At 38.5% G+C, this 71,383-nt stretch overlaps 6 protein-coding genes across 9 annotated transcripts; 3 read left to right on the plus strand and 3 right to left on the minus strand.

Moving 5' to 3' along the window:
• Positions 1–221: 221 nt before the first annotated feature.
• On the minus strand, positions 222–12,081 carry LOC117304451 (KH domain-containing, RNA-binding, signal transduction-associated protein 2-like). Of its 4 annotated transcripts, XM_033788914.1 has the most exons (9): positions 11,881–12,081; positions 10,782–10,897; positions 10,159–10,275; positions 9,728–9,874; positions 8,742–9,122; positions 7,698–7,747; positions 6,766–6,821; positions 5,904–6,009; positions 2,272–2,358 (listed from the first exon to the last, which is right to left on the minus strand). In XM_033788914.1, the coding sequence occupies exons 1-9, from the start codon at positions 11,981–11,983 to the stop codon at positions 2,355–2,357; spliced, it is 1,080 nt and encodes a 359-aa protein (XP_033644805.1). In that variant the 5' UTR covers positions 11,984–12,081; the 3' UTR covers positions 2,272–2,354. The 4 variants fall into 4 exon arrangements, with proteins under 4 accessions (XP_033644803.1, XP_033644802.1, XP_033644805.1 ...); XM_033788912.1 differs by lacking the exon at positions 5,904–6,009 and having other exon boundaries at positions 222–2,358; positions 6,805–6,821; XM_033788911.1 differs by lacking the exon at positions 5,904–6,009 and having other exon boundaries at positions 222–2,358.
• Positions 12,082–12,946: 865 nt separating this feature from the next.
• Positions 12,947–15,360, minus strand: LOC117304802. Its single transcript, XM_033789416.1, has 4 exons — positions 15,345–15,360; positions 14,495–14,626; positions 13,682–13,838; positions 12,947–13,238 (listed from the first exon to the last, which is right to left on the minus strand). Exons 1-4 carry the CDS (start codon positions 15,358–15,360, stop codon positions 13,154–13,156), a joined length of 390 nt encoding a protein of 129 aa, XP_033645307.1. The 3' UTR covers positions 12,947–13,153.
• A 22-nt stretch (positions 15,361–15,382) lies between these two features.
• LOC117304511 (ADP-ribosylation factor-related protein 1-like) lies at positions 15,383–21,419 on the plus strand. Its single transcript, XM_033789018.1, has 8 exons — positions 15,383–15,481; positions 16,231–16,339; positions 16,760–16,847; positions 17,438–17,520; positions 18,199–18,280; positions 19,730–19,800; positions 20,155–20,255; positions 20,768–21,419. The coding sequence occupies exons 2-8, from the start codon at positions 16,247–16,249 to the stop codon at positions 20,856–20,858; spliced, it is 609 nt and encodes a 202-aa protein (XP_033644909.1). The 5' UTR covers positions 15,383–15,481; positions 16,231–16,246; the 3' UTR covers positions 20,859–21,419.
• A 451-nt stretch (positions 21,420–21,870) lies between these two features.
• LOC117304501 lies at positions 21,871–26,019 on the minus strand. The gene is made up of 4 exons (XM_033789005.1): positions 25,830–26,019; positions 24,856–24,987; positions 22,425–22,581; positions 21,871–22,054 (listed from the first exon to the last, which is right to left on the minus strand). Exons 1-4 carry the CDS (start codon positions 26,014–26,016, stop codon positions 21,967–21,969), a joined length of 564 nt encoding a protein of 187 aa, XP_033644896.1. The 5' UTR covers positions 26,017–26,019; the 3' UTR covers positions 21,871–21,966.
• Positions 26,020–27,334: 1,315 nt separating this feature from the next.
• Positions 27,335–30,480, plus strand: LOC117304500 (gastrula zinc finger protein XlCGF57.1-like). The gene is made up of 2 exons (XM_033789004.1): positions 27,335–27,463; positions 28,322–30,480. Exon 2 carries the CDS (start codon positions 28,412–28,414, stop codon positions 30,077–30,079), a length of 1,668 nt encoding a protein of 555 aa, XP_033644895.1. The 5' UTR covers positions 27,335–27,463; positions 28,322–28,411; the 3' UTR covers positions 30,080–30,480.
• Positions 30,481–57,848: 27,368 nt separating this feature from the next.
• On the plus strand, positions 57,849–66,822 carry LOC117304481 (DNA-binding protein inhibitor ID-2-like). Its single transcript, XM_033788970.1, has 3 exons — positions 57,849–58,523; positions 63,494–63,640; positions 64,596–66,822. The coding sequence occupies exons 1-2, from the start codon at positions 58,086–58,088 to the stop codon at positions 63,593–63,595; spliced, it is 540 nt and encodes a 179-aa protein (XP_033644861.1). The 5' UTR covers positions 57,849–58,085; the 3' UTR covers positions 63,596–63,640; positions 64,596–66,822.
• Positions 66,823–71,383: the final 4,561 nt, after the last annotated feature.

Here is a 71,383-nt window from a genome sequence, read left to right on the forward strand (position 1 = left end):
TTGGGCTCAATCGGTCATCGAAATTGTGAGAAAATCATGAAAGAAAAAACACCCTTGTTGATGAATTTGTGTGCATTCAGATAGGAATAAAAGCCTTATAGTTATTGAAGTCTTATTATTTTAAATTACTTCTTTCTCAAAAAGTCTGTGCATCAGAGGGAGTCGTTTCCCACAATGTTTTATACTATCAACAGCTCTCCAATGCTCATTACCAAGTCAGTTTTTAAGTTAATATTTGAGTAAATCCCAAACGTGTTCATTTAAAGGAGATGTGGCTTTTTATTTTAATTATATTTAATTGGAATTCTTTTAAAGTACCATGGGTTGATGAATAATCTGAAGTGAATTAGTCCTCCCTAAACGTCCTTTAGCTAGAAATGGTTAGTTAATTTAATTTATTTGATCAAATATGATTTTATACGAAAATTAATAATAAGGTATATCATTAGTTTAGGAAAACTATCCATGCAAGAGAGGGGCAATTTAGTGGTTTTAAGCTTGGTTTGAATATGCTGAATGCTTAGGAGTACATGTACATATTTGTTCTTGAGGATTGCCACAACCAAACTTCAAACACACAATTTTTTCCCTTTCTAACACTGTGTTATTTGATTTTTACCCACACATTGTCGAGTACCCGGCACTTTCCCCGAGTCCCGTGAAAGAAAGCAATCCACCAGCATATTACTCGGGCGGGATTCGGACCCAATACCTTTGGCATTCTAGGCCAGATGTCTTACCACTAGACCATCAACATTGCCCTGTAGCTAGAGGCAGTTTGAATCTTATATTTTAGCACTATAGGTAACGCTCCAAACTATGATGCTAAATTTGAATAATAATGAATGAGTGATATTGATTGGTTTTGCCCATACACCAATCATGTATTGTGTATTAGTGCCATCAAACAACATTGGAATAATGAATGAAATGAGCAAATTGATTGGTCTAAAAGTTCTGCTTAGACAACCAATGAGATACCTTACCTTTAAATAGAAAAATTATATGAACAATCCTTTATTTTTGTCAAACTGAGTATTATTCGAGTAACGGCTTCATACTTAATCTGAGTATTAACTATTATAATAATTTCACTATGAGTTAACTTGATTATGCCATAAACTGACGTTTAATTAGATTGCTAATGAGTTGTTAATTTTTTGATATTGTGTGAGTAATACATGCAACAATTAATCAGAAATTTATGATTATTTTGGATTACATCATTCCCATAATTGATTTAGGCAAAGTCTTTAATATAAAGGCAAAAGCTAAAATAGTTTTAAAAACAAACTATCATGAGAAAAGCAAGAGGTTGATTAGTTTAATAAAGTCTATAATTATTTAGTTATAATTTACTTCTATCGATTATAGTTTATCAATCAAGGATTAGAGCAATGTATTGTTTACAATGTTAAATTGAGATGCGACTGTTTCACTGGTTCACACTCCTGTGTTCCGACACCCCTAGCAAGCATGTATGCTTCGTTATTGCATAGAGCAAGGAACAGAAGAAGTTCCAACTCCAGTCTTAATCCCAGAAGCTAAAGTTAATCTGATTAGTTTTGTATCCCCAGCAACACAAATTTTGAAATGAAAAACACATTTTGAAAAAAGCACCTCTTCAAGTATAACCGAGCCTTTATAAAACCAACGACTGTAACTGTTAAGAGTTTCAAAAAATAAAATCAGCTGCCATTTTATAACTTGTTATTTAATCCAAACACAGATGTGAAATTTTCCCAGTTTTGTGGTAAAAAATCAACAGGCAATACATCACTCTGGTGGGATTCGAGCCCAAGACCTTGCATTGTCAAAGCAGATGTCTTACCAATTAAAGCATCGAGCTATACCGGTGGTTATAGAAGCAGTTCCAATCCCCTTTATTAGCAGACATACATTGAGGATAAAGAATATAGCTTGTTTTTACCCTTGCACAAATGTGTACTTCCCCCCGAGTTCTGTGTACAAATCACTCGCTGCCACTTTGTTTGGATGATCTAGTCACCAGGGATTGATAAATACAAAATGATTCGGACCAGACCAAATACTGGCAGTGGCTGCAAGGTGGGTTAAAAAAAAGTGAATTATTTCATAAAATCCATGTTAAAAAAAATGAAAAAATGAGGCTTTGCATGGTTTCACCTGTGTCATGTCTTATAAGTCGTTACATCTCCTTCTCATGAGGTCCTTAAGGAAGCCGACTCCTGAAGAATTTCTCCCAAACGTCACGTTCCTTGGTGGGTAGATCTTTCGGCGTAATATAAGACAGCAACCCTTGCTTGGTAGATGCATAAAGCAGAATCCAACACGTCTCAAGTGTACTGTCACTTGGGTCAGAGGTATTCGCGGTTTCATCTGTTGAAGTATTGGTAATTAAAAAGATATTGAGTAAATAAAATAAGCCGTTGCAAACTGCTAACCAACCAGCAGGACCTATAGTATAAAAGCAAAAATATAGTTAATGGGCTGATGTTTCGACCCTAGCAGAGACCTTTCTTGAAGACTACAAAAGAAGAGTCTTTCTTGAAGACTACAAAAGAAGAGTCTTTCTTGAAGACTACAAAAGAAGAGTCTTTCTTGAAGACTACAAAAGAAGAGTCTTTCTTGAAGACTTCAAAAGAAGAGTCTTTCTTGAAGACTACAAAAGAATGAGTTTAAATTTTTTTTTTATTGTCACGATTTAATATGTTAAAAAAATTAGACAAAGTTGTTTGGGGGGCTGACTCCGCCTACCCCTTTTGTGACGTCAATCGAGGCAGACTTTGCCTGCAATGCGTACAGTAACCAAACGTGCAAAGTACATGTACGGCCATAGTCGTGAGTTTTGAAACAATTTGTTATTGCATTTTCCGGCAATGCCAAAAATAATAAAATAATAAGTTCATCCATTTCCTCAGGCTATAAGGATTTGTTTTTTTCTTATAGCCCTTTTTTGTTTAATCTTGTTTTTTGTTTTTGCATAACATAATCAAATGGATCAAACCAAACAACTATTCACTCAAGAATTTCTCAAGGTTGTGTCTTGCAAAGTTAGTACAAAGGCTGTTTGAGGTGACCCACTACCCTGGGGAGTTTACAATGATTTCAAGGCACCGGAAACTATTGGTAATTTACTCCAAACAAATTTTAGCACAAAACTCACTTGGAAACGAGCAATGGAGAGCTGTTGATATACAAAACATTGTGAGAAACGGCTCCCTCTGAAGTGACGTAGTTTGTGAGAACGAAGTAATCTCTCACTCAAAACACTTCAGACTTAAAGCCTTTTATTATGCATGAGGGTGATTTTTTTCGTGCACTATTCTCTTGCAACTTCAATGACTAATTGAGTCCAAATGTTTATAGATTTGTTATTGTGTGGATATGTTGGGACACACCAAGTGAGACTACCATTACTTTGACGACTACCGGTAAACATTTTAACAAGAATGCTTTATAAACTTGTTTATGTGCGTTTGTTTATCGTTTCAATGTAATTACGATATTTGTTCACTTCTGAATTTTTTCATAATTATCGAAAAACTAGAAACATTTATGCTTTCAAGAAGACAATACTTGATGCCATGAGGGTGACGTTGCTTTGTTATACCTCCATATGCTATGACACAGCGGCTGAACAAAACGGAGCTCAAACATAAACACATGTGATGACATGACAAGGCTTTTTGAGAATCTTTCTGAAAAGCACCGGAGAATGGTATTTAAAATGACTGGTTTTTTTTACTCAAACCAACTTCCTTATTGATTTAAACAGATTTCAGCTAAGATCACTAGTCAGTTTCATTAAATTTTAAAAGCAAGTTGCCCAATTTAGAACCCTGCCCACTTTTCATCGAGATTGTATTTTTACTTTTATTTTTAAGTGTAACTGGTGGTAATATTTATCCAAAGTTAACAATAAAGTAAAATGATTACAAAAAAAGACCCAGAATAAACATGAATGATTAACATTTATTTATTAGTTTGTGATTACATTTTTTATTTAACTTTTTAGATTATTAGGCAATTTGACGCTTACATGAATATATCTCTTGCAGGTTTAAACAAACAGTTTTTTAGCGGATTGACTTTATGAGTTTAAAACATTACATGTTATATGATTTAATGAGATAACTTTAATGCTACTTTTCCATTAACATGTGTGTTAAGCTCAAGTTAGACTAAATCTTATCACAATAGCCAGTAAAAGGCATATCAAGAGCACTGAAAATGGACTTGATTAAGAGAAATGCAAACGGAAACTTTAGTTTTATATGGCCAGAAGTACCCCCCCCCCCCCTTAAAAAATGGTGGACCCTTATGCCCCCTAAGATTTTAGGCTACAGTTTCGGAGATGCTCTCAGCTCTGTTTACACATCTTTATTTTACAGTTCAACAAAATACTGGTCACTTGATTAAGACATTTATTTGACAAATTAAGTAAAATTAAAATGACTGATAATAGTCATTGTTTATATGATAAACATTTAGTTGTTTTCCAACATTTAAGATACATTTCAAGTTTTGTTTTATGTTGTAAAAGTTTATGCTAATGGTTTACACAATATTACTTTATTTTGAATATTGATACTACATTTATGGGTTTTAAAGACCAATAAATGACTGCCATTTTAGTGTACATAAACATTATTTATTTCTCTTAAATGAGGGTAACAAAATAACATGATCATTATTTTGTTAAACTGAACTGAAACCTGTAATACCAAGTACTGGTTCTGACCTAGGTGTATTTAACACAAAAACAAAACTACAAAAACTACAACTACCAATAAGCTTAAAATGTCACATAAAATGCTGATTATTTTTCGCTTCACTGTTAAGTTAAAATCTATAATGGTTTAGCTTTAGATGGTTTACATGTTATCATAACCTTGCTAAGAAACGTTAGTTTAGCCTTTGACCATTAAACAAAAACAAAAAACATTGAAAGAGAAAATTTATTGTGTTAGACTCTGAAACACAAACATAAAGTCTTTACTTAATTCTGATTGTTAACACTAAGATAAAACAATTAACTCCTATCAGAGTAAGCTTAAAATGAAGATGGTTTAACAGAAAGAATAGTGGGTATATTAGTTCTTGCTAGCCCGATTAATCAACAAATAAGTGTAAGTTTTTAAATAGTTTGGTTTAAACAAAGAAAACTTGACTAGAGCAGGACATGAACCGATGACCTCCGGATTAACGTAACATCGCTCTACTATTTGAGCTATCTAGCCACTCTCTTTATTAGCCACTACCTTTGTTCAGGGTTGGCTAAATTATTTTCCTACTTGATTAAAACTAATTTGTGTTTAAAGTGGAGAAGAGGTATTGTAAAGTTTATACGCATTTATACTACACCACACCAGAGAAAGTTGATATCCGCGTTTTTCATGGTATATTTCTCCAAGTTAAACAACAGACTTCACCAAGTTCTTTGATCATGTCATGCCCCTTTAATGCTTGGAATGAAGAGCATGTTGCATATGAGTGTTAAGATGTTTATTGTATTAAACCTGGGGTCGATTTCACAAAGAGTTAGGAATCGTCTTATCTCGAGTTAGGACGAGTTAATCGTCCTAACTTAGGACCAGCCATACGTTTTTAATATCTCCTAGGACTAGTCCCAAGTTAGGACTAGTCCTAACTCTTCGTGAAATCGACCCCTGGTGTGTGATATATCAACTGGCAGTATCTTTAAACAAAATAATTGTCAAGTACACTCTGAATGAAAGATTTTGGATTTATATGAAATTTTGAAAATTATGAGTGGTCAAGGCTTGATGTTTCAGTTGAGAATGGAAAAAAATAAAAATGGAAACAAATAAAACTGGTGAAATTTCAGGTTTAAAGGATGATATTATCCCCCATTTTAAGGCCGTCTACTCAATCCGTTTGTAATAATATCAAATCAATACCGGTAGGGATGGGTGCGCTGCATGCCTTTCTGAGGGGGAAATGAGGTTGGGGCCTTCAGACGTGCCCCTGCGTCACCCCAACTCTGCCCGTTGTTAACACCCCCACCTGGTAGTAATCAAAAGAAAAGAAAGAAGAAACATGCTAAGAACTATTAGCAGCATTGGTTAATAATAGCGCTGGTTACTTTTGTGAGTGCTATCTGAGTAATAATAATACTCTGGCCATCGCATGCATCTGACATTTTCATTTCAAAATGTCGTCGCGTTTTCAAGATTGTCTCAGATTCAGTTTTTTGGGCATAAAACCCGTTATCTTTTTAAAACATTACATCAAAGTGAAATGTTTCTCAAAATGCTTTATACTTTCAAACGCTGCTGCAGGCTTCTAACCAAAAGGTTTTAAATTGCCGTTAATTTTAAGCGTGATTACCAAAGGTATACCTACCATTTAAAGGCAGTGGACACTATTGGTAATTGGTCAAAATAATTATTAGCATAAAACCTTACTTGGTAATGAGTAATGGGGAGAGGTTGATAGTATAAAACATTGTGAGAAACGACTCCCTCTGAAGGGGAGTAGTTTACGAAAAAGAAGTAAATTTCACGAATTTGATTTTGAGACCTCAAGTTAGGAATTTGAGGTCCTGAAATCAAGCATCTTAAAGCACACAACTTCGTGTGACAAGGGTGTTTTGTTCTTTCATAGTTATCTCGCAACTCCAACGACCAATTGAGCTCAAATTTGCACAGGTTTGTTATTTTATGCATATGTTGAGATACAGCAAGTAAGAAGACTTTGACAATAACCAATAGTGTCCACTGGCTTTAAATGATATTGAAAACAATGACTAGGGAGACTCACCATAGCCCGATTGTCCAAAGTTGTTATCAGTTGTCATACCTTGGTATCCAGAAGGACTGAGAGAGAAATTAGACATTAATTGAAAGATTAAATATAAAACATGATTCAGGTAATTGCACAGCTGGGCAGAAATATCATCAATTTCTGTCTGCCATGTTATTCAAAACACAAAAGCAATGTTTGAAGGTTTCAGGTCCTAATCATATTTTGTAACTTTAAGGTAAAGTAAAGTCTGTCCTGAGCCAATATGGTTCATCAGGCTGGTGTTTATAGCCGTTTCATTGGCTTTAAACGACTGAAAATATTTGTATTCCTCCTGGACAGGATACCAGTCAATCACAGGTTACTCCCCAGCTCTCACCGGTACCCATTTGTACAACTCGGGGGAGAGACACAATTATGATTAAATGCCTTGCTCAAGGACACAAGTGTTGTGACTGACCAGGCCCAGGTCAGGATTCAAACCCACATTCGGTAAATTACAGAACTTAAGTCCACTGCCCTTGACTGCTCGGCCATGACACCCAACAAATTGAATAAAGAGGATGTCGTTTCTTAGTCCATTACTGAATTTATTGCCTATACTAAGGTGACGTCTGAAATGAGCTTGTTCTATAAGTCCTTTTTCCTCTTGCATTTAATACTGCCATTTGTTCTTAATAATATAATAATATTTAAATCATTTGTGTCATTTCATGACAGCATACAGCCCGCTGTTTTGTCTCCACAAACTGGCGGAGCATATATTCTGCTAGTTGTATTCCAGAATCAGATCTATGTTTTTTTTTATTAATCGCTACTCACTAGTTACAACACACTGTGCATGAACAACTCTTAAAAGGGATAAGGAGTAACTCCAAACCAGCAAACAGCAACATTTTGAAAGATTGAAAGGAAATGTGCCCCTTTAATGGCGATACATTTTCACTTACCCTCCTGAAGTGTTGAATCCTTCTCCCCTTGCACTGTAACCTTCATTATACTGAATGGGTAAAGAAATTAATCTAAGTTAAAGGCAGTGGACACTATTGGTAATTACTCAAAATAATTTTTTGCATAAAACCTTACTTGGTTACAAGTAATGGGGAGAGGTTGGTAATATAAAACATTGTGAGAAAGAAGTAATTTTTCACGAATTTGATTTTGAGACCTCAAGTTTAGAATTTGAGGTCTCAAAATCAAGCATCTGAAAGCACACAACTTCGTGGGATAAAGATGTTTTTTCTTTCACAGTTATCTCGCAACTCCGACGACCAATTAAGCTCAAATGTTCACAGGTTTGTTATTTTATGCATATGTTGAGACACACCAAGTGAGGAGACCTGTCTTTGACAATTACCAATAGTGTCCACTGGCTTTAACAAACAAAATGTAACTATCGTTGCATCAGTGCTGTAGAAAAATTGTATCTTTTTTTGGCAAAAATATTGTACCTCATACAAAAATAATCGCCACAAAAAATGTTAATTCTCAATCTCGACACCTACTTGTAGTGTGTGTACGTCTTTGATATTTTACGCGAGATACAACGTTTTGACAATTTTAACCTTGCCGTTAACCTAGGTGCTATTTTAGGAGATACAACATTTTTGCACTGATATGTCACTGCGATGTACAGTCACACTCATCATGCCAAGGCTAAGCTTCATTAAGCTGTCATCTTGTAATTCAAGAGCTTAATACAGGCCTCGAATTTCATCTTCAAAAGGGCAAGGCCATTTTGATTTTGCAAAGGGGCACTTCCATTAGAAATCTTTAAAGTCCATGGGATCATTTTGAAGGGGCACCAAGGCCAAGACCAGGGCAACGAAGGCCACAGACAAGTATTCTAAATGTGTTTTTTACTTTTTTAATGTATGTATATTTTAAAATCCTTAGGGGAACGCTGGAGGGTCGGAGTATTTCATGTTGTTCTAAACCAATGTGACCAATAAACAAATAAATAAAATTAATGACTGAAATGAAAGATAACTCACTTCGCCTTGCACTCCTTGCGGTGGTGGGGGCATTCTACCTGAATTAAACTGCCCCGGTGATTGTTGCTGCCTTCCAAAGCCCCCTTGATAACCCCCTCTACTTCCTGCGACTCCTCCTCCCCTGATAGAAGGGCTAGGCGCCCCACCAGGAGGACCAGGAAAAGGCCTCCCAGGGGGGCCTTGTGGACCCTGTGGGGGTGAGGGGAACCTCCCATGCATATTAGGAGGAGCTCCCCTTCCCATGGGTCCGGGGTGGGACATTGCACCTCTGGAACCAGCATTACTGACACCACGTCCGGTGCCTGCTGGAGGTTCATTGTAGGAACCACTGATGATGGCGAGCTCTCTGAGCTGACTCTGTCTGATTTCATCATTAGGGTCCTATGGTAAACAGATGGGAAACACGAAGAGATTAGAGTGACGATCAAATTGTTTCAAATCCATCAAATCAAAGCAAAGTGTGCTTTTGATGGACTCAGCACTGTCAGGGCTCACATATGATCAAAAAGCCATTTGTGTGTTAGATTTAAATATTGTCTGGTACAAAGGCGTGCTTGATCACAAGTTACCGCTTAAATTTGAATTCCTTAGACTATAGAAACAGTTGCTATGTAACATGATAAGGGGCAACATTTTGCGTAGTTACGGCACCCATACACAATTCTGAATGGATGTGTGTGGCACAATGTTACCAGGGTCTGCTCATCTGGAGGATGCTATACAAAGTCTTGACCCGAACCATTTGACATAGCAACTGTCTCTTAAGTCTACGGAATTCTGTAAGCGGTACATTGTGACTAAGCAAGTCATTGTACCAGACAGTATTCAAAGTCAACTCGGAAATGGCCTGTTGATGATGCCAGATACAGTTGCGATTGGATTCTATTGTAAAGTGCGTTAAGGCAAAACTGACAATCTCTTTATATAAACATTATACAGATGTCTCCCTCTCGTTGTTACAAATAAATAGATGAATGAAGACTCACCGGGATGAGATATTTGCGCACTTCAGCAATGCCATACGCCAGTCTGTTGTAGGCATCAGCTGCCGGTGCGTAGACCTCTATTAACACATGGAGGTCTTCGTTAAGATGGGCATGTTTCTCTGATCCCTCTTCCCTCAATTCATCTTCCTGTTCATTAACGGGAGAAGAGGATAGTAATAGTAAGTAATTCATATTAAATAAGTAGGATTTGAAACTGGGTGGAAGTTTTATTAGGCGAGGTTTTTTGCAGCTACACCATGTGAAAATCTCTTTTGAGTAGTGTTGGTTCTGAAAAGAACAATTAATTGGGGCATGGCCATTTGCTGGGGCAGACCGGAGGTAACGTGATCAGAGTGCAAAGACCGGCTGTTATTCCCCAGGGGCGACCCTAGGGACGGGAATTTGTGTAAAAAGTGTTTACAAGTACTTACCTTTTTCTTGTCTCTTAATGACCCCCTTCCAAGTATAGACATTCTCGTTCCAGTCATTTCTTGCATTCGCTTCAAGGAATTTCCTCTCGGGCCAAGAAGTTTGCCGACAAAGTTAAACTGGAATCAAAACAAACAATTTACATCTTGTCTACCCTTTCATAAGTTTTCAGTGTGAATAAATTAAAGTAAAGGCAAAGTATTCCTTCGTTTTGAACTGTTTGATTGTTATGTAGAATGTAGATGTACTAAATGCAGGAAGAATAATTAAGGAATACACAATATGAGAAGCGTAACACAGTCATGCTTCTCAGATTCAAATTATGGGCCATAAAAAAAATTCTCTTTTTTTATCTAGCCATATTCCGAGGTGAAATGTTTCTCAAAATGCTTTATTCTCTCAAACCCTAACCAAAGGTTGTTATTGCCATTAATTTAAAGAGAGTGATACGTTCCCATAATCCCTTTAAATCTGGATTGATCTGCCTTACTTTAAAGAGCCTGATGACAATTAAAGTAAAGCATCTTGCCCAAGGACACAAGTGTCATGGACGTCGGGAATCGAACCCACACCCTGATGACTTAACTGCTCAGCCATGGCTTGATTTGTAGATGATTTTACAAACCTTTGGATGTTCTTCAGTAGGGATAAGGACCCTGACTTCCAATTTGAGAGGCTTGTCTGTTATTATGTCAATATATTTGGGTTGTTGTATTATGCCAGCTTCAAGTCTTTTTATTTCTGTGGAACACAAAAGAAAGGGGGTGAAAGGTCACAAGAAAGTTTGTTAAAATATCTTGGCAAGAATTTTGTAAAAAATACATTGGATTGTATTATAATTGTCTTATTATTATTCAAATAAATATGGGTTCCTTTTTTAATCTGCCAGTTGAGCATTATTGGACATGGTCACCTGTCTGTCAAAGCCTCTTGCATCAACCGAGCTTGAATTGGAGCGAAATAATAATAACTGAAATAACATTTTAGCAACATCCACATATTATTAAATTGGGATTTTGAAAAGAATACTGAACCTCATAAGTCCCTGAATTACAAGGCACACATAGTTCTAATGATATTATATAAAAAAGGTCTTTGTTTGTTTGGTTTATTTGTGGTTTTAGAGGTAGGCCTGTTTTAAACTTGTAATATCATCGTGTTATAGGCACTCTGGACTTGTTGTCGGCTTGTTCTTAGTAGGACTGTGATCAAGTCAGTGCATGGAGGTAGTTGCGATAAAGTAATCCTCCTGCCAACGGCGCATCGATCATCGCAACTATGCCTGGAGGTAGAAATAGCCTCCATATGGTCAGTGTCTGTCATGTCAGTGATGTCGTCACTCTACCACTCTACTACTCTCTGTCTGGTGTGGTGGAGTTACTCTGATTCTAAATAAATCTAATTTTTATTGATTTGAATGATAAATGATATGAAAACTTGGGTCGGGAGGTAGAACTTCTTTATTTATAATTTACCAGATAACTTTCCGTATGGCGCCACCACTTTTTCACTCATTTTTACAAAAGGGGATATCTCATTGAGGTAAATTAGATACTATATTATTTCATATCGAATGAAAAAGTGGTGGCGCCATACGGAAACTTTTCCCTTATTTATGTGGTAGTAAAAACAAAAAGTCAAACAGGACCATCGATCGAGCGGGACAGTAGACAGAGAGAGAGGTCATCGAAGCTGTCCGTAAACTGGGCATCATTTTCACTCACCATCGTTTATGACTTTCTTTGAGAGTGTCAAAGCAGGATCGAGACCCTCCTTTTCTTGCTTTAAATTTTGGAGGCGAGCACTTCTGTCTTCAACATTCTCCATTGTCTTGGCTGGTCTGTTTTGACAGTTTCCACAATAATAAAAGTGATTTTTTTTCTTCTACCCCGTGTGTCACGCTTAGGGTGCTTTCACTGGTGTACAAAATTGTGTTCTTATAAAACGTAGTATTTGTTAAAATTGCCGAGTACCACCCTTTCAGTAATTCTAGCGCCCTCTGTAGGTAAAAACTGTTTACTTCCTGACCACTCGGAACTTTTCGTGTGCTCTCGGAATATTCCGGCACGGTTCGCGACGATCCCCCACGCAGCAGGTTTGGGGAGTTGTTACATAAGAGTGGACTAACCACTAGGACCTGGTTGTTAATGATTTCATGTCTAAAAGATGCAAGTACTGCTTCAGACCTCTTTATTCAAGTACATTTGTAGCAGCAGGTTTGGGGAGTTGTTACATAAGAGTGGACTAACCACTGGGACCTGGTTGTTTATATTTTCATGTTTAAAAGATGCAAGCACTGCTTCAGACCTCTTTATTCAAGTACATTTTGTAGCAGCAGGTTTGGGGAGTTGTTACATAAGAGTGGACTAACCACTAGGACCTGGTTGTTAATATTTTTATGTCTAAAAGATCAGTATAAATTGTGTTAAATTGTGTTTAATCGCATCAAAGTCAAACTTGATAAAATGTGAATAATTATAAACAATCGATGAACCCTGCCTGTGATTGTAATGTACCTGATACGCCTTCTCCATAGAGCTATATGGCCCTATGGCCTTCTCATAAACCATGACTCAATTCTCATTATGAACTTTTTAAAAACTATAGTTTGAGGCCTGAAAGACAGAATTGCTCCATTACAAGACTCGTTGTGGTCTATTTTCAAAAGTCGTGGGTTCGAATACAACCCATTGCAAGTTTTATTATGCCTTGTAATTTGTTTTCAGAAGTCGTGAAAGTACTGAGTATACAGTGCTAACAAACATCGGTAGGTTGCATATGGGTAAAACAAATTTATTAACAAAACTAAATTAATATTATTTTTTACGCCCGATGCATTTTTTTTAAAACATCTATTATAATATCATGGTGGGTCGCAATTCTGTACTCTATACCGATACAAATTATACAATGAATAATACGCTGAATGCTACTTGATTGTTATAATTATTCTCCATGCTTGAGTTCAGTTGATCTTGGGTCGAGTTATGCCATAGATTAAGAACTTGGTTGATCATGTGCGCTGATAGCCATGATGTAAAACTTGTATCCATCCGCAGTCTTCTTGAGGAGGAACAACCCGCTGTGAACAAACCAGAAGTGAAGAAACAAAAAAATTGTTTAGGAAGTTTGTTTATAATATTTTGTTGTCCCTGTTATTTAAAATTTCGTTTACAAGATCCAGAGATAATTAATTTAAAACCACAGCTGAAACAAAATGGACTATGAATTGCTTTTTAGGATGAGTTTGGATGCGTTGATTTGAATGAGAGAAGAACAATAAAGAGTGTGACAAGCATTAAAATGTGATACGGCCATTGTGTTAGATCTTCATTTCAAACATTAAAGACAGTGGATACTATTGGTAACTACTCAAAATAATTTTAAGCGTAAAATCTTACTTGGCAACGAGTAACGGGGAGAGAGGTTGTTAGTAAAGCTGAGGTGAAGACTAGTGTGCGTGTAACCGGTGGAAGTGCTAAGTAAACAAAAGTGCTAAAAACAATACTGTTTTGAGTGACTTACCTGCCATCCTTGTAGTTTACGCCCGACTCGTTGAAGAAATCAAAGTGAAGCGTGACGTATACATAATTTGCGTCTTCGTCCATGGGCACCACATCTTTGTATGTATTTTCGATGTGAGAGGCCGTCTCAGGTAGTGCTTCAAACATAACTTTTGCTCCTTCGTAACAAAAATAATGTAAAGTTAGGACACATTGACCGAAAGTTTATTATGTGGACGTGATCACCAAAATAGCATTTCTTTGGAAAACCACTTGTTTTGTGATGAATGCTATAATAAAAAAAATTGCCAAAATAAAACGGACAATACACACAAAGAAAACAGTTGATTTGATAGTTCCCCGCCCAATAGATGGTCGTAGAAAACTTAACAGTTTGCTTGTTTTGGGTCATTTTCATCACAGAGCAATGGGGCAGGAAATTCTGGTCCCCACGGCGAACGCACTAATTCATCTCGGATATCACCCTGTTTGAAATCGACCTCGTTCGACCCATCTATCTGGGACGGAAGCTCTGGTGCCGGAATTCCCTCAAACGAAGTCTTTTATCACATCAACCACGTGACAGTCTTCGACAAATCAAAATGCATAATATATCCAATGAATCTTTTAATTCACACTATCAGCCCTGATACTTTTCGGTGGCAATGAAGTCAATTAAGGCGATGGTGTCCTTAGTGTCCTTAGAGAAATTTACAATTTCCTCATAGGGTACCCTTTACCAAAGAGAAAATGCATTGGTACCCTTGTCCTTTCAAAAACGAAGCATAAAATGCCTGCTATTTGGCTTCTTCATATGAGTTAAAGTAAGCTTTACCTTCAAATCCACTTAAAAGTGGATATCCATCCATCACTATTGTTATCTCTGGGTCCACTAGCGTCATAAGGGCGTCCGTGTCGTCGTTTACGCAGTACTGAACTTGCTGGTCCACAACAGACAGAATGGTTTCTGAGAGGAGCCAACAATAGTTTTCATGTTTATTTGTGAATTGTTTCGGTTCCTGCTCGGTGTTCTGGTATGTTCCGACATTCTTCTTATTCTCAGTTGCTAACCACACTGGATTCACATAGGCCTATCACACCTAGCAACAGAAGCAGCCGCACGAAGTTGCCGAAAAACATCTTGTTTTTGTTACTTGACTTGAAAAACGAGTATTTTTGTATACTTATAAGTTTGTTTTACTGCAACGTACAGATCAAACATTCACCAGCACAGGTTTGGTTTTGATCTTAGTCTTAGTTGTCAGTCCCTTTTTATAGGCGTGTGTGGCAATGTCCATCAGAAACTTGAGCTATGGTGAAATAACGAATCTCTCTTTTGCTCATTAGCGTTAAGGCTAATCTGTAATTAGAAAATAATAATAGTACAATTATGAAGTCGGTTTTTAATATTTTGAGCTTGCTGTTGCGATGTGGAAAATCCCCACTAATTAAACAAATCGTACTTATAATCCACATGGATCATGTTGGACTATCAGTTTCTTTCCTAGATTTAAACGTTAAATTAATGTTTGTCGAGGTATGCCCTCACGTGACTTGTGGTATGCCCTCACGTGATTCGCAGTTTCAACCGATCGGTCTTTTCCACTAATCGATGTTTATTCAATAGCTCTTTTTTCTATGGATCAATGCAAAACACCGATCAATGTGTTGATCTGATTATTTGCCTGTTTGGCGTTCCATAGTGAGCTTTCCGACACTCGACACAAGAGGGCGCGCTAAACTTCAAGCTGTTCGTCGTTTGTTGTGTGTTGTGGCCGTGTATCTCTGCACAATTTGGAGATCATTTGCTTCAACTTTAAAGGTAATTAAAAAATCTTGAATTGAATAAATTGTATGAGTTTGACTTGTTTCTAAGTAGGTTGAGAGTTGAGCCCGAATGTGGCCTTAATTGAACGTCTACTAACCCTATTCTAACAAAACAAAATAGTGCGAATTGCGGGGAGGAAAAACCAGCATGTCATTCTACTATTTTACTATAGTATAATTTCTAGTGCAACTGAACTGGGCCGGGACAACAGGGTAGGGGGTGTGGTGAGGAGGAGAGCCACGGATGTAGTATTCTACCTCCAAAAAAGGGTGGCAGGCAGAGCCTGCTGGGATCATTTTCAGTTTTCCACACCTCGCCACCAATCGACCTCTACCTTTTCACTCATTTTTCAAAAACTTAAAAACGTATATCTCATAAGTCATATATAATGCAATGATGAGGTTTATTGCGATTAGCAAAATATCAAGAACCCACACAAAGGTATAGGCTTTGCGTGCGCGAGTCGTAGAAACTGCATTGAAACCGCCCCATATTCCTTCCCACAATGCATTGCATTTCTGAATTGCGATAAACCTTATGCCTCATTTACATTATAAATAATATTATTTATAATTAGGCCTATTATTAGTATTACTAACACTAGTATACTGGTTATTTATTAATAATAATAATAATAATACAATCGCACAAAAATAGTTAATGGCCTGACGTTTCGACCCTAGTAGAGTCTTTCTAATAGTATAATCACTAACAACCTATTTTGATGTATAATTGTATTTCAGATCGCAATTGTTCACCATGTTCAGCTTACTGTATGGATTGTGGCAGTACATGTTTAGAAGAGATGAATATTTTGTGCTGATCCTTGGACTTGACAATGCTGGAAAATCGGTAAGTTCAAGGATTTGTGCAAAGTTGTGAACGGCAAAATTGTTTAAGTAATAAGAATCCAATGAAAGTCTTGAATTCATTCAAATAGAAATTGTTTACAAGCTAGGTCATGCATTTTGTTTCATCCTGTTCAAGGTCACTGGCATAGCGCCCTCGTGTGCTTCTAATTAGTCAGTCAGTTTATATCACCATTGTCTCAGTTTGTTTACCTTATTAGTCCTATGTCAAATAAGTACGGACATCGGTAAAATTTACTTATTGGAATTTTATGCATGGTTACGGTGAGATATTAATCTAATGCCAACGTGGCTTTAGCAACTGTGTGCCAGTAAAATTACTTTCCGTACAAAATATGACTGATCATTGTTCCATTGTTTGATGTATGACTTACGAATAGTGTTTTGAAATTTCACCTTGCAGACTTTCCTTGAAACAACACAGATGCAATTCAATAAAAACTACAGAGGCTTGCCACTGGATAAAGTCACAACTACAGTTGGTCTCAATAGTAAGTAGGCCTAACAGTCGTTTATTCATTTATTTGTTCACACATTTAACAGCACAATTAGCACTAATAATGGGATGAAGGGGAAACAAGAAGGAAGAATATATAATTATTTGATATACCATTACCTCACCATGCAATGCTTCAAAACAAGAAGAAATTATCAGTTTTAGATGTGGGAGGATATCCCCAATGGGAAAACCCAAACAATCAGGTAGGAGCTGACAACTCAGTCCACATGCAAGGCTCCGGTCTGAGGTGGGATTTGAACCTGGGTCCACAGAGGTGAAAGGCAGGGAAAGAAACCGATGAGCCAATAACTATGTGTTGACCCCTTGCACTACTCGCAGCTCAATCACAGTTACTTTGCCGTTCATCATTTTGTTAATGTACCGCTAGTCTACAAACTGAGCTGTGTTGTTCAAATAAGAGGGTTGATTTTACCATTGTCAATTTGTAACACTTTGAGTTCATGACACATGCAGACAAACTGTTGGATTTTAATCGATGCCCCAATGGCATTGAAAAGCCTTTAAGAATAGGGTAGACTAAAGACACGTAGAGTAAAAGTTTAGTTTTTGTTTTCTTAATAGTTGGGAAGATCGACACTGGTCGGATACGTTTGATGTTTTGGGATCTTGGAGGACAGGAAGAGCTACAAGCATTATGGGATAAGGTAAGAAGGATTCATTCACAGGAAGCCATTCTAGTAAGCAGCTCTTTTGATGCAACACTAGATTAATGCACACTATGATTATCACTATAGATGATAACGAAACATTTGCTTGCTGGAATGGCGCTGTACATAATTTACATTCCAACATAATAGAGCGTGAGGCTTCCAGTTCTCCATCTTGCACCTTGGGCGCTATAAAATCTTGAGTCTTATATTATTCCTCTATTCCACCGAGTCTGTCTGGTGGCGAGAAGGCAGTCCAAATGCAGGTGGTGTATTGTTTAATCGATTATACAAAAAAACCAGCAAATTACTTTGTAAGGTTTTGAACCTTGCTTTTTGAAAGTATACATGTAGTCAGGTGAGGTTTGTAAATCTCTTTTGAATTGTGTTGGTTCTGAAAAGAACCAGTGGCTGACAACGTTTCGATCAGTATGCTCTGATTGTCTTCAAGAATAACAGATCAGAGCATTAAAACATTGAGTTGTCATTCACTGGTACTTTTCAGAACCAACACTACTCAAAAGAGATTTACAAATGGTGTTACCACAAACCTCACTGAATCCTTACTTTATCAACTTTTTGTATCTGTGTACTCTAGCTGTACAAGTTTATATTTTAGAATGAAAAACCATAATCTCACCCTTGATATTCCTCTTTTCCCAAAATTGTTTTCAGTATTACGCAGAATCTCATGGACTGATCTATGTTGTGGATTCATCGGATAAGGAGAGATTAACGGAGTCAAGACTAGCATTTGGTAAGTATATTAAACACTTATTGTTAACACTAAACACCACAGAGCCTGACTATGTTACTCTTGAAGGCCTTGAAGTAACCCATGATCCCCAGAGTAATTGCGTGGTGCCGTTTTCAATGTTTCAATACAAGTTAACATTTTCCTCGTAGAAGAGCTAAGTCTTTGTTTTTCTTTTATCTTTTACAGGAAATTATTCCCCTGAAGTTTAAATCTTTGCTTTTGTGATTTCCATATTGTGTGTATTTCAAATATTGTCTATGTATTTCTATGCTACAATGTGACTGATTGACATTTTACAATAACTGTGATATTTCCATTTGAATGTCTGCTATTTATGAAATATTTCGTTGCCATTTTTCTGTAGCCTTCTTTGCTTGGATCTATTGTTTTTTATTTGAAAATTGATAATTCTGCTTTGTTTTCTGTGCTTTATATTTTAATTTTTATGCAGTTGTATAACTGCAACTCTGTTGACTTGATAATGAAATCTACCCATATTGCCATATTTGATGATTGTATTGTCTTCTTATTTTGATTATAACATGACTGCCCAACTATGTTGACTTGATAATCAAATCTAGCCATATTGCCATATTTGATGATTGTATTGTCTTCTTATTTTGATTATAACATGACTGTCTTTGCTTCCTAAGCATGATGAGATTTAAACTGAATTTCTTCTGTAATTTTTGCATATATTGAATGTACAATACTAATATGACTTGAGTATGATTTCTACCAATATTGCCATTCTTAGTTGCCATGTTTGTTGATTGAATTGTCTTTTAATTTTTATTATGACATGACTGTGTTTGCTCCACAAAATTGATGATATTTAACGTGAATTTCTTTTATCATTTTTCATATTGAATATACATTACTGACATGAGATTTTTGTGATAACTTTTCTGTTTAAAAGTAATTTCTTTATTTTTCATGTATATTGATGATATTTTCTAACTTAAGTTGTAGGCTTATACCATTTTATCAGATCTTTTAATTGTTTATTCTTTATACCTTTTAAGTATAAGCTATAGGCCTAGTTGGGGATGTTGATTTCTGAAAGCAATCAAAAACAATGATTGTTTGTTTTCTAAGTACAGACTTTTTAAAATTTCAGTTTCATTGCATTTAAGGAGGTCTCGTAATTAGTCATAAGTATTTGTTGCCACAACTTTATAAATGAGAAAATAAAACTATAACCGTTGCAAAATAGAACCAAAAGGACCTATGGTAAAAATGCAAACAATCAATATTAGCCTGACGTTTCGACCTTAGCAGAGTCTTTCTCAAAGGCTAAATGGCAACACAACACAACACACATGAACAGGAGTCGTTGTATTACATTTTAGCCTTTTAAAAAGACTCTGCTTGGGTTGAAGTCTCAGGCTATTAACGATTTGTTTGCAAAATAGTTTATACTAATACTTTTGATTTGCTTTCTTCCAGACATGATGCTATCAAGTGAAGCTCTTGATGGTGTGCCTTTACTTGTTCTTGCCAATAAACAAGACTTACAGGTGAGCGTCTTATAAGACTTTTGGTTGAACAGAGAATAATTGTCAAGATCAGGACTTGAACCTGTGGCATATGGATTAAATTTATTACCAACCAAATTTCCATTTGTGCATATTGCTTGTTTCTGGTATTCAGCTGTTGTTTGCTTATCCTGAAGCTCAGGTGGAAATTTGGTTGGTAATTCGGTTTTTATCAAGGAAGAAATTTCATGCTAAGCAAATTTGTGTGCTTAGCAGCTCTATGAAAATGGGCTCTGGGCACTAATGTATTAAAGTGCATTCATATATCATTGTAAAATGCGCTATATAAAAAAACTTGTTACTACTATTATCAGATTCTTATGTTTGTTTGAACAGGATGTGTTGAACATGTCTGAAATCAAGGCAGAATTTAATCAAAGTTCAAGAAGTATTGGAAAGAGAGATTGTCATATACAGCCAGTGTCTGCGCTCACAGGGTGAGTTGGGTAGAAACGAATCAGGTTTCTTAAAAACTCAATTCCTGGTTCGTACTTCCTGCGAATGCGATGCAAGTTTGATGCCACAAATTCACAACAAACAGTTCAGAAAATTTAGATGTGTATATGATTTAAGGCATTGCAGGGTGAGGTTTGCAGTTACACCATGCGTGTATCTACTTGCCAGGTACAGTTTGTTCTTTAGAGAGCTGTCTTTCTATATTCTACTACCGCGGAGTAGAGATGTGCTGAACACCTGCGAAACATTCACAGTGAAAACTGAGCTGTGACGCCAAAATTGTCATCGCATTCGCATGAAGTATGAACCTGAATTAATGCAGACACATTTTGTGAAAGGGAATCACAAACAAACTTAACTTGGAGTCTTCTTCTGGTTTTTAAATGCTTTTAATTTACTTTCAACTATGCTTGGTTTAACATCAAGATGAATAGAAGATGGGTAAAACAGAGTCTTCTTTAAGATAATTCTTAGAATTATTTTGTATTTGCAGCCAAGGAGTAAACGAAGGTATTGATTGGCTAGTCGAATGCGTCCAACGAAACTCTTATCGGAGACCACCACATACCAAAGAAATCAGCTGAGGTCAAAGGGTCAAGATCTCAAACTTAACCCTTTAAAAGGTGAAAGCTCTCGAAGTACACATCTAAACTCAGGAAGTCATCTGGCTGGTCAACAATAAGTCTTGTACCATAGCTTCATAACATGCTACCACAATTTAAAATGTGTTTATGGGTTTAGAGAACAGAGGCGTCAGACCAGTCAATTACAAAATTATTTATGAAGATACACTTCCGGGGTTATGATGATCGAGATCGTACACCACTGGGAAGGAGGTTGCAGAGCATAAAGTCAGCTGAGGTCGTAAATTAGAAGTTTGGTATCGCGGCTTCAAAGCATGGCAATACAATTGTGTTAAAGATTTAAAGACCAGAAGCACCAGACGAGTCAAGTGCCAGTGGTCAATCTTTAGTGACTTGAGAAACACTATTGAAATTGTTCTGTAAATATGGTTATATGGTAAATCAATTTGATCGCAGTTGGCATTGGTGTTACATTTTGGGGTAAACTTCTGTAAACACAATGTCCACAGATATACATTAAACTTACACCGTTTGAAGATAATGATAGTAGAATACGTACCTCAAAATATTAGATGCTGAGGTGCTGTAGTTTTTGAGAAATTAGTAAAACAATGTCATGAAAATACGTTTTTACATGCTTAAATAATTTTCGTCTCATGATCAGTGAGACGAAAATGATTTTCATGACATTGTTTTACTTACTCAAAAAGTACAGCACCTCAGCAAGTAATATTTTCAGGGAAGCTTTCTACTATCATTATCTTCAAACTATGTAAGTTTGGTGTAGATCTGTGGACATTGTGTTTTTTGTCAGATCCTTAGTAATTTAAATTGCAAATTTTACATTAGAGAAGGAATGATATGATGGCTGTGTGCTATACCTGTATTATTTATACCAGGGTATAGCCTCAGGCCTGATACTTCCTGGAGGCAACGAAGGCGATTGCCTCCATGCCCCCAGGTCATTGCCTTGGTGCCCTAAAAATTCTCCAGTAGAATTTTACAATTTCCTCATAGGGTGCCTATTAGAGAGGAGAAAATGCCTTGGTGCCCTAGCCCTTTCAATAACGAAGCATACAGGCCTGTAACCACATGATCACAGGGTGCACTATTCAGCTGTTGACTGACCATGTTTGTTAAACATCGTCAAGTAAAACTTGTATCCATCTGTAGTGTCCCTGAAGACGAACAATCCACTGTAAACAAACCAAATAAATAAATAGCTTTTAGGCAAATGTATTAAGTTATAGTCGGCACTTTCTCTGTTTGTTTTTATCTGTCTCTTCAGGGTGCGGGCTACAATAAACTTTTTCCCCCAGGGGCAGTTGCCACCTACTTCTGGGTCGAAAAGGGGCTGATACCCCCTTTACAGTCCATACGGTGTGAGTGTCAAAATATATTAACACGATTAAAAGTGTTGCCAACATTCGGTCAACCAGCGCGGCTAATATGTATCAACAATAGGAATGTCTATTGCATAAAAAAACGAGATAATACCAATTTATACAAAGGGCGAGTACACAAGAGTTCACGCCAGAATTCGATTTAGAAAGACGGCAAGCTTACCTTCCATCCATAACATTTTCATCCAATTCGTTGTAAAAATCAAAATGGAGACTGATGAACACATACTCTGCATCTTTGTCCATGGGCTGAATCTCTTTATAAGTATTCTCGACACGAGTTACTCCCTCAAATATGAGGTGAAAAACCATGTTTTCCCCTGCCGTAGATTTACAAAGTACATACATAAAAGATAATAAATTTGCATTGATGGGGATAAAGAACATTACTTATGGTTTGACCCATACACCGATGTGTGTTAGCACTGTGTACCCAGTTGGTAAGACACTCTCTAAGACACTCTCTAAGTGCAAGGGTCGTGGGTTCGAATCTCACCCGAGAAACATGTCTGTGATATTTTTTTTTCACAGGACTCGGGGGGAAAGTGCTGAGTATACAGTGCTAACACACATCGGTGTATGGGTAAAAAACAAATATAGTTACCAACATATCTTATGTTTAAAACAAAAATATTTTTCACCGAGCTTGGGAAAAATACTGAGTAGGTGTTTTACAGTGCTAACACACATCGGTCTGTATTATGGGTCAAACGAATAGTATTGTTCTTTTCCCCCCGTAGTGACGCACCTTTTTTTGGCAATAATATTGGACAACCATTAGGCCTAGCCTACTGAGCCAATTCTGGGCCAAATATTGCAATGGTGGCATGCCACAATGGCCCAATACAGAAGTGCCAGCAACGGCATGAACGTTATTGGGCCCGTGAGGTGTGGCAACTGTACTGGGCCGCTTAAAATTAGTGTGTATTCTCAGTGACGCTGCCAACATCTGGTCAGCCAAAATAGAAGAAAGAAAAAATAACCTCTGTACGGTTCTGTTAACTAATGCGATGGGGAGTGTGGCAATCGCACTAGGATAAAATAAGAAAAAAGATTATTCAATAAAAATAAAAAAAGGATATTAAATAAATTAAACTAATTAGTTACTTTGCAATAAATAAAATATACACTAATAAAGTGTATTTGTCCATGATATATAAAAAATAAAATAAAAACTAAGAAAACATCAGTAATAAATAAATTAATTAAAAACAAAACTCTTAAAATGCATGAAATAACAATTAATTAATAGGCTAATAAGTTGTCGGTTTTCTCAAAATGCCGGTACCGTCAGTTTCAATTATTTGCATCCGGCCTAATTCATTTTCTGGGCCAATAGGCCTTCTGTTTTTTTTATTATTTTAGCGGCACACCATTTTGGCAAAATGGAATAGAAAACCTTCTCTGGGCCAATACCGGTTTTGTAGCGGCGCACCATTGGGCCGGCACTGAACCGATGGTCATAATATGCAAATTTCAAGGGAGGGTGTCAGCAGTGTCAAGTTAAGATATGGCTTAAGATTGCGACACATTTTTAGAACTGAACAAGTAGCGTAATTTGTTTGGATCTTTTTGCTATTAATTGTTACTCCCCAAAAATGTGTAGGTTTGCTTTTTGACGAGCTTTTTTGATATGTTTTGATTACAATGATGTGGCCAATTGGGCCAATAGTGAAATACTGTAATGGCCCAACACAGAAGTTATTGACCCATCATCGATGCGGCATGAATGTTATTGACCCATCATCGATGCGGCATGATTGTTATTGACCCATCATCGATGCGGCATGAATGTTATTGACCCATCATCGATGCGGCATGAATGTTATTGACCCATCATCGATGCGGCATGAATGTTATTGACCCATCATCGATGCGGCATGAATGTTATTGACCCATCATCGATGCGGCATGAATTTTATTGACCCATCATCGATGCGGCATGAATGTTATTGACCCATCATCGATGCGGCATGAATGTTATTGACCCATCATCGATGCGGCATGAATGTTATTGACCCATCATCGATGCGGCATGAATGTTATTGACCCATCATCGATGCGGCATGAATGTTATTGACCCATCATCGATGCGGCATGAATGTTATTGGGCCTGTACTGGGTGAGTTATGTCAATTGTACTTAGCCAACCCTTATATGGACCGATACACCACACATCTTTAGGTCTTTATTCGCCAGTAACGGGGCCAATACGTTTGATGGGTTGCACTATTTGCAAAGGTCATGGGTTCGAATCCCGACCGACTGTAAAATGCATTCTGAAAGAGTCTAGTAGGCCTATATTGCTAACATCAGTGTTGGGTAAAACCGCTATTGAAGTTTTGCCTGATATAGGCATAACCATATATTAAACTCGCTAACATGAATTGTAATATTACTTGTTGATATAACCTAGACATTCAGTAAATCGAAATCGTACATCCGGATCTCTGACTTGCAATTTTGTTTTTCAAAATTGGTCAATATTAGACTAGGGATAATTTCAGACGGGGTATATGTTGTAAATTTTTACAAACCATGCTACAATTTAGCAGGGGACCCTTGTGAAATTGCTCTTGTGTGAATGGGCCTACCTTGTTCTGCAGAAATAGGTGGCAAACCGTCTATTAGTAACTGACCATCCGGATGAACTACGGCCGATAAGGCATCCATGTCACCCTTGTAACTCGCCTGAAGAAATCGGTCAAAAACGGACACGATCTTTTCTGAAATGCCAACAAATTAATGATGTCTGTAACATTGTTCATCACATTATTAGGTGGAAATTTGAATAAACAAACAGGGAGACCGCCATCATAGGGCTTGTGGTTAATCCAGACTCTCGTTGGTTCAAATCTCGCTCTGGTCGATGTTTCTTTATTCAAATCTAAATAATAAAAAAAATCAATACTATACAAAACAAACAAAAATAAACGGCTGAACAAATAGTTTGACAATTAGCAAGAAGATGTCATGTAAAATACATTGTTAAAACGTAATGTCGAATTCAAACTCTGGTGTTTCTGATCAGCAGAGTGTGGGTTCGAATCCCCAGCCGTGACACTTGTGTTCTTAACTATTGCTTCGTCCTTCGGATGGGACGTAAAGCCGTTGGTCCCATGTGTTGTGTAACGCATGTTAAAGAACCCAGTGCACTTTTCGAAAAGAGAAGGGGTTCGCCCGGGTGTTCCTGGCTGTGGCTGCTGTATATGCGCCGTAGCACCTTGTAAACCATTATAAGGTCCTAAATAAATGGGTCTCAAAATTCATCACTGCAATTACATATCTTTCTGAAAGTTTGTATTATACTCAGCGCCTTGAGTACCTTGTTTGGTAGATACGTGCGCTGTATAAGACTTCGATATTCTTATTATTATTATTATTATTATTATTATTATTATTATTATTATTATTATTATTATTATTATTATTAGATCGGCATCAGTTTGCAAAAAAAATCTACACTTTCATCAATAGAGTGACGTCATAGAAATAGTTAAAAATTCTACGTGTCCTTAATGTATACAAACGATAAGACTCCTCAACTGCAGTGAGTACTCGTATTCACCTCGAAGATCACTTGCTCGTTCCCTCTGATATTCAGCTGCATCTCCACTTGATTCACATTTCACACCAAGCAACAGAAGCATGGGCACGAGGTTGACGAGAATCATGTTGTTCTTGTAGCGTGCTTTTGATCGTGTTGTAGAAAACGATTGTTTTGGATTCATCTGTGAATGTGACTGCACGTGCATCGGTTTTCTAGCGTAAGACGGACAGTGACATTGGTATCTCCTCCTAATATTTACTTGCATCACGTCATGTGATCCGTGACGTCACACGGTTACGAAAATCCATGGGAGCCTGGACTTTAAAATGAGCTTTTTAAATGAGCTTTTTATTGCCCATCATCTTGAATTTGTTCATTAGGATTTGTTATGATGGACTTGGATTTAAAGTACAAATCTCCCAATTAACTGATCATAATTGTAGCAATCTATATAATTATTTTTTAATCTTTTGAGCTGCGCACAATATTTGAAACATTTTACATCACTTCGTATCTTGGTGGAAAGACGGTGTTCTGGGAGCACGACAAAGTGCAGAGTCGGAGGCACTCGTCGGAGAGGTGGCTCGTGGGGGCCAGCGGCGCTCCGTCCCCCACGAGCGTTACGTGAAGACCCGGTCCGTTATTAAAGTACGGCCGAGGAGGGCTGCGGGGCTCTCGCCCGGCTGCAGTGGGGGCCCTCTGTGAACAACTTTTATTTGAAAAAGAAAAGAACAAGAAGAAGGAGACCCTAACCACTACACCTATACCCTAACACTATCAAGACAGATTAATGTTATTCTTAGTAACTATGTTTTTATAATACAGGTTCAATTATAATGTATACGACACTTAATCACAGTTATTTGTATAAGAAATGAATGTGTCACGTAAAGTTGAACATCGCAATCTTAGGTACATCGTGGGAACTCAACATCTTAAGTCGAAACCCTTTCAGAAAGAATCAATAAGTTCTTACACATGACCCAAGTCTTATATAAATTGGGAATTTTCTTTTTAAATGACAGCAGTCTGTATTTAAAGGCAGTGGACAGTATTGGTAACTACTCAAAATAATTATTGGCATACAATTTGATTTCGAGACCTCAAGTTTAGGTCTCGAAATCAACCATCTAAACGCACACAACTTCGTGTGACAATGGTGTTTTTTTCTTTCATTGTTATCTCGCAAGTTTGACGACCAATTGAGCTCAAATTTTCACAGGTTTGTTATTTGATGCACATGTTGAGATACACCAAGTGAGAAGACTGGTCTTTGACAATTACCAATAGTGTCCAGTGTGTCATAACCAAGGTCTGAGTAAAAGTCTGAAATGTCTAAAAGCACATGATTCTATGGGGCGTCTGCAGCGGTAAAGCAGCCCCCCCCCAAAAAAAAAATACCAAAATTTGGACCTCCCTATTCTGCATGGGTTCTTTGGTCAGGATACACTATTGGTAATTCCTAACTTCTTATTGGAAATTCGGGTCCTTGCACTTCCGCACTTCCGCCCCAGTACGTCTACACGTAGGAGGGTTGGTGTGCATGTGCACAGCTCAGTACATCCAGTGGATGCATCTCATGCTACGTGTCGAGCAGCAAACTGTACAGACCTAAGCTTTCTTCCCCCACGTGTATAGATAGGTATAGCATGGTAAGTGGTGTTTATTTTCAAGTTACATTCACTTCTTTGGTCTAAGTTATATACTGACGATTTTTAAAAACCTAACTTCTGCATGCTGGGTGGTCTGGTGTAAACTTTAGTCATGGAGCAATATTGCTCCATGACTAAAGTTAGTTTGCCCTGTGTGTACATATTGTTTATGCAACGTGTCTCGTTCATATCCTTGCTATATGTTCATATAAAAAGTCTGTAAGCATGGGTTGTTTTGTGTGAAGGTTCAAGCATGGAGGTAGACTACCTCCATGGTTCAAGGTGGGTTACAGATCCAAGGGTAGAATGGCGTGTGTATGGGGCGCCAATAGGACGTAAAACGGGCATGCACACGATCGGCCGGCCTTTCAAGAGGGTCTGTGTATGCTTAGTGATAAGGAATAAACGATTAAGTCGAAGGAGTGTGGGTTCGAATCCCGGTTGAGACAAGTGTGTCCTCGAGCAGGATGGGTACCTCCAATGGTAGATGTTGATATCGTGTTTAAAAAAGCAGTTGGAGCGCCATGGCAGCCCTGGGCTGTATACTCCCCATAGAGCTGAGAAAGATTAAATGAATTATAATTATTGGCCCTACGACCAGGGCACTAATGTAAAGCACATTGATACTGTTAATGTAAAATGCACCGTATGAGAATTAGTTATTATTATGATTATTGTGGAAAATAAATAATAAAAATACATAAATGCATAAGTAAACAGACAAATAAAAACCATTAACAAATATAAATAAATCAATAAACAAAACACACAATTACCAACGGTGGCCAGTGCCTTCGTTGATGTATTTTATTGAACCTAACAACCAACTAAAGAGAAACGTGATGTGTTATTTTTCAGACAATTATCTGAAACTCGACAAGAACCTCTCCAAGCTATATCTCATCCAAGTTCTGACGACTCGTCTCTTAGTTCCTAGAAGTGCAAACAATGGGAAAAACAAATGAGAGGTTGTTTGAATGTGATATCTGTGGGAAAGCATTCAAGAGACGAGATCACTTGAAGGTGCATACCACAGTGCACAGAAAGAATAAACCCTTCAAATGCACCTCTTGTGGCAAATCCTTTGGACAGTCGGCCCATCTAGTAGATCACAAGTCGGTTCACACTAAGGATAAACCGTTTGCATGTGACTTATGTGGGCAGACTTTCGGTCACAACAGTAGCAGAAGAAGGCACCGAAAAATACATACAAATGAAAGACCTTACACTTGTGACAAGTGTGGGGTCTCCTTCGCGCGCAAAGGCGGTCTCAAAAATCACACAAGAACTCATACTAAAGAGAGGCCTTACTCATGTGAAACGTGCGGTAAAACTTTCGCCCAAAGAAGCACCATAAGCCAGCATCGTTTGATTCACACGAAGGAGCGCCATTTTGTTTGTAGCCACTGCGGCAAAGCTTTCCCAGACAACGGGGCTTTAAAACGCCACGTCCAGATCCATACCAATGAAAAACCATTTTCCTGTAGCGTTTGTAAGAACTCATACGCACGAAAATATCAGCTGAAAAATCACATGAGAACGCACACCAATGAGAGACCATTCATGTGTGACGAATGTGGGAAGTCCTTTTCTCGCTTAAGCTCTTATAGAGTTCACCAGTTAACCCATAGTAAGGAGAACCTGTTCAAATGCGATCAATGTGAGAAGTCCTTTACACATAAAAGTTACCTCAAGAAGCACACCATGCGGATCCACTCAGGCGAGAAGCCATACCAGTGTGACGTCTGTAACAAGTTCTTCTCGGTCTTGAACGATCTAGCGAGTCATCGGAAGATTCATACTGGTATAAGACCATTTGGATGTAGTTTGTGCGAGAAATTTTTCCCGCGTAGAAGTGAGCTTCGACTTCATCAGGTTGTCCATACGAAGGAGAAACGTTTCGGTTGTGAGACCTGCGGAAAATGCTTTGCACAACTCGGACAATCCAAACGCCACCAGCGAATCCACACAAAGGAAAGGCCATTTTCATGCGACATCTGCAGCAAAACCTTTGCGCGGAAGTGCACTCTTACCGCACACAAGCGAACCCACACCACTGAGAAACCATTTACATGCGATCTTTGTCATAAATCGTTTGTCCACGGACGAAATCTTAGAGTACACGCTAAGGTTCACACGAATGAAAAACCGTTTTCATGTGAAATTTGCGGGAAATCGTTCCTGCAGTCCAGCTGCCTTAACAGACATCATCAGAGAGTACATGCAGCAGAGAAACCCTTTGCTTGTAAGACTTGCGGCAAGGCTTTCGCCCGGTCACCTGACTTGACCAATCACTTACGAATCCATTCCGAGCATAAACCATTTGCATGTGAAGTTTGCAAGAAGGCATTCGTAGATAAGAGCTCTCTGAGGAAACATCGAGGGATTCACACGGATGAGAAACCTTATTCTTGTGATATCTGCGATAGGCCATTCCTTCTTGAAGGTAATATGAGAAGCCATCGGGCAACTCACTTCGAAGAGAAACAATTCCTTTGTGAAATATGTGGGAAGTCATTTAGACGAAACGGATACCTTGGAGAACATCTTCGAATTCACGAAAGGAAGAAGCGTGAAGGCCTATCAAAAACACCCTTGTCTTCCAAGAGAAAGTAGCATGTCATGGATTCGAATCCCGGTCGATTACTTGTGTCATTGAGTAGTTGTTTTACATCAGTTCTTTTGATGACCCTACATCTCCATTACTGAAACAATTGTTATTAAAAAAGGCGTATACCTCCACATACTGTTATTAAGTTGTATAATTATTTGCCCCCTATATTGTATATGTACAAATGGTATGAAAATAAACCTAAGACCTGAATGTAAGAGTGAAGAGGCACTCTTTGAAGAGCCATATAAAGGACAACTCTTTTTCGAGTGGTCTTCCGCTCTTTTAGATTTAAGTTTGCATCTTTTTGAGTTATTTTTTACTCTGTCCTAGAGTGAAACCCCTCTAAAAGAGTGAAATAACCACCACTCTTTTTGAAGAGCCATATGAGGGACAGCTCGAAATGTAAAGAGTGGTGTTTTTCACTCTTTTACATTTAGAGACCAACAAACGTGCTGCTTAATTTGATATTATTTAAAGTTTATCTCAAAGCATTGAAGAAGTTTCTAGCCCTGATGATCTTTGGCCTGCAGAGGTACATTTATTTCCTCTGCTTCAGCCCGATAACGACCTAATGATATTTCAGGATGTTTCCAAATGTTCTATCGTTAATATTTTATTTCCTGGTAACGGACATGTGAAGCTTCTTCTCGAGTTGTAAACGTGTGTGTGCACAATGTACATGTAACTAGACTTGACTTAAAGGAACACGTTGCCTTGGATCGGTCGAGTTGGTATTTGAAAAGCGTTTGTAACCGTTATAAAATGCATATGATTTGAAAGACGTTTAAAAGTAGAATACAATGATTCACACAAACATGCCTCGAAATTGCGTGGTTTTCTTTTATCTCGTCGACTAACACGGTCGGCCATTTATGGGAGTCAAAATTTTGACTCCCATAAATGGCCGACCGTGTTAGTTCGCAAAGCAAAAGGAAAACCACGCAATGTCAAGGCATTTGTGTGGATCATTGTATTCTACTTTAAAAACATCTTTCCAACCATGTGCATTATATAAAAACGGTTACAAACGCTTTTGTTTTGACCAACTCGTCCGATCCAAGGCAACGTGTTCCTTTAAGCCTTGCACTAACACTTGTCTTGAATCGGGCAAGTTGGTTTATGTCTATATGAAAATCATTTGAAACCGTTTGTTATAAAATGCACAAGGTTAATAGAAAAATGTTTTACATGTAGAATATAGTGATCTTCACAATAATATGCTTGGAAATCGCGTGGTTTTTCTTTTACTTTGCTAACTAATAACACGATCGGCCATGGAGTCAAAAACTTGATTCCACAATTTGGAGTGCCATGTTTAGTTCACGACGTATAAGGAAAACTCTCGTGCAATTTGAGGCATATTTGTGTGGATCATTATATCTTACTTTTAATAAATCTTTATATTAACCATACGCATTAATTATCAAACGATTTTAAATGCTTTCCATAGACCAACTCGCCCGATCCAAGGCATGCTGTCCCTTTAATCGAACGTTCTTTACAAACATTTTTGGTGCTAGTATAATCATGTGTAAAATATCTCATCAAATTAAATTTAAAATGTATCCTTAGAAATGATTAATGACCCCTGCCAGAATCTTGTATTACTTTTATTGTTTTTGCTCTATTTCTGCTAAAACGTGAGGCCAATTAAATTACAACTTGTGCATTTTTGTTAATTTGTCTTGGTTTCACGAATATGTTGGGCAGGAGTTGCATTGCTCTGTTAGTGAAATAAAATCGTCCGGAAGTTAAACTTGTAACTTTAAATGCAGTACACGAAGCGTATTATGCAAACTTGTAGTAGGGACTTCATTCAGTTCGAACATCTGGATCAAGAGGTTGAGCTGAGTTGAATTGAAATTGATTAAAAAACGCCATCGCAGCTGGAGTCCTATTGAGACAACAGCTAAAAGTACATTTAAAACATAAATAATTTTGATTGTCTAAGTAAATTTAGCTGTTATTTCTCCCTATAATTCCTTTTTATCTTTTTTTGATATAAATGGATATGTTTTTGTACTTGTTTATGCCTCTGATGACGAGGGTTCGGTTTGGATCGCAAGCTTGGGCCGTCTTCCCTAACACTGTAAACAGTCTGCTATTAATTTCAGATAATGCATGTTGTTTTCACACAAAGATAAGTCCCAATGCACTGCACGCATGACGTACTTCCTGAACAAGAATCTACGCAAGGTGATTTGCCCATCCCAGCGGTCCTGGATGCTATTTTGCTTTCGTACCACTCGCTGGCCATCGCATACACGCATAATCGCATGTCCTGGATAGACCTGGCCGCTGGGGCCGAGCGAAACAGGACCATTTGGGTGTCGTAACTTTCGCTCGGCCCCAGCTGCCAGGGTTCAAGCAAGGCGCTGGGGACGAGCGAAGTCGTAACTCCACATCGAAGGAAGTAGAATGGTGGCGCTATTGATGTTGCCGTACACAGCGCTGGGCGTACGCTGGGCCTTTTCGAAACCATGGCTTCACTTGGGACTGGTTGTACATGCACACAAACGCAGACAACTTAAAGGCAGTGGACACTATTGGTAATTACTCAAAATAATTATTGGCATAAAACCTTTCTTGGTGACGAGTAATGGGGAGAGGGTTGATGGTTTACAATATTGTGAGAAACAGCTCCCTCTGAAGTGCCATAGTTTTCGAGACAGAAGTAATTTTCCACCAATTTGAATTCGAGACCTCAAATTTAGAACTTGAGGTCTCGAAGAAATCAACTATGTAAACGCACACAACTTCGTGTGACAAGGGTGTTTTTTCTTTCATTATTATCTCGCAACTTCAATGGCCGATTGAGCTCAAATTTTCACAGGTTTGTTATTTTATGCATATGTTGAGATACACCAACTGTGAAGGCTAGTCTTTGACAATTACCAATAGTGTCCACAGCCTTTAAGCTGCACTGATTAGGTTCACTGATGAGGTATCCTTGGTTTCAGTTCCAGAAATGTAAAACAATATTAATAGGTGTTTTTGAATATTTGCAGCAGGCTATGTTTGCTAACGTGAAAATGGTGTACGCATTGTTTACTTTCTATTTAGAAGTAATCATGTGCATGCTTATAATGTGGACACTTTGGTCTTTACTTAAAATAGTTTAAAGCATAAAAACTTACTTGGCAACAAGCAATGGATAGCTGTTGGAAACACTGCTGTGAGACACGGCTCCCACTCAAAGTAATGTTGTTTTGCGAAAGAGGTGAATCTCTTACTCAATTATTAAAATACGTATTTTAAAAGACGTCTTTTTAGTCATATGAAAGCACATAATGCGCATCAAGGGTGTTTTTTGTTTCATTATTCTCTTGCAACTTCGATGACCAATTGAGACAACATTTTCACAGGTTCGTTATTGTATACCTATGTTGGGATAGACTAAGTGAGAATACTGGTCTTTGGCAATTAACAACGGGTTCCCAATGCTTCATACCTTGCAGCTGAAATATGGCTACACTACCGTGCCTGCATCGTATAGGCCTACCGTGTGGGTTATATACTACACGACAGTTCACTCTGAGCACACTTTTTTTGCTCTCACCATAGAGAAACATATCAACTCTTGTTCTCGCATATGGAGTCTAGACATGGTGTCTACGATTAGTGTATACATGGTTTATACTGGTACACTAACCAAATACAAGCCCATCCATCCATCTTTCATTTTAGCACAAATTGCGGACTTGGCTAGAATTTACGATCGTACTCGGCCTTAGGCAAAAGTCTCCAAGGCGGTAATAATGCTGAGAGGCTGCTGCCTTGGATCTTGGAGTTGACCAGAGTTCGTGAGGAGTGGATGATGTGAACGCCCGGAGGCTACGTCTATTGTCAACACCTCATGAAACGTGCATGACATTATTTTGGCGATAATCCATCTTGGACGCGTCAGTTGCAGCGTGATTAGAATTGAAATAGCGCCACCAGTTGACGACTATTGCACAAAAGAAGTCTTGTGTGGGTACATCCGCATGCAATTTTTTTTCATTTGAAAATTGCTACTGTCGACACTTCGTAGTGCTTTCAATGTTGAAATTCTAAATCGGTTCTAAAAAGGGGGAAAGTCAGGCAAATATTTGAGGATGGTAACTCTAAACTACAGACAATTATTGATGTCACCTGCATTGTAAACGGATCATACGCCCAGTCTCAACATAATCATTATTTTGCATACCCTTGATCTATTTCTAAGCAGCTAGCTAAGATTCGAATGAGGGTTATATGTTTCGAAGAAATCTGTCGAAATGTGGTCCATCACTGTGCTCTGGGGTCTTACTACTACTTGTCTTTAAAAACTGCAGGGTTCATCCATTTGCTTAAGATGAAATTTGTACAGCTAACCTACCAAACAGGAGTTAGGTTTGTTTTGCCAAAAGAGGCGGAGAAACTTTCACAAGTAATTTATTTTTTATTCATTTTAGCATGTTTTATTTTATTTTTGTTAATATTAAAAATGTTGCAACACTCTAGTGTGGTGCAGCATTGTACTGCGACTTGGCTTCAACTAAATGCGATAAGATGAACAAAGTGTTACACTACAGTAGGAAGGAGGCCGAGAAGGATGCGTCAAGTTCTTATGAGCCGTGTGAGCCGTCTTAGATATCCCCTTCCTCCATCTTAAGAATTTGAGTAATACTTTGAAATTAACAGAGACATGAGAATAATTCTACATTCGTCCATGTTTCGTCTGGCCACGCCACCCCAGTGTATAGTTACTACCTACTCCAATGTCTGGTTAATGACCCGCTTAGATATCCATACGATCAACAGATGTTCTTGTCTTTCGGACACATTGCTCATTAGCGAGAAGGGGGGGGGGGAGAAAAATCATTAGAGTCAACAAAAGGTTACGTCATCATTCGTCAACACTTAGGGTTCGGTAGGCGTGGGACTGCCAGTAGGATACAAGTCGTCTCTTTGTGCACGTGGGGTTCCCACGCATATCACTTTCCAGTGTTTTAAGCTTGCTGCATGGAACTGCATGGGATTAAAACTTAATTAAAAATCTTTGCGTCACATTTAGAACAGATAACGTATAGGGTCTAACCGAGGCATAGAATCGATTTGTCGTAATATCGTACTCGGAGTAAATATCACAAGATGCAACGTGTATCTCAACATATTGCATAAAATTTGGACCCAATTGGTCGTCGAAGTTGCAAGAGAACAATAAAAGAAAAACACCTTTGGCCAGCAAGTTGATGAAACCATAATTTCAGAGCGAAATATTAGTACTCCACTATGAACTTCATTATCAGTAAGCTTTCATACTATACATACTGATTAATTGATTGCTAATTTCTTTAGTGAAGCGCCTCGGAACATTTGTGTTGGGCGCTGCATATATAAAAGTACAGTTTATTCAAATTTGTACTGTTTCTCTCCCCCCCCACCCCCTCAATCCAGTATAATACCTTACCAATACTTTACATTCATAATACTTTAATAATATGCCAGCGTACTCATGGTCATGCTATACGCTTGGGTTAAATTGTTCATCTTGCTAATTGCCAGTCAGGCTTTCTCAACATACAACACCTGCTCGTTACACTCATTGCAGACAGGTAGAGTTATTTAGTTATCACAGAAGGATGATTAGGAACAATGGTAGGTGAGACCACGGGACAAACTGCAAGGATCATCAAGGTTAAGCATTCCTTTTGGATGCGTACCTTCTCATCTTTCACGATACTAAAACCGAAGTTTATATCGACACAGATGTATGAGCAAGTTGAAAACGCATGTGCAAAGTCACGTGCCAACGCACAAGACAATGGCGCTTTCATAAAGCTGCTTGACAACAAATTCCTCCTTCATTTTCATAGCAGAAATAAGCAGGATACCAGTCAGAAATGGTACATGTGACATGTTTCTTTGGCTGGTAACCTTACAATGGTAAGCATAGTTATGTTGTGCTTAGCCTTGTCCGCAGCTCTATATGAAATTGAGGTTTTCTTTTGAGCTCCACTTTTTCTATGAGAATTTTGTACAAATTGTGTTCCTGGAAATATGTTTCTTAACGTTTTGTTTATTATTTTAATCAATAGACATTCTTTGTCATTAGCACAATGGATTCTTTGGTGGCTTTAGAACTTGACAATAATATGGCAGGTGTCAGGTCGTAGTTAGTGACCGGACGTGACTATTTAATACGAGTGTGTTGGAAACCAACTGCCCGACTGAGAAGGAGGGCCCACGGGGGACACTCTGACACTGACAGGCCGTAGAGTCTGAGATGGTTCGCGTTTATAGCAAGCAGCTGGTAGGGAACCCACGGTTTGGATCAAAGTCATCATTGAGTTTTAAAAAGAAAGTCCACGCCTGGAATTTTTTTTTTTTTTTTTACCAAGAATTCGACATTGGGGTATTTAAAAAAAAAAGGATGAGTCAAGTCTGTTTATTGAGCCCCCGAAACTCTCGGCACCTGTGGATTAAATTTTGAAGGTTGAATTGTAAAGCTAAATTGTATATGGAACCTTCAATGACGATGAAAGAAGGAGGACCGCTTCACTTGCCTGTGTTTGGCCGTGGTCAGGACATGGCCTTGCTCGGACCAGCGCCCAATTATATACAGGCTGTTAAAGGCACTGCTGGGATGGATTTCACGAAGAGTTAGGACTAGTCTTATCTCGAGTTAGGACCAGTTACTCGTCCTAACTTAGGACTATCCATGCAATTTGTATATACTCTCTGGGAGTATTTACTCTCCGCTTCCGCACGACAAGTGCACACACCGATTGGGGACCCCAAACACGTACGTGTGGCCATTTGGTTAGTCCTAAGTTAGGACATGGAGGAAGAAATTAGGACTAGTCCTAACTCTTTGTGAAACCGACCCCTGGACACCTTTTGTAAATGTCTAATACCATTCTTCTCGGTGTATCTCAACCTCTATGATCTCAACATAGGCATAAAATAAATAAGAAGTTACAAACCTGAGAAACTTTGGACTAAATTCGGTCGTCGAAGTTGCGAGAGAATAATGGAAGAAAAAACACCATTGTCACACAAGCTGCGTGCTTTCATATAATAATGGAAATTTATATAGCGCCTATCCATGTAAATATGCTCCTGGGCTCTGAACAATTTAAAAGAAAACATAATTAAAATCCATACAATTAAAACACCCAAGAGAAAATACAGTTAACATGTAATAAATGCAGAATTTGTACACAACAATCAATGATTACCAAACACTGAGAATAAACCCCAGTTAAAAAACTGGAATTGCTACAGAGAATACAAAAAATATATGTACATTGAATTCGATACCTCAGCTGATGAAATAAACAATAAGGTCCTCTGAAGAAAGAAAAAAAAAACAAGAGATAATTACCCTCGTATATTTTTTACATCAGTTCTTTTGATAACCCTACCTACCTCCATTACTGAAACAATTTGTAATTAAAAATAAAAGTGTTGTTAATTTTTCAGCAAACGTACTGTTAAGTTTGATAATTACAAGTGTACCTCCCACGTGTATCACTAACCCTCACAAAGTACAAAACGTAATAAAAGGACCAACGAATACCTATTAAAGCATTTAACATCTCATACGTATGCATAATACAATTACTAAGTAAGAAGGACCGACGAAAAAGCAGCAGAAAGACAATTGGGATAATTAATTATTAATTTTGCAGATTAACTTTACCAATTATTACTGTGCGGGCGTGTGGCTCTGTTAATAAAGTCAGACTCAATAGCAATGCTCTCGAGAGATGCAATTATACCTGTTTTTTTTTTCAAAACAACAACAGCAACAAAAGCAACAACACCATGTTGAATTTTCAGACCCACAGAAGTGAAAATAACTTCGAGTATATAAATGTGAAAAACAATAAGTTTTTGACTTGTACAAACTTTGCACGTAGGGTATATGCTTGGCATAAATAAAGCGATAACAAACCCTATGGAAGACAACTGTTTAAATATTTCTCAGCTCGTTGTGGTTTTTATAACTGAATAAATAAATAAACGTATTTTTTATTACGTGGATCCTGAGTAACATAATTCGAAGTTTGTGGTTCGAAACCCCTATTACGATTAATGTAACCGCCGCTACCATGATATAAGTAAACCTTCGCTGTGTTGTGTTATTGAACCCCAAAACAGGGTGAATTTTAACCTGAAGTTATGAAAGTGAAACATAAAACATTGCTTATTAAAAAAAATAAAATAAAAAAAACTTCAGCCTCTGTGGTCTCCTCTGCCACTGGATCGCTCTATGTCCTTCCTCCACGGTCTATATCTAACCATGGAGGAATGTGTTCTTATTCCTCCATGATCTAACCATTGAGAAAGGACCATAGACCATGGAGGTATACTCAGGACTGTATGATTTGTTTTTAGAAAGGGCAAATGCACCAAAAGTGCACCTGTTGAGGAATTTTTCATGGAGCATTTCAAGGGCACCAAGGCAATCGCCTCCCTTGCCTCCGTAACAGGCCTGTAGACTCTAGCTTCGTAGCCCAACAAGCTGTCCACTCTAGACGTGATCGCTTTTGGTGTAATCGGCCCACCTCTCAACGTTTATCTGCTTGCCAAAGGGCCCCTATTGTTGCTCAAACTACCCTTGTAATACCCATTGTTGTGGTCGCTCTAACTCCACACACGTGTGCTTGGTGAGTCCATGTACTACACTCGCCCCTATTCAGCCTACCTGGGCCCGGCGCCGGCTTGTCTGGCCCGTTGAATGGGCTGACTGGACGAGTGTGCATACCGATAGCAGTGTTTACAAACACGTGGGAAGAGATCTCTGTTTGGTGGGACCGCTTCTATTTTAGGATGGTATCAACTTTGTACGTGATTGTGTGTGTGTGTGTGGATGAGTGCACCATGTTGTATGTACTGTGTTCTGGAAGCTGTCATGGCCAGAGCTACAGAGCAAGAACCTTTGACCATGAAGGTAGAAAATAAATTATCTCCACGCTTGGATGCCAAAAACTTAATAGCACCAAAATGAAAAACAACAAACAAACATAAAACAAAATAGACTTGCCTAATCTGGAATGTCATAACGTGCAATCGGTGCCAATAATAGCGTTATCATAACTGATAATCTTTGAAGTGTATACAGAAGACGGATTTTTCAGACGCACAACACAAAATGTGCCAATACTTCGAAAAATGTGGCACTGTAGAAAATTGAATACAGTGAACATCCCAAGTAAAATGCAATAAAATGCATCTGTACAAAAATGTAGATACGCTAGTTGATAAGTAAGTATTGTGACAATTGGGTAGAAAATGGCTGCCTCTCCGTTTTTTCTAGTTCACCCACGATTTTATGTCCTCTCCCGATCGTGAGGATTCTAAACTTCGTTTTTGGATTTGGAGTCAAAAGGTTTGATTGTTTTTCTCGTTAACTGACTAAACAGATTACATCAAAGTACGCTCTGCATGTGACGCAGCACATCCAGACCCGATGCACCTGTTAACATCTTTGCAGGAGAGAAAATTGAAAAAGACAAATTTTGTCTTGACCTTCGAACATCTAATAATAGGCAAAAAAGCGGTTTTTCTGTTTTTATTTTGCATGTGAGTTTTGTCCGTGTTTTTAATGGCTCTATGTACGTTCTCTTCCTTTGGATATAGTTAATGTGTTGTCATTTAGCCATCGAGAAAGTCTCTGTTAGTGTTAATCGCCACTTGGATTACATATGCGGCCAAGAACAAAGTGGACCCTATAATTTATTTGGTCCAAGGATGAGGACCATGGTTGGATTTGCTCCATTCCTTCCTCCATGGTAGGACCACAGAGAAAGGTAGAGAAAGGTCCTTTCTGGTTGGACGCACGTTTATAGCACTGTTCACCCCACCGACATCAAAGCTCAATCGATCCCTTACGAAAGGTTTTATAAATGCCGGAGATGCACCTGCGTTGAATTCAGAAACACTCATTGAAAAAAAAAAACAGGGAAAAACGACACCTCATTGTGTCCAGAAATTAGGAAACTTTCGCAGAAATGTGTTGACTAGGGGGATCAGCGGCGATGACTAACATAATAATTTCCATTGTTCAGAAAAAAAAAAGAGGAACTTAAAAAAAGGAGAGAGAATAGCTTTTTAAAGTTTCGGCACTAGCCCAGCTGCGACCGTGACCGTGCCAATATTTCTGTATGGACATGTTTACCATAAGCCGTTTGTTGACACTTTATGATCTTGGTGTGTTGTGTGCGGTTGTTGGTGGCATTGTTGATTTTTAGAAGTGGAATACCCGTATCATTTTACGTTCGTACAAGTGTGCAGGTGTGCTGCGCTATTGTTCCCAAATTGATCAGACTGAGGGAAACCGACGACTGTTTTATGTGCCACTTCAAGATCCCTCGGGTTAAAAAAAGAGTAAAATGTTTGTTTGAACCTGAAACAGACAAACAGAACAGAGAGGCATACTTACGTCACACACCCGCATACCATGGAGGAAACCTCCATGCACACACTTAAAACATTTACCAATGAGCTTAAACATTTAATACCATACTTAAGAATACGATCAGGGCAAAATATTTGTTTACCACTAGATATTAAATATGTATCAACTCATAATTGAATCGCAACCTGAAGCATTTTGCTAAAGCAAACCAAATTATACTTATGCATGCAATAGCAATCGAGAAGTCCGAAATGCCCATGCGCAAAAGAATTAGCAAGCCCAGCGGCCAGAAACGTACAAAGACCGATCATAAATGTGAGAAACTGGTATTTCACTGTCTGCTTTGATGTTCCCGACTCAACCGGGTTATCTTCGATCAAACATGTAAAATAAATACGACTAAATATTATTTGGAATTCAGTTAGCAAAGTATGGAATGGATAGAGGCACTAGTTGAAACATATCACTTGATGATACCACTGCTGGCCTGAGCTCACGGAGGCCTCCATGTTCCCATGGCCCATCTTCATAGAGCTGCTTAAGCACAAAATGTTGCTTAAGCAAAAAAAAACTTGCTTAGTAAAATCAGATGACCGTCCAAAACTCCACTCAATTGTTATGCTAAGTAAACAACAGCTAAATACCAGTCACAAGCAATGTATATTGCATGAAATTTTGGCCCGTAACACTAAAACAAGCGAGCTATTTTCGTGCTTAAGCAAATTTTTTGCTGAAGCAGCTCTATGAAATTGGCCCCTGCCTCCCCGCCCTTGAAGTGCTCCGGTAAAAGTTTACAATTTACTCATAGGGTGCCCCTTCCAAGGAGAAAATGTCTTGGTGCCCTTGCCCTTTCCAAAAAGAAGCAAACATACCTGAACTACGCCGAGAGAGGAGTTTAACCGCCAAAAGACTGGAAACTCATCGGGAGGACATAATTTGTAAGAAACGGCTCGTAGAATATGTTGAAAATCAACCCTTTTTTTAACAGCAACTAAAGTGCTCGAAACGTCGAGTTAAACCAACGGTTCTTTTCAGAACCACCCCAACTCATAGTCATTACATGGTGTTACCGCAAACTCTTCTATAACTAAAGTGCTAAAAAAAAATTTTTTTTTAATACATTTCCCGCAGGCCTTACGACACTAGAAGTTTCCCATGAGCGATTTGCTTTAATTTATGGGTATGTCTGGACAGAAAACACAGACGTCTTTTATAAAAAAAGACAAAAATAAAGCAGAAAAATGTTAATGACTAAATTAGCCTTCGATGAAGACTCTTCTAGGGCCGGGGTCGAAACGTCAGGCCACTAACGACTTGTTTGTTTGTTTGGTAAACAGTTTGCAACAGCCAATTCTGTTTCTCAAAAAAAAAAAAAAAAAAGGATGTGCAATATTCACCTGTTTGGTAAATTTATTTTGAATATTCAAATTGATATTTGCATGTGAGGATTTTCATTTTACATGCACTAGTAAGTTCCCATGTACAGAGTTGCTGGTATGGTGGTCGCAACCCAACCAGCCTGACAATAGAGCAGTGTTGATAGCGATGTTATTACACGCTATATACAATCACTTGACAAGTTCCCAATGGCGGTCAAGGACCCTAAAATTGAATACGTTTGGTTTGAACACCTGGCTGCGAACGTGATCAACAGAGTATTTCCTCTACCTCTGTTGAGGACGTTCGCGTCAAGCATTGCGGAAATGTCATTCTTTTGTAGATGATGATGAATGCATTAGGAATGATAGGTGTATTAAAGGCCCTACACATATTTGGTATAATTGTCAAAGACCAGTAGTCTCACTTGGGGTATCTCAACCTATGCATAAAATAACAAACCTGTGAACATTTTGGACTCATTTGGTCATCGAAGTTGCAAGAGAATAACTAAATAAAAAAAAACACGCTTGCGGTACAAATTATGTGTGTGCTTCCAGATGCCTTATATTACAAAAAAGCTTCAAGCCTGAAGTCTTTTATTTTAAGTTAGGTATTGCACCTTTCTCAAAAAAAAAACCCTACGTTACTTAATGAGACTGAGCCGTTTCTCTGTTTTATACTACCAACATCTCTCCATTACTCTGCAATACTCGTAACTTATACAATCAGTTTTAGTAATTACCGGTGTCAATTGCCTTGTACGATGTACCAAATTGCTGACCAACCAAAAGGACATGCTATAAACAAAATAAGAGGGTAAATGTCCTGACGATGACCTTCGACCCGTAGTCTTTTTCGAAGAGCGATTTTATTTTCTATAAACAACCATCAGAGATAGAGATCATACTTTGAGTTGCAGGAAAGAAGTCAGACACTACGTTTATGGCAGGAGTTATGTTCCATCTCAATGGTGTATTTTTGTTCGCAGCCGACACATGGCAAAGTTCAGTCAGATATGAAGTGCATTCACCGCATTTAAACTAAAACAAAACGAGAACGAAAAGAAATACTCATCTCGTTCGTCGCTAAAACACCATGTTCTTGTTTTGTCCAATTTGTTTGCAAGAAGTCGGCAAACACTGTTATTTAGCCTTATTGCTAAGAGTTCAAGAGTGTTCGTTTTGTAGTGAAATTGAGGTTGTTTGTTTAAAAAGGGGAACACATAACACTCATTTTAGAGGGAACAACTATAAAATCATCGAGTGTCATTGTTGAAAAACAACACCTGCACTGCAAGTGATTGTTAGATATTTAGTATTTAAAGTATCTATTGTTTGATTCATCTGTTCAGGAACACTAAACAAAACTGCAAAAAACTCAATCAATCATTCACCATCTTATAATAGAGGCCAAGGTCACTGGGATTGAATGTATCGATGGACTATACATGTAGAGAGGTGGCAATGTGTGACAACAGCTTTGCACCCCAAACGGCAGCTGTCAGTTATGTATACCAAATTGTTTATTCTTATACACTTTTGATTTTTTTTTTTTTTTTTTTGGGGGGGGGGGGTGGGATGGAAGAAAAATGACGTTGCAATAAACACTCTCCCCGGATGTAGAAATCATCAAGTCTAATTGGAATATAATTGACACAGGCGTTCATATTGACGGAAACACACTACATAGACCAGTTTTACGCCACGATGAAAACTAGACATTCCTTCATAAACTTTCATCACCTGCAAATAATAATGGCATGTCGTTCTAGCGTTAACAGTTGAATACTTACGTTGTCCTTACTGCGAGATAGATTTATAACTCCACACTGACTGTTAACATAAAACTCTACTTATTTCGGTTTGGTTATTTATCTCCAACAGTCAGCATGATGCTGGGTGAAATTTTAACGATCTCAAAATGACAACCACAGTGAAACTTTGGAATAATAATTATAAAAAAAGCCTCTTAGCGTATAAAGAGAACAATTAAATATACAATGAGAGAAAGATACAAGGTACAAATAAGCATATTACAAAAAACAGCTTTATTAAATAAATAAGTTTTAAACAGAGACTTAAAACATTGTAAAGAATCAACTCAGTTTCAAAATAGCTCTTAACTATTTACGTTAATATGAGAAATTATTTCCGCAGAAACTTTACCACTGCATAATATCAAAGATATCAACCATTATTTACTCCATCCTACCTACCACAACATTGTTTTAAAGCCATTGGACCCTTTCGGTAAACAGTGTTGTCCAAGGCCCACACTTTGTGTACCACAACTTCTATATCAAATAACAAACCTGTGAAAATTAGGCTCAATCGGTCATCGGAGTCGGGAGAAAACAACGGAAAAACCCACCCTTGTTTCCGCGCGTTTCGCCGTGTCATGACATGTGTTTAAAATAAATCCGTAATTCTCGTTAACGAGAATTTATATTGTTTTGCTGTTTTCTCAAAAAGTAAAGCATTTCATGGAATAATATTTCAAGAGAAGTCTTTCACCATTGCCTTCTGTAAACCCTGTAAGTTATTTGTAAATCTGTAAACTTTTTTTTTTCTGAACCGAAAGGGTCCAATGGCTTTAAAGAACCCTTGGTCAACAAACTCTAAACTTAGAAGCAGTAGGCCTTAATACACGCAAAATCGTTCTAGCTGTACATGTTGTATTACCAGCAGATTATTTCAAGTATAATATGTTCATCTTGGTTCTAGCTTGATTTCAACATGGAGGAATTCCTCCACAATTTCACAAAGCACTAAGATGAGTATGAGTTGAGAATATTACCACTAGTGATTTGTATTGTGACGTCACATGTTGCCTATAGTAAAGATAGAGTTGCTCTTCAGACGAATCTTGGTTTTTTGTGAATTCGTGCACAGAATGTAGCTTTAGTGTTTTATTATCTGTGTAACTTACTTTGGCCTTGCTGGTCGATGTGAAAATCCCCATAAATACGGTTTTCATCGACATGAAAACACAATCTATTAATATTAGGGATAATAGGCAATGCTGACAAAAACAAGGCTGATACCGGGACCCAGATCTTGGGAGATACATGTACAAGGAAATGTGGGAATTTCACCCTTTCGATAACCCCTGGAGTTCATATAGATTCCAGTGAAGCTTCTTAGAACAGTGTCCTCGGTGCTAGAGAAGTAGATCACTACGTTTTTACGTTGGAGAAATATACAACAATTTATACTACCAGGTAGACTTTGAAAAGTCTGAATTCAGATAGAAGTCTGAAAGAATATCACCCCTGTTCATGATCGCAATAAAAACGACGACAACATCAACAGCTATTTGTGTACTACTATTAACGGTCCCATTATCATGACATACTTGAATACTTTTCAATCAACTTTGGCCTAGTAAAAAAAGAAACATGTTTAACGTCCCCGCCCGCTTCCTTTTTACAGGCCGCCTCCTTTTTTTATTACTTTTTATTTTAATGCACATTTTTTAAAGTTTTTTTTTTTTTTAAATAGGGTTAGTTTAAATGATCTCAGCAAAAACAATCTGAATGTCTTGTCTGAATGCCTCGACTAAATTGTTTCATTTATGTTTTGTGTATTTCAGCAGTAGAAAAAACAATTGATATTTGACATTTAAACAAAGAATGGCGGCCATCTTGAAATAAAGAATACAAAATAAAAAGCCCCTCTTCCTCCTTTTTTTGAAAAACCCGGACGTGAAACATGTTTTTTTTGTTTTTACTCGGCCTTATTCCATCAGAGCTTTAACTCTCCGTCAAGCACAACCACCCAATTTAACAACCCACGGGAAGTTAGACCATAGAGCGGTGATCTACAGAACCTTTTACGACGTTGACTAGCATTTGGGGAGCAGTTTTTATATCATATTAATTTCTCATATGCAGGTGTTCATAAGTACATACCTTTTTGTCGCTCCCACGAATATCAGTGGGCGACCCCGAGTATTGTTAGGAGTACCGATTAAACTGTAAATTACACGGCCGATCATTTGGGGAATTACCGCCTGCACCTGGTGCTCCTCGGTCTTTGCCAAATGCAGCTTATTATCGTAATGCATTTTATTACATTGCATTCGTACTCAGAGTGTTGTAGTCAGAGGTTAGTAAGCTCTCGGTTTTAATGGATCTATCTCAGCAGAATATTTACTGGAAAATGTATTAGCTGATTGTGAACCATGAATGTAAACACAAATCGGGAGTTCCAGTTTAAAGACAGTGGACACTATTGGTAATTGTCAAAGACTAGTCTTCACAGTTGGTGTATCTCAACATATGCATAAAATAACAAATCTGTGAAAATTTCAGCTCAATCGGTCGTCGAAGTTGTGAGATAATAATGAAAGAAAAAAACACTCTTGTCACACGAAGTTGTGTGCTTTGTGATGCTTGATTTTGAGACCTCAAATTCTAAACTTGAGGTCTCGAAATCAAATTCGTGGAAAATTACTTCTTTCTCAAAAACTACTCCACGAGGGAGCCGTTTCTCACAATGTTTTATAATACCAATCTCTCCCCATTACTTGCTACCAAGTAAGTTTTTATGATGATAATTATTTTGAGTTATTACCAATAGTGTCCACTGCCTTTAACAGAAATATTTGTCCGGCGTTTGTTTGTAAAATCCGTATTGTAGCCTCCTTTTGTAAATGTATATCGCTTTGTATTTGTATATTTCCCTATTTAGTATTGCCTACTGCAGTTCATGTGAAGGGACCCAGTTTATCCTATTATAGTTTCCCTCGAATTATTATCATATTCCCTCGGTATAAGTTTCGTTTTGATCCTCAAACTAACTTTTAGTTCTCTCGAAATAGTGTGGATGATTGGGGGCGTTTTTGCAAGGGCAATGGCACGTATGCATTTTTCTTCTTGGTATTAAGGGCACACTATATGAGGAAATTATAAATTTCTACTGGAGCATTTCAAGGGCACCAAGGGGGCATGGAGGCAATCGCCGTCGTTGCCCACGTGTGGTATGATGGGTGGGGTTCTTTTATGGTCATGAGGCAATGTGTGGATGTTCAGATGAGGTTTTCTCATGCATGATGCATTGTTAGGGAAGTAAATGGAGTGGAGGTCTCACCTCAGCCAGGAGTGTTCAATTGGGGGGGGGGGGTATTTTATGATTGTGGATTACTGAAGGGTTCTGTGGTGGTCATAGTCACGAGGTTTCGTGTCATAATGTCAACACAAACGTTTTAATAACAGCTTGAATCTCCCTTCTTTTCAAAAGCTTATACGTACAAAGAATATCCCTGTGAGATTTTAAGTTTTCATCGAGCTGTGTATGAATCGTGCCACAGAAATGCACATTTTGTATTTGTAACATCTCTGTTTTTTTCCCACCGCAACTTTTCGGTGTGATGATAACATGTCAAACTGACATTCCAAAAAATGAAGTTAAAGAGCAAATGAAGAAATATTCCTGACGCTGCCTCACGATAAAGTTCTGATTCTATGGACAATAGTGGGTCTTGGAGGCACTGGATCAATGGTAGTTACTCAAAATAATTGTTAGCTTACACACTTATTTGGTAACGAGTAATGGGGGGGGGGGGGGGGGGGGAGGCTGTTGATAGTAAAAAACATTGTGAGAAACGGTTCCCTCTGAAGTAACGTATAGTTTTCGAGAACGAAGTAATTTTCCACGAATTTGATTTTGAGACCTCAGATTTATAATTTGAGGTCTCGAAATCAAGCATCTGAAAGCAAATAACTTCGTGTGACAAGGGTGTTTTTTCTGTCATTATTATCTCGCAACTTTGAGGCACTGGACACTTTTGGTAATTATCAAAATAATTATTAGCATAAAAACCTTACTCGGCAACGAGTAATGGAGAGCTGTTGATAGTAAAACACACTGTGAGAAACAACTCACTCTTATAAGTAACGTAGTTTTTGAGAAAGAAGCAATTTCTCACTAAAATATTTGAACTCGGGGTTCGAGACCTCAGATTTAGATTGTGAGGTCTCGAAACCAAGCATCTGAAAGAACACAACTTGTGCAACCAGGACGAAGTATTCATCCATTATTCTCTCGCAATTTTGACGACCAATTGAGCTGAAATTTTCACAGGTTTCTGCATATGTTGAGATGCACAAGTGAGAAGACTGGTCTTTGACAATTACCAATTGTGTCCAGTATCTTTAAAGTGCAGTGACGAATTGCAAGAGAATTAGCAGGTTCGTAGCAATCGTAATTTTTATCACTATCAAATTATGATTTAACTTTGTTTTCGGATATTATGGTAACTCTATTATTAGTGAATACCAATTGTCATCTTACTCCAACAGAGTCAGACTATACTGGGTTAAAGGGTCTATGTACTTTTTGTAGGACAAAAAACACAATGTCTACAGATTTATACTAAACTTACACCGTTTGAAGATAATGATGGTCGAAAGATTCCCTGAAAATATTAGTTGCTGAGGTGCTGTATTTTTTGAGAAATGAGTAAAACATTGTCATGAAAATAATTTTCGTCTCAGTGATCATGAGACAAAAAATTGTTTAGCATGTAAAAACGTATTTTCATGACATTGTTGTACTCATTTCTCAAAAACTACAGCACCTCAGCAACTAACATTTTAATGTACGCCGCTTTCTACTATCATTATCTTCAAACGGTGTAAGTGTAATGTAAATCTGTGGACATTGTGTTTTGTGTTACAAAAAGTACCCAAATCCTTTAAGCACAGAGGAGTTTACAAGGTGTATAAACGGCTTCAACCGTTGGCAAAGTAAGCCCAGCCCACTCATGTAAAAACGTATCATGGAAATTAGCAGTTGATGCCCATTGTGGTTGGGAACTTTTCCTGTTGGGAATACCATGGAAAAACAATAAATAAACAATGTTCATGCCAACAATATTCATTTTGTTCCTCACGATTTTAAGAATGTTGGCGACTAAAGTTTCTTGATGCTTACGACAGCAGATCAAACTAGCACATACGTACGACCCCATACGCTTGTTATGCGATCATTAATTGATTTACTGGGTGACCCTAAGTGACCTCAAAAATCTTAGCAGTTCGTTTACAAGGAATGCTGCACCTGTTACCGTATCATATAACAGTGTTGTGGCACACCCCAGTGGGATTCATGGGTGTGCAACTAGCAGGACTTTGCCCCGTTGTGACTTCAGGGGCACGCAGTCGTGGAAAGATCACGTACTTTGGCAGCCACATTGGCGCCTTTTATGTGTGATAATTTTCTTCCAAAGCTAATTAGTTCGGTCAAGGGTCCAAACTGGTGGAGACGTTACCCTAGTTAGAAGCTGCAATCCAGGGGCGATTGAGTACTACACACCCTTGGCTAAAAAGCCACACATTATAACACCACGCAGGCACTTGGTGAGGGGTTCGACCACTTGGCTACACTTATGGAGCCTAGCTATACTCAGTGCGCACACTACGCACGGCCTGATACCTTTCATGTACCGGCAGTGCTGTATTGTTCACCTGTCAATGAGGCCACGCCCCAAACTCATTTGAATACAGCTGGCACGCGCCAGACCCTGTCATTCAAGTGGCGGCACGCGACATGAACACTTCGCACTAAAGGATTTGCACCGATTTCTCAACGAAGTCACTTTCTCTGGATATCATATTACCAATTTCCTTGAAGGATTTTTGACAACAAAAAATCAAAATAAAAACGGGACAAGTGGATGGGAGATGGCCTCTCCATAGGATGATAAAGATGCCGTGGATATATTGGACTGAGGACTTTTGCAGATTGCCGATGGGGTGCTATGGTCTCATGACCGGCCCAAGGGATTTAACCATCGGCAATAGTCCGGCATTTTCTTCCTTTGAATATGGCAGACCTGGACATCTTTTGTTTCCGGAGTTTCGCCTCAATTCGTGGGGAAATCGGCAAAATTTGCACCTGTTTTGAACTCAGGAAAAAGGCCAGTGCCGAACCAGTGATCATGGTCTGCGTGTGGAGTGCCCAGGGAAATCGCATAATTGACACCGATTTTGCGGCCGCGTTTCTTATGGCACATAAGTTATTGAAGGGGGTTCGTGAGTGCAATGACCACAAGTCTTCAACTGATAATTTAACGACGAAGAGTTGTAACCTTTAAACACACGGTAAGTTGGCTTTCGACAGCATTATAAAATTCTCCTTTATTTTACCATAAAGCTGGGCTACTTTTCATAATTTGACTCCGACTAATAACTTTAAAGTATGTCGTCTTGCAAGCTTGTTAATTAACATTCTAAAGTGCTCATGATGGAGAAGTGAGTTTTTTTCGGGTTATTGTTGTACATTTTGAAAGAAAGTTTCCCGTATTATGGACTATTCACAGACAGTTGTTCGATATTTAACTAAATATTTGGGGCCAAATCATATTCGACGGCCAGAAAAAAACATCTAACAAATTTAACCACACAGCATGCAATGACCATTTTATGATCAAGACAATACGTTGTCTTCTATATGTTTTCACTTGAGCTGTGTACGAAATCGTGGAAGCACAGGTTCCTCGGCTCTTTTATAGTACAAGTCGCATAACCTAGTGTTGCCAGTTATTACTATTTAGGTGAAAGTATTAAGTTCGTGTGGAATGGCATGTATCATTGGTTGCGTGGGAAATTGTCACTAAAACTCCATGCCTCATAAAGTTATACAAAAGTCCCCTTTAATTATGGTCGTCAATAACCACGTGTACAGGTGTGCTGAGATGGTATCACTTGCCTAATGACCATGTGTTGACCGAATAACGTTTATTCCTATACAATATGTTCTTGCATCTCAAGCGAGCGGCCTGCAAGTTTGATCACATATCCATTTAATTTTAGGACGATCAGAGCATACTGATCGAAACGTCGAGTTGAAACCTTCGGTTATTTTCAGACCACCAGCTCAATGTTAGAGATAACCATTACATGGTGCTGTCGCAAACCTTGCTATATTGTATTTCCATCTTGCAAAGTTTCAAATCCAGAAACGATCACCAGAGCCGAATCAGGTCGTGCACTTAGGAAAGTCTAAACGCAAAAAGGCAGAAACAGACCCGGCTCAAGATCCAGCAATTTTAATGTATTTTTTTTGAGGAGGGTTGAATCCGGTGAGTGGTGGATCAGATCCAACCGGGAAAGTGGATTCTGAAAATGGATTCTGAAAATAATGTGTACAAAAATGCAAAAGTGGACCAGACACCGCAATTATTCGACCTGGCCGTCTCTGGTGTCGCTAGGTAGGAGTTGTTCAAGTTCACTCGTATCGGAGTGACTGTCGATCCTTGACAGGACAATGTTTTTTCCCACCTGAAATGGGTTTTTTTTTTTTTTTTTTTTTGGGGGGGGGGGCACTGCTAGTAAAGCACATCAATTATACAAGTATCTTACATCTTACTTTTTGTGGGCTGTCTTGAGAAACATGAAGTGGCATTGCGAGTTGACTTGTGATTTTGTTCGGCAAGTAACCTCCACAGTCCACTTTGAGCAAACTGACAGATGGTTGCAGCACATTGGGGGTTGCATCAAACTGCCCCCCCCCCCCCTTGAAGACGAGCAGAGTACTGTTTGAACCGTTGGGACCAACCGGCTCGTTTCAGAGGCAACACTCCTACAAAAACGAATTATTACATGCTTGTATACCCGCAAGTTTACTATTATGTATAGTTTATTAATAAACTGTAGGAAGGGTTGTTAGAATATTACACAGTTGTTGTTTCCGATCTGACATGTGGAAGTTTGCATGGACACAAGAAACAAACTGTATTGTCTCTCCATAATAATGGGCTTTCTGTTCAGAGCACTTACCAGACTTTGAAAACCAACAACGGTCTCCGGTCCTTACAGAATCATAGAGAAAGGACCACATTTCTCTATCACAGAATTCACCCTCTTCTCAATCAGCTGGACTCAAAAGTTGATAATACAACAAGGGTGTAATTGTGAGTTTCTGGTCACCGGGGGGCACGTTGACGCCACAAGACTCCTTCAGAGAGAAAAGAAACCCATCAGAGGTGAAAGAAAACAGGAGAATTGGACAACGCAGCGAAGGGAGTGCAGTGACAAGTGAGATGGTGAAAGACAAGAACCCCGGAGCGACATGTTTGAAGAGACTGACTGCACGGTACCCAACCACGAAGACGTTTTCTTAATTGTTATATATTTTATTATTCGCTGTGGTCTATTCATTTGAATCATAAAACAACCGAAAAGGCTGACACTACTCAAATTGACAAAACGAGTCAATGAAAACATAATATGCATACATCTAATTTTTTAGCCTTCGAGAAAGACTCTGCTAGGTCGAAACGTCAGACCTTTTTAAAACTATTTTGTTTGCATTATACCATCAAATGTCCTTGTGGTTGGTAGCAGTTTGCAGCAGGTAATTTTGTTTTCTCATTGAAAATATCTTAAGTATACACCAACCTCGTGCAGCAGGTGTGCCACAATATTAGTGATTGAAGGGGAACACAAAGTTGTATTTATGTTAAGAAACCACAGAATAAATAAAATAGTTTATGCCTTTAATTACGATCCTCTTTCTAAAATGGCTTCATGACAAAAACTATAGCTGGAAATCTGCGGGCACAACCACGGAGGGTCTAGCTATAAAGTTCCTTCATCCATTAACAAGGAAGGATCAACCATGTAGGCATACACGACTCTTTGGGGAAAAAGTTTTTGTTTCCAAGAAGAACCGGTGTGGTCTTTTCGATTTATGTTTCAAAGTGGAAATCTGACTCAAAGTACGTAAAAAGTACTTTTGGAAATCTGTTTCGCAGCTGTCTGACTGGCCTCTCCAATAAATCTATGGTGAAAATACTTGACTTGCCTTGATCCTTACTGTGTGGTCAGTCCAATCAAGAGCTGTACGTGGAAGTTCAGCTGAAGTTGAGTTGTACAAGAGACGTCTTTATGAAAGTCAGTGTTTGAGAGAGTTCGTAATTTGGGTCCTTTTTCTAGGCGTATTGCCTGTTTTCGTTTCATAGTGTAGACCTCTCACCTATAATGGTGGTTCTATTCAGCTCACTGGTGTTCAGTTTCCTGAAACAAGGAGGGCATAGTAGCTAGCACTTAAAGGCACTGGATACATTTGGTAACTGCCAGAGACCAGTATTCTCACGTGATGTAGGATAACAAACTTGTGAAACGTTTCTCTCAATTGATAATCGAAATTGCAAGAGAATAAGGAAATAAAAAGAAAAAACACACAATTTTGTACACAAACCGTTGTGCTTTCAGATGCCTAACACTTTTTTGTAGACAATATTTGAGTGGAAAATTACTACGTTATACTTCAGAGGGAGCCAGTATTTAGTTTTTCTTTTTCTACCACACAGGAGAAGTTGAAAATGGCTCCTGATAAGAAAGATCTCTAACGCTCCATTATAAATCTGGACATATCAAATGACCGATTGATAGATCGTCCTGTGACCTACAGTGCAATGAATCGTGATTGACTAAAATACCAGTTTGTTCGACTTTAATTATTGTATCAACATTTATCAAACGGTGTGTTCCAACATTGATATAGCAGGCCTGATTCTGATACTACACACGGAGGAAGGCGATTGCCTCCAGTGCCACTGGGCTTGCCTTGGTGCCCTTAAAGTATCCAGGAGAATTTTACAGTTTTCTCATGGTCATCAGGGTGCCCTTCAAGGTGAAAATGCCTTGGCGCCCTCGCCTTTTCAAAAACGAAGCATATAGCCTACAGGCCTGTATAATTCCACCCTTGCTTTCATTTTATTTTGTACCAACAGCAATTAATGGCACAGATTACATTTCGTCTCAGCATATATTAATCGAGCAATGGCATGAGAACTTTATGATCTAGAGCAAGAAATTGAGAAGATAATGTGGGCTCGTGCACCCACACACTCCCAGCATGTGGCAGCCCACACCCTCTGCTAGTCCCACTCCACTCACACCCTCTCCCTCCCCAGGCTCGCATCCAGCGGCGTCCGACCATTTCCTGACCCTTGCATTCCAACTGCAAACTTTCAACCTAACATGACTGTTAACGTTGTCAACGAATGTCTTCTGGTTCACAAACTGTTTTTTTTTGCTTATTGGTGTTGTTAGTGTACATATACATGTACACATGTACGAGTGCATTTCTGTGCGTGTTTGTCACCAAAGGATGGACCAAGGGCAAAGTTGAACCATTAGAGGCACTGGACACTATTGGTAATTACTCAAAATAATTGTTGCCATAATTAATAAAAACTTATTTGGTAAAGAGCAATGGAGAGCTGTTGGTAGTATAACACATTGTGAGAAGCGGCTACGAACAATAAGGGGGCTGGATAAATAATCACAAAAACAGAACAACACCTTTACAAATTATTCATAAACAGATAAATTGCAAAAGTTTTGGACATTCTTTCTTAGCATCCTAACATTTTGCAGTTATAATCTAAGTCGTCAGAATGAACAATCAAATAACAATAAACAACACAGACAAGAGAAAAAACACGTGCAAAAGCCATGGTCGCAACAAGCTAAACGTACAGCGAAAACAAAATTCAATTTACGAAAAAAAAATTACCCAGTGCCAAATCAATCTTTCCATCCATTCGCTGGCAGGCACTTTGCTTTGATTATTTTGTTGCGTTCACCCATCTAGCACCTTGGCCCTCTTTTTTTTGTTAATCGGTGCCTGATAGGACTAATCTTAGAGGCATTGTTGACTAGGCACAGGTGTTCACTGGAAGATACCAGACAGGCTGGCGCCTGTAGGGTTATCGAGGTCAACATGGTAAATAGTTCGACCCGCTCCGCTGAGTGCAGTACATTGCGGCTCACTCCCCCGGCCGCCTCCCGGACCACGGAGCGCCATTTCTCTCTCTCAGGCTCATTGGGACCTCTCCAAAAGCTCTCTTCAATATTTGTCAAAAATCTTATCCTAGTTTTTCTGTAACTTATTAAAGGTCCCCCCTGACTGGAAAACATTATGGACTTATTCAAATAATAATCACGTGTTGCAAGACTAAAACACAAAAACCAAAATGTAAAGTCAAACTTTATTCCAAAGTTCTGATCAAGAAATAAACGTCCCGAATCTCATTTTGGATGTTCTTTGTTTTGCTGTTTTCTTATAATGATGTTTCTGTTATGAAGTGGTAATTTGGCCAGTCCAAGTATAGTGTTATAACGAACAAGAGTCGCATGTATGAAACCTTTAAGATTTCTTTAAATCATTCATCGACTAGAATGCAGCTACCCGGTGTAAAAAGAAACCCCAAATTCCATCAAACTGCTGTATTAAAATCGGTCATTATTTTGTGCACACAATTAAAGAGAAATGATGTCATCGCCATAGAAATGGCATTGTAGCCTACTCCTCCACGTGGAATGTTTGTTCGAATCTAGGTCAGCTTAATACCATGATATTTGTTTAACTTTTTTTTAATACTATTTTTTATTATTATAATTTTATTTTATTCCATAAGCAATAAAAAAAACATACAAATACTACGAATCAAAGAAAGGCATACACAAAAAGACCTAAGGTGCAATAAACGAGAAAACGTTTTTGAACAATAATGTGACCGGGTATTACGAGACCCCCAGAGTTTGTATTCTTCCTTATTGTAAGATTAGGACAGATGACATTTCCCAGATCAAGATTGTTGACTCGAAGAAGCGTATTGGAGGAACCATGGAGGAATAATTTATTCCTCCATAGAGGAACTAAACATTTTGACAGCTTTGCACATCATCCACTGTGTACAGTGTTAGTGAACTGGAGGTACCAAATAAACGTCGTAGCACTACCTCCATACCTTAATCATTTGATTACCTTTAAAAAGCAGGTCAGTAAGTTTTTGAGCGGACGACGTGATGCTTTTTCGTTTGAAGATTGCATTTTATATGGGACGTAAAGACATTGTCGACAAGGATGTTGGTATCCACAAAGAGAAACAAAACTAATTCGCTATGATCGTCCATCGTTATTTGAACCCAAAAGTTGATTACGTGTGTTTTTAAAAGATAGGGCAATAACTTTGAAGGAGTTGACATTATCGAAATTCAAAATAACAGAGTTGTTTAACGACAAGGGCGATTGATCAAAGTTCAACCCTTCTCTATGATTCAACATGGTTCAACATGGTTGGTCCTTGCTCTATGGTTCAACTCACTCAAGGAACAAAACTGCAGCTGAAAGGTTTTCTCCTAGTCCTATAAAAAAGTTTTAATAGCTTAAAAATGTCTGGGCCTGCAACACCCGCTGAACAACCAACGGTCTCTGCAGCTGGCAATGTATCGGCATGGACCACATGTGATTACAGTTGTAGGGTAACAATGCTGACAGGCGCGGGGTGCTAACGATTTTGGGTACCACTATTTGCAGAACCCTTGAATACCTCAAGTGGGCACCGCTACTTGAGCCCCCAGATAACTTAGTGTAATTTACAGCACAAGGCGCCAGCTTGTCTGGAGGGTCGTGGCGCTACGTAAACTTTCTTGTTCGCACTAAACCCCAACAACAAACGTGCCAAATGCCAGCTGTGCTGTCAAGACCTAGAGCCTGGACGCCGAGCCCGTATTGATTGCACCATAGCGGAGGCGATGGTATTTGGAAACCAATTCTTCCGCCCATTACGAGCCCTTTACAAAACCGTGTGAAAAGTAGGTTTCATATTAAGCTGTGAAGACTAACTTCTCTATTTGAAGATTTTGTGTTCATGATTTTAAGAAAAACATTCAAGAAGAATCTTTACTTTAATATTTATATATAATGATAGACACATTAGTAATTGTAATTCACAACTGCAAAGTTTTAGGGTTTGGTTGGACAAATTAAAATATTTTTAATTGATGTTTTGTTGGAGTCCAATTTGGGAAAACATTTAGCAATTTGTAATTACAGAACTTTGGTTTTGGTTAAATTAAATTTAAAAAAGATTAATAATTGGAGTCCAGTTATGTTTAACTTTTTAAAGAAATACTGACTGTTGTTTTTTCTCAAAGATCGCGTAATTGTACTTTCATTTCCAAAGCACCGCAGATACACATAATATTGCCTTAAATGTCATCGAAAGGGAAGCACATTCCATGTCAGTACAACCATAAAGGTAGGGCTGCCCAACACCACACGCGTTACAGAAGCAGCCACAGGTTAAAACAGCGGGGTGTCAGTGTTGACTATAGACATTTTAAACACGCCTAATTTATTCACATAATTTACTAGCAAATCAATTCAACATATCACTTTTTTGGGTGACAGAAAACACTCCGAAAAAAAGAAGAAAAAAAATCCCCAGCAAAATCCGGGTGTGAAACTATGTCCTTGCTGACTTATTGGCGAGGGTTGATAATTAGCGTAGAAAAGAAGTACGCAGATTGCAGGTGTGCCTGTGCGAACTGACACCGGTTCGGAGGTGGCGATTTAAAAACCTATTTATCACCTCTCAATGGCGTGTAAGTAATTGACTGAAGCGCGGCACCCTTGTGTTCCACTTTGATTGACAGGGCGGTTGCTGGGGCGACCGCCATCTTGTCGCCAGCCTGTACGCAGTGAGAATGGGTGACGTCACACGGCCGGCGCCGGTCTGGCTGAACGTTCTGTTGTTGATTGTAGCTAACACTCACCAATTAATCACGTGTCAATTCTTATTCAGATCTTTATGCGAAAGATACACAACCACACTGGGCCCAGATGTTCAACACCGGCTCCCAAACAGCTAAATCTCTTTTGGGGTGAGGATAAAAAACCCAACCTCAGAAAACCCCCCAGAGAAACAAGGTTTTTTGGCTTATTTTTTTTTCTTCAAGTGAAAACCGAGAGAATTTTGAAAGCAAATGTGTGGTTGTAGACATTAAAAGGGGCGTGTAGATGTTCGGAGATCGGTAAAGTCAGCTTTGGTCCGATATGCCGCAGGGTAATGCTGATTGACATAGGGGGCGTACAGCTCCAACCTGATTGGTCAATACGGTGTCACCGCTGTCAGTGCGCTCCTAAAGTTCCCACAGTCGGCTTGCCATAATTAATCAGTTTGCGCACGCTCATTGGTCGAGAGCATATTTCGGCATTAGATCAATGCAGCCAGCTGATGTGAAATTTGTGTACAGATAACTCGTAGCAAGCATCAGATGTGTAGGATAGCCCAGTCGTGGATGGTTGAGACGAGAAAAACCCACGGTCATTACCACACAGTGTTAGAAACCTAAATACTTCCATCTCTCACTTCAACATCGAAGTTATTTCGCCAGTATATTTTTGACACTTGCGCAGGGATTATTACCCACGTTAAGTATGAAGACGACACTTGGTGGTCATCAGAGCAGCTTGCCTCTTGCTTCCCAATCTCACCTAGCAATGCATAGAACACGACCAGCAGAGGATGGTGGGATGAAGGGACACGGTCCCAATCACACCTCGACGACGATGATGAGGACATCAAAAGGTAGCGCTGCCTTCAACTACACCATGCATGACTGTTACGAGAAACTCAAACAGCTTGTCCCAACCATACCTAAGAACAAGAAAATCACAAGAGTTGAGATTTTACAGCATGTGATTGACTATATACAGGACTTGCAATCAGCATTGGAGTCGCACAACATCAATATGAGGACGACGCAGGTCTTACCTGGAGCAAGTAGGACGCCGTTTACAACCCTCACTCCTCAGCAGAACCTCGGCGATATGTTGAGCGGTTTGGCAGACCTCGAAAACTGCGACTGGCAGAAAGTGAGTGATTTAAATTCCCTAGTACCTCAGTTATATTGTCCATTGAGGTAGAATCCTACCTCCATGAATTGTCCATGTTGTTATGCTAGACTAGAGAGGAGCGAAACCGATATTTATTAGTATTTGAAGTACATTGTAATTTCTGTTTAATAAGTATGATTTACTTCCTTCATTCATCATGATATTATGAGAAGGCGATGTTATTTTGTCATGTAATAATTCAACCAGAATTGTTGCGAAATACGGTGCTTCCCTTTACCTTTCACTTCCGAGGAAACCCATATAGCTGCTATCCCTGTTCAATACGTACATACAGTACATCTTGATGATGCGTATGCATTATATTATGTTGATGTGATGGATGGTAGCTCATCTGACATGGTCAGGCGAATTTCCATAGTCATTACAGTTGCACCATTATGATAACTACTGCGTTACCATGACGATACAGAAGTCGTCATGGCCGCTGGTTTTTCAGGAAACCAAAAAGTGAAATTGAATTAGGATTGAGCCTCCTTGGCTAGGGTAGGGGTGTGTTGTTGGTTGGAGACGAGATGCGCGGCACACATTACAGTCTTCAGGAGGAAGCTAGATAGATGATCTTACACACGTTGCTTGCGCGGGTGGTCGTGGAGAGGGAGAGGTGGCGAAATGGTTAAATTCTGCACATTTTACCAGCCATTCAGAGAAGAACCTGATCCGTTACCATTACAATACACTGGCATGTTTGTAATTAATTAGAATTTGAGAAATGATGTTGAAGATCGTTACGTTGCCTTACACCGTCTCTCTCCAGAGTTACTTAACTGACGGCTTATGCATAATTATATGATGGAAATCAGGATTGAAAAAAAAAAGGAATTTGGGTTTCCCCTTGGTCCGAGTTGTTTAATTAATTGTGTGTGTGTCAACAAGTGCGTCGCCCATCTAAACTTGACAGAGAGACAAAAACACAATTGGGTCTGGCATGGCGTGCTATGTTTTGCTGTTTGTCTTGTTCCATTGCTCTGCGGTAAAAGGATAATCATATATACCAGACAGAATGAACCTTTCCTCTTCCTCCATGATGTGTACAAGGAAGGAAATGGGACAGCCTTTATCTAGAGGAACACAACAGCCACTGCCTTCCTTAGGAAACCCCTCATAGTTCAATGACCGAGCCGGGGGGGGGGGGGGGGTGATGGTTGACCAACAAAATAAATAATTTGAACTTCTCTCTAACCTTTTTATGAAATGTACATTGCCCCGAATATGACCCCAAAATAACCCTCTGTCTCCGAGGAATCGCTGGAACAAATTACAAATGGCACCTGCCGTATGTTTTCAAGACCCTCCAATTGGTCATGCTAATAATCTATCAACCTCCTCAAGCTGCACTAAGATGGACAGAGGGATGCTATAAATTATTCCCAAAGTTGTGAATCTGTCAAGACGCTTTTGGGGATGGCAGACGAGGATGATAAACACAACAGTGTCTGAGGTTTTTTTTTTTTTTTTTTTTTTTTTTTTTTTTTTGGGGGGGGGGGGTCATTTTGTAGACAGGAACAGGCTAGTGATTGTCAATCACTATCAAGCTGCCCTACTCGGGTCAAACGACCACTAACTTCCCATTGGTTGTCGGGTCCTTCGACGCCTCTGGCCTGGCGACGTTGTAGAGGACGTACCATGGTGGTCCACATGTGCCACTTGTTTGATTTATTTACCGAGAAATTACGAGCTGTTTGTGGAAAATGTTCGGCCGCTGTCCGTGCTGGCGCCAGCAACTACGACCATCGGGGTTGATGTAAGGACATAACCTTAGTTTTGTTTTCAACATCGAAAGTGTTGATCGAAAAATAAAAACCTTCAAGGAATGTACGAGTTTTGCAACATCTCTTTTCATGTTCTATAATTGGAATGTGTATTGTTTTAAGAGTACGCACTTTGTTTTATCAGTGGTTTAGCATTCTTGGGCTTGTAGCTAATCATGCACGAAGTTTGTTATCGAAACTATGCAAAGATTCGATTGTACTGGTGGTGGAAATGACATGCCGTGAGGTATCTGCCTGATTATCGTTGTACTTCGCTTCTGATGTGCAAAGCATGGCCAAACATCTGGTTGAACTGTTCTTATAGTGGAAGGAATATCAGAGAGCTATTTGTAAAATTCGAATATCGGAATCCATCACCATGGGGTAGCAACCCAAGGGCTGTATGGCTGAGCTGATGCTTCAGCTTTATCATCCTTTAACTGTCAATGACAGTTGTTCTACAGCGGTGTATGATGAGAGCTTGGTCGTTTCCTTGTTCCTTTGATCTAAAGGTATTATTATTATACAGCCGTCGATTTCACAAAGAGTTGGGACTCGCCCTTTCTCGAGTTTGGACGAGTAACTCGTCCTAACTTAGGATTAATCTTAAGGTATGCATGCTACAGTGCTGGGTTGGGACTCGTTTAAAGTCCTAAGATAAGTCTTAAAATAGGAAGAGTTTTGTGAAATCGACGGCTGTGACTGGTAGAGCTGACAAAATACATACAGACAGTGTTCATGTTTGGTGTGATCAACCGCATAGGCCTACATGAAAGTACAAGACTTAGAAAATATTATAGACTTGGTCCGTTTAAGTGAGTCAGGAAAAAATGATGGGTAACAAAACATGCGCAATTTGCAGCACGTAACAACCAAAATCAGCAGTGTTTTTTCGGTTTTCAGAAACAGTTTTCTCGAATAGGCCTCTATAACTCTATTTTTAGAGGAAAATTACTCAACTTTCAGAAGAAAAATTACTCAACTTCCAGTAGAAAATACTTCACAGAAATAATGCTCCAAATGCCAGTTAAAACTCCAGAGAACCAGCTAAATGATTCACACCAAGTGATCAGAATGGCTTAGTTCAGTCTAAAAAGAATCTCTTTTTCATTTGAAATATGGAGCAGTGAAAAAGGTGCTTAGCTATAGTACTAGTGAAATGCCATGCTAACGGGTCTTGCTGGCCAGTCACTTAAATAGTTAAGGGCAAAACACTACAAGCGCTCTGACATATTTTATTAAGGAAATCATGGTTTTATTTCCATTTTGGGAGAGTTTTGAAGGTGTGAGAATACCCACTTACCACACCCTTCTTGGCCAATATTTCCCCTCGCATAGATAAATAAATTGTTGATAAGACAAATGAAAGAAAACGATGCATTGGTGTGTTTGGGGTATCGTCTTCAATTCCCTTCAATGCAATCAATCGATCGTCAAGACACAATAACCAATAGTTATTTCAAAGATAACAGCTTGCTTGAAGAAGCCAGACTGGTAATTACATTATTGGTGGTCCTTCACCCCATTTCAAATCCATTTCTATCGATTACTTGGAAACTTTCTTAGAGAGATAATCGAGCTCCCATTCCAGTCCAAGAAACCGATTATATATTGGAACTAAAGAAGCCAGTACACATGATATAGACAGCACTGAACGGCAACTAGTTGCTTGCCAAAGCTTGACCCAGTTGCAATCACTTTTTGAAAAAGTGACATTTTGTGTGTGTCATATTTTAAACTGAAAAGATTATTTTGGTTGTACTTTTGTTAGAAGCATCCGTAACTTGGGTCGCGCATTTTCGTTGACTGGGTCTGCATTTTGATATTGCAATATATTTTGTACACAGAGTATCGCGTAGCTAAATTGGCGTCGAACTATCGTGGGAAAGTCATATCATGTGGTTTCGGCTATCTCGAGAATGCATAGCCTGGTGTGCAGTATCAACAAACACAGTGTTTCGGAATAATATTGAATCTAACACTTTCATAAAGGTTATGAAAACTTAGCTTCAATGCAGACAACAATAATTGTTCTCACTTTCTTATTTATCCTGAGAAGTGGATGATTTGAGCGAAGAGGGAGACGTGGGAACCAGGCTCAGTTTGTGGTTTAGAGACGAATGGGTGTGTCATGTACCCGTTTTGTCATATTATTGAAAACATGTTCTGAAAACACACCACGTGTACATTAAAAAAAAAGTATCGGTAGAGTGGAGTGTACACGGTTTCAGAGAGTTGAATATTTAGGGCAAAAATTGGAAAGGAACGTTTTCGTTGGTGTCGGGCGGGAATCAAAAACTTAAACCAATTCTTATTACTTCCTTGTTTTAACAGTACAACATCTGTACTTGTCTACTCTGCAACTAGTGTACAACACACAAGTTATACCATAGAGTAATACCCACTTTTTAAACACGGTTAAATGATAAACATGCTTATCATTTTTACACCTGCTCAAGTCAAAAATAATGGCATTCAATACACACGCGAATCTAAACATATTTAAGATTATACCGTTTATACATTTGAAAACAAGTGGGTAGGCTTACAAAACTTAATGCTTGAAAATGTACTGAAATTCTAAACGCTGTTTTAAGAGTGAACGTTACAATGATTTTGTCAAAGTGTGGTTTTGTATAAGTATGCGACTTGTGGTGTATTTGTGGGCTATTCACCATTTATGTAAATGGTAGCATATTCTTCCTTCAATCTAAGCGTAGTCAATCAATCACAAATTTACTCCATAAAAAAAGACACCGACACGCCTATAGTGCAGGTGATCCTAACATGTGTCCACTGTTTTCGCGTTTTGTTTAGCCTCGTGCACCCGTTTGAGAAATATATTCTAGTATTGTTTCCTTGTGACTTGGTTTCACTTCAGATTAAATAAACCTTTTTATAATTGAATGTCGAGGCAGCTGTCAATATGGATAATAACCGTGCAGCTGCAGAAGGAGTAGCCGACGAAACACGCATTTTTTACGACTTCCTGCTTGCAGCTTTCTGAACTGTAATTTTCGATCTTCAGAAACGATTCCTTTTTAGGAACTGCGCCATTATTTATTCTTCCAGGAACAGGTGATATCTCAATCGCCGTAATTGCTAAACCAAGTTTCATGTGGCATAGTTAAATGACTCTCTTTTTAAATTTTCGATTCGTATTTTTTATTCCCTTTGCAGACACTATTAAGTTTAACATCAGCTGCGAGAGGAACAAAGCTTCACCCGTATGAAACACCAGAGAGCTCCCCCGAGTCGATGTCTGCATGTAGTAGTTGCTAACACTATTTATACAACTGTACATATCTGTTGTATATAGGGAAAAAGGTTAGTTGACATCTATCATAACTATATCATAATATATACATACCTCAAAGGTGTAACAATAATACACATATTAAGTCGTTGAATTCTAGCGAAGGAACAGAGAGCTGCAAACCTTCTCGACAAATTACCATGAAATGCAAAATTGAACCTGAATTTACCTGTTTTGCTTGCGAGTGATACGGTTTGTAAAAGATGTTTTTTTGTGCAGTTGAATATTACCTCAAGTTAAAGTAAAAATTAAAAACACATTTTGTATGTATCTAGTTGAAAAAGATTCAGTTCTAAAATGTAGCCAGATCATTATGTTAGTCCCTGTCTCTATAGTCTTATGACGTTTTCTTTGCAATGTGTGACTAGTTTAGTGTCAACATTTTTTGGCCTTAAAATAGGTCACTGTAACTGTATTCTTAAGGTACATCATGACACCATTGTTTTTAGGTTGAAGAAAACGCTGTTTAATTTTGTTTCTTCAGAAACTTGATGAATGATTTATATTACCCTCAAGTTGGGACACTTTGGGCGCATAGTTGGAATTCTCTGTCGACGATAAATTATGAATGCATTGATATATTTTCTGTTTTCATATCCAGTCGGCTGTGAAATTGAGCCACGCTCTATTGCAGATAAATAAATTGCCTGAACTCGCACATAAACATTGGTTTTTATATTCCCCGCCCACTTCTTGGGTCAATCTCGACAAGCCATGTCGTTAAAAATACGTTGCTTGCTGGAAAGTTTCCACACCCCCGTCTCAATTGCGATGAAAGAGTTAATATTTCTGTTTAAAAAAATCAAACAAATAGTTCAGGCAGAAATGAGAATAAATAATGAGTAATATTTGATCAGACGTACAATTTCTTTTTCAATATCAAGGTGAATTTTAAAGCACCTGTCCCAACCTGTATCTCTTAATTAATCTGTTTTCTTCTTGTCTTTTTTTCTTCCCCCACTGCAGCTGTAAATATCTGAATTGTCTTTATACATAAATCTTATACGTGATCCAGTATCGTCGCTCTGCATAAATGGAAGGATAGCTGACGCATTGCCTCCGCTCAGACCGTGGGTTGCTTGTTGATGACGCTCCAGTGATGTCATGGGCAAGATGGAGGTGTTGTGTACCCGCACTTCTGGCTGCTACCTCTGGGTACCCGTAGAGCTACTCCACCAGCGCAAGACGATTACTGCAATCATGCATTATTTATAATATCAAATCAGTCGGTTTCAAGAACTAGACATACATTATTATAAAAGTACATGTGTTTACGGTGTTTACGGCGTAGCTTGTTAACACTTAACTAAAATTGGCGCTACAAGTACTGTTTTTTTTTCTATTTTAATATTATATTATTATAGTGACCTGATCAACAAAATCTTGAAGACGTTTGATATATTTGAACAAAATTGCCATTGAAGATCAGTACATATAGTGTTAACTTTATTTTAAAAATATAAAATAAAATAAAAACGACCAATGTTGTTGGACCAACACTCTCATCTTGCATAAAGTATTATATAATGTAAACTTTTATTGTATGCTGTGTTCGTCAGGAACTTGGTATGTTAAATTTCAACTGAAAGAATATAGCTTACCAATGGTCCGTCCCCAACTGAATGATTGCGTGCCGTTATCGACTCGGGAAAATAAAATAAAAACAGATTTAGTCTTAAGTTGATCTCTCTCCCTTTTGTACTGATAAGTTGGGCGTAACTTTTGTTAGATTCTGTCCAACCCTTTTTGTAGGTAATGGACTTCGCTGAAGTTGGGAGAGAGTTGCCACGCTAACATCATGTTTACAGCCGGGCATATTATGATATTTTTGTTATGCTTACCAAAATGGTTTATCTTATTGAATTTACTCGAGAGTGTAACTGGCGTACTAAAATTACAAACAGTACAACCAATAGCATTACATGTGCTGTATATTCATTTAAACTTCATGTACACCGATGTGTGATATCACTGTATACTCAGTACTTTCCCGAGTTCTGTGAAAAAAAAAATCACATGCAATATTAGCATTATGTTAATTAAGCTGTTGTGGCACTACTTAAAAATTGAAGGTTGATATTGCGCGCATCCGCAACCATTCTGTTTGTGTAATGCAGGCCTTTTTTAAGCAGCTAGGTGAAATTGGGCCATAAGCATTATTAGAGATGCGGTTTTGATTTCTTCATCGTCTCGAAAAAGATTGTTGAAATATTTTAAAACCAGAGTTTTCCCCTTCCATTTGTGTGACTGAAACCAGGGTATGGTCTGTGTTTATGTCACCACTTTGGAGGTCACTCTGGTGATGACGAGGGCAATGCACGGACTCAATAGAGGGCCTTGGTGGTGACAAGCCAAGCAGATGATTGTCACTGTGATCCCTTTAGGACGTCCTTGTGGCCAAGACAATCAGATGGTTTCAATTTAACTGTTCAACATGACACGATGGCCTTGCGAGACCTAAAACCCATGTGATACTCTGGTCAGAGTTCGGCTACTGAATTTCTATAGTGTTGTACAATTGTAACAACTGGGTGTGGTTAGGAGACAATGGGTGTTGGGTAGTGTTGAATTCTTGCGCTGTGGGTGTGTTACAAAACTAAATGTAAACGGGAGGACCACATACAACAAAATCATCAATCAATCAATCATTCTGATACATGTAAATTTAAAGAAAAATTAATTTGCTCTTAAACAATTATAAGAAACTTGTTGTTAAACAATATTTGTATGTGTTCTTAAGGTGCCAACCGAAGAAGACGATCCTTGTCTGATACAACCCCCCCCCCCCGTCACGAGGGTTGACATCTTACTCTGTGCTTGAACTCAGTTCTACTCGACTAATAGCTACTACCAATTCAGTTTCTAGATGCTATATTTTTCATACCTCTTAAAATATTAAACCTATGAAAGAAACCTTTCTCTGTTGTCACTACCTTGATCACTATTTAATTGTTTTAATGACTGATATTTGTTATGGATGTAATATTTTTATGTTCGAGAAGTGTTGCATTTTCTTGTGGGGTATGTTGATGCTGTTCTTTTGAAGTGTTGAATCACGATGAGGGTCGGTTTTTATAAAGTGAAAGTACGTGGTCATATGGTGTCTCGTCGTTGACGTAATTTTATTGTTATGTTATGTCTACTTGTAAAATGGTTGTTACAAAGAAATTAAACAAAATAATACAAAACAAAATTCGAATAATTGCATTCGTGTCTTTTTGTGTTTGACATTTTTCCCCGTTTGTTTTTTATGACAATGGTACATGTACGTGTACATTCTGTTTTTAAAGGATGTTGGTACTTTTTTAAAATGTCCACGGATTTACATTAAACTTACAGGGTTTGAAGATAATGATGATGGAAAGCTTCCCTTCAAATATTACTTATTGAGGTGCTGTAGTTGTTGAGAAATGAGTAAACAAATTTCATGAAATTACGTTTGTAAATGATTAAAATAATTTTCATGACATTGTTTTACCCATTTCCCAAAAATTACAGCACCTCAGCACATAGTATTATCAGGGAAGCTTTCTACTATCATTGTCTTCAAACTGTGTAAGTTCAGTGTACATCTGTGGACATTGTGTTTTTTGTCCTACAAAAGTTACATAGACCTTTTAAGGGTTTGAGATTCATGTGATTTCTCATTACTTAACTCGGATGTTTCTCAAAATATATTTAAGCCCTCAAAATATTTTTGAAAAGAAGTAAAGCAATCGTTCAAAGGACAATGATGTACATGATTGTACACGCGTATCACATTGTGCCCAAACTTTTTGTTGTCTCGAGGAAGTCGTCCACTTCATAGTTTTAAGATCGGTATCCAGAATTGAGATATTATTGACTCAATGCCAGTCTTGAAACTTGTAGGCTTACAGTACTTCGTTATTGAAAGGGCAAGGGCACCAAGACATTTTTCTCCTTGGTAAAGGGCACCCTAAGAGGAAATTGTTAATTTCCACTGGAGCAATTCTAGATTTCCACTGGAGCAATTCTAGGGCACAAAGGCAACCCAGTGGGCATGGAGGCAATCGCATTTGTTGTCAGTGAAGTACCAGGCCTGATGCTGTGAAAAGATGCATGTGGCGGAATTGGGCTACAAAAACCTAATAATCGCTAATTGGGGTTTAGGGCGCGGCGCGAAAGAGGAAGTCTGTTTTTTAATCACTCTCTGTTTCGCTCCCCTCTCTTTGAGTCGATCCCACCACCCGGCATCTGTGCACCGTCCATGATCGGACCAGAGACACCAAAGAACACAGCAAAATAACAAAAATGTGAACATCTGGGCCGTTCCGCTAATATAAACTCAATTTCAGAGAGAGAAAATGCTTCCATCTGTTAGTGTGTACCCGGTACCCGTACTGTAGAAAGAGCGAACCGTCCCATTTACCATGCCGCAACCAGACGAGTCTGGTCGTAGAGGGCGCCGTTTAGCAATTTATTCGTGTGACTTGAATGAGTCCAGTAAAAAAATGATTTCCACTCTTCAAAGGGATAGGGAAAACAGGACCTATAGTTGGTCATCAACTCCGAAAGAAATTGGAGCAATGACTTACACACTTTTTTAGAAAATAAACTGTGCTGAAAATTGTTTCAAGTTTTATAAAATTATTAATGTTTCAATTTGCTGTCCACTCGGAAAGAAAACAAAAACCATGGAATTCCCTTCTTATTAAAGCAAGAGTCGTACGTTAAAACGCCAATTTTTAATATCAGATGAATTTGCCCACCATGATAATATCTTGACAGAAAGCAGTGCAAGTTGCCGCAAACAGTATTCTGAAAATGTGTATGGTAGTCTCTTTTGTGTACGTTTAACCATTTCCAGAGTGATGCATTATTCCTCCCCCACATCCCACTTGAACACAGTGCCCGACTTGTAATGTATCCGAACCCCGTATCGACTGAATCTACAATATGCTCCCTACAAACCACAAGAGAAAACGCTGGATGCATTTCATTCCTTAGCAACAATGATTATTCCTGCCTCATTATGATGATGAGAGCAGAAAAAGCATAGCCCTTCGCGCCTGCACAAACCAAGGCGCAATATGTCATCCCCACTAGCGCCAGGTTGTGTCGTGCATTTGCTCAAATTGGACAAGATTTCTCATGGGTTCTGCCGTTCAATTCACTCTAATGGAGGTTCGCGTATCGCCAGAATGTCCAACAGTAATCCTATTAGTAGAGAAAATGGCAAAGTTCCCCTGCTGTATACTTTCTAGCGTGCATCACCAGTGATAGGGTTATGTAGGAGACGCCATCGTTATGTTATTCTTTCCCCCGTTATGTGTTTCTACTGTCAAGCTGTACAGATGGCCAAGATTTTACACAGAAGTGATTGTGTTTGTGTTGATGATCTGCCGCAAGTCGTTTTCCCAGAGAGTCTGGGACCGTTTGATGTTTAAGTCTCGACAACTGTTGTCACTTTCTCCCATCTACAAAATGAACTAACTATTATTTGTATTAAGATCAAATTTAGACGTCTTCCAAAAATAAAAAGGGCCTACAATCATGAAGCACTCAATGTTTCGGAATAAAACATATTTTTTATTCGAATATCTTCAGGTACTCTATTTGTAAAATGATAAGATTCATTAAAATATTTAGAAAATTTCCTCCACCGATTGTTTTTAAAGACAATTTTATGCTAAAAGCTACCCAATAAAATCACCATTCATTAACATCGTGTTCGAATTAAATAAAAATCATTGATTTTATCATCAAATGAAACAATATATTGTTTTGATGTATAAAGAACTGTACTTCGAGAGAAAATTCCACCAGTTTTTTGCACAATACAAAACTGAAGATAGCCCTGCAGCTGGAGCAGATACAAACCAAAATTTAATGACTGATTCAATGAAAATTCCAAACCATATTTTTTTTTTATAGAATCTGCAAAGCCATGAAAAGAACAACAAACACAGAGACGTATACCCGCATAATATTTCACCCAGCAGTAGGAATGAATGGCCCCCAGCTAAAAACGTAAGCACATTGGTGGTCTATACACAATCAATATGAAAACGTGTCAGGATTTTTCTTTGACGTGAAAGATAACCGTTTTAAATTTAATGAGTTTTTTTCTTTTCGGATTTGTGGTAAGAGTCTATTTCCCTTTTGGGTAAAAGCAAATCGAATGTGAATGTTCCTGGTGTATTCATACATCTTTGCTATAGGACTGTCACTATAACTAAAGAGTGATGCCTGTCAGTTAAATAGAAACACAAACTAATCATAAATAAAGCCAAATAATTTAAAATATTATTGAACAAAATACAAATGTTTTGACTATCTAGTTGGAATACACTCTATCGCCAATTGTAGATGATTCGCGAAAATAGAAGAAAGAACGAGAACATGTGGATTTGTGCCGAACGAGTGCATTCATTAAAAAACAACTCATTTGACTTACTTCATTCATCCCTCAAAACTATTGATTTTATAACGTCACTTCTGTCATTTTAGTGTGTCTTGTAAAATGGACGTCTTAACAAATTCATTGAAGGGTGTATCTCTTTTTTTTTTGTGCAATTTAATTTCCTTTAGTTTAAATTGTAATATTGTCTCTATCCATTTATAACGATTTTCACAGAATGAGACCAATACAGCAAACTATAACTTCACATCCAATTTAAATAACGATCTCATGTAAAGACATGAAAAAAGAAAGAGTTAAACAATATACAAAGGTATAAATAAAGAGAGAAATTAACCCGATGAATTAAGAGAAATGCTTTTCTAACAACCAACTAATTATGCAGGGGTCAGATTAGTCAGCACACTGCTTGTACCCGCACAAAATTCCGTAAAAATAAAGATGCAGGTATAGTGTTCGCTAAAAAAGGAACTGGCAAAGATGAACGCATCGCTGATAGTGTGACTTGTATACATAATTTAAAAAAATCCACTTGGAAAGTGTTGCACATCGAAATAACGGCAGCATTTGGGCGACAGACGGTAGGACTTATCCACTCTGGGAAAACACGTTGTTGGTACTTCTCCGGACGGGACTAATTGCGAGTTTTACACGGGCGAGCGAAGTGAGGCGACAACCGGAGCAAGGAGGGGGACTCTTATCAGAAAACCTGTTCACTAGTTTTCGTTTTTTCCCCTTCTCTCTATTGGGTTGATTAAAGTGACGACTGTTTTGTGTTCTGACTGTGAAGGGCTCTTCAAGTTGCGAGTAAGGGTCAACACGCTCATTGCAAAATTTTTGAGTAACGGATTTTTCCCTGTAAAATTACATCACTAGTACAAGTTAAAAAGTTAAATAAAGACGATCAAGTGCGGCATATTTCTTTGAACCGTTTAGCTACAAATCGAAAGAAAAAGGACAAATTTTGTGATAACATCCCACAAAAACACCCAAAGTCATCGTGTACAAAGAAACTGATTGTCCGTCGCCCACACAGATCAGTGTTGCCAGCAATAACAGAATCACAGGCAGCAGTTTGGACTCTCGAGAAATACCGTCATAAAACAGTCGTCGCATCTTCTCCCATCTGGACATCATACGAGCTTCACTACACATAGCGACGGTAAAACCTGACTGCAGTCAGCTCACTCACACAGTCTCCCATCTTCATCTTCGTTCTCCTCTCTCTTGAGAGTACCTGTCTTCTAGACATGAGATGCATGGTTTATTTTCTTTGCATATCAAGACAATCTCCCCCGTGCTCCATATGGGCCCATCCCCTTATAATGAGAAATACGCATCCATATGGCCTCCTGCTCGATTCAAACCCAAC

Source organism: Asterias rubens, chromosome 21, assembly GCF_902459465.1.
Source record: "Asterias rubens chromosome 21, eAstRub1.3, whole genome shotgun sequence".
Lineage (NCBI taxonomy): Eukaryota > Metazoa > Echinodermata > Asteroidea > Forcipulatida > Asteriidae > Asterias > Asterias rubens.

Bases quoted from the DNA above. Each gene is read 5' to 3' on its own strand.
- LOC117304451 (XM_033788911.1), bottom strand. From the start codon at position 11,983: ATGGAGAATGTTGAAGACAGAAGTGCTCGCCTCCAAAATTTAAAGCAA. The intron at 7,748-8,741 runs GTGAGTTATCTT...TTACCCATTCAG, and splicing joins CGCAAGGAGTGCAAGGCGAA to TATAATGAAGGTTACAGTGC. The intron at 2,359-6,765 runs GTGAGTCTCCCT...ATACTTCAACAG, and splicing joins CTTTGGACAATCGGGCTATG to ATGAAACCGCGAATACCTCT.
- LOC117304802 (XM_033789416.1), bottom strand. The intron at 13,839-14,494 runs GTAAAGCTTACT...TTTGTTACGAAG, and splicing joins ACTTTTAAGTGGATTTGAAG to GAGCAAAAGTTATGTTTGAA. The intron at 13,239-13,681 runs GTAAGTCACTCA...GTTTGTTCACAG, and splicing joins GTAAACTACAAGGATGGCAG to CGGGTTGTTCCTCCTCAAGA.
- LOC117304511 (XM_033789018.1), top strand. From the start codon at position 16,247: ATGTTCAGCTTACTGTATGGATTGTGGCAGTACATGTTTAGAAGAGAT. The intron at 17,521-18,198 runs GTAAGAAGGATT...AATTGTTTTCAG, and splicing joins TACAAGCATTATGGGATAAG to TATTACGCAGAATCTCATGG. The intron at 19,801-20,154 runs GTGAGCGTCTTA...TTGTTTGAACAG, and splicing joins CCAATAAACAAGACTTACAG to GATGTGTTGAACATGTCTGA.
- LOC117304501 (XM_033789005.1), bottom strand. From the start codon at position 26,016: ATGCACGTGCAGTCACATTCACAGATGAATCCAAAACAATCGTTTTCT. The intron at 22,582-24,855 runs GTAGGCCCATTC...AATCTACGGCAG, and splicing joins ACCTATTTCTGCAGAACAAG to GGGAAAACATGGTTTTTCAC. The intron at 22,055-22,424 runs GTAAGCTTGCCG...GTTTGTTTACAG, and splicing joins GAAAATGTTATGGATGGAAG to TGGATTGTTCGTCTTCAGGG.
- LOC117304500 (XM_033789004.1), top strand. From the start codon at position 28,412: ATGGGAAAAACAAATGAGAGGTTGTTTGAATGTGATATCTGTGGGAAA.
- LOC117304481 (XM_033788970.1), top strand. From the start codon at position 58,086: ATGAAGACGACACTTGGTGGTCATCAGAGCAGCTTGCCTCTTGCTTCC. The intron at 58,524-63,493 runs GTGAGTGATTTA...TTCCCTTTGCAG, and splicing joins AAAACTGCGACTGGCAGAAA to ACACTATTAAGTTTAACATC.